Source organism: Salvelinus namaycush, chromosome 1 (assembly GCF_016432855.1).
Source record: "Salvelinus namaycush isolate Seneca chromosome 1, SaNama_1.0, whole genome shotgun sequence".
In the NCBI taxonomy this organism is placed as follows: Eukaryota; Metazoa; Chordata; class Actinopteri; order Salmoniformes; family Salmonidae; genus Salvelinus; species Salvelinus namaycush.
Genome location: NC_052307.1, coordinates 47,261,131 through 47,315,213, shown reverse-complemented (window position 1 = coordinate 47,315,213; position 54,083 = coordinate 47,261,131). Strand labels below are relative to the sequence as shown.

Here is a 54,083-nt window from a genome sequence, read left to right as displayed (position 1 = left end):
TGGGGCCTTATATAGGTAGGTGTGTGCCTTTACAAATCATGTCCAATCAATTTAATTTACAACAGGTGGACTCCATTCAAGTTGTAGAAACATCTTGCTGAGGAAATGTTTTTATTTAATACATTTTAGAATAAGGCTGTCACGTATCAAAATATGTGAAAGGTCAAGGGGTCGGAATACTTTCCGAAGGCAGTGTACTTTACTTTTAGTCTCAGCAAATGTACTCTCTCTCAAAGTAGTAGTAACAGTACTAATAAATGTACTACTTCTAGTAAAAGTACTAGTTGAGTAATAGTAAAAAACAATCTGATATCAAGAAGGTGAAAGCGTCAACTTCCTACCATGAGACACATGAGATCTGGGGACACAGTCACTATCGTCAGTGACGCATACGCGGTTATCGTTGTCACATCGCTTCAGGTCTGTCCTCTTTACAGTTAACTCTGGACATATAGAATTGGAACATTTGGTTGAGTTGAGTTGTTGAGTTGTCAACTAGTGTGAATTCAATGTAAAATCAACAAAAATGTTACCATGGTAGTGGATTTAGGTTAAAAGTTGGGTGAAATAAATATGAAATTCCCTTATGTTGATTACTTTTTGAAATCCAAACAGTTTTCCGTGTTGATTCAATGTCATCATATAGATTTTGTTGTTGTTGAAATGACATGGAAACAACATTGATTCAACCAGTTTTACCCAGTGGGGAGTGCCATATAGGACCCTATTTCGTACATAGCATACTACTAGCTCTGTGGGCCCTAGTCAAATGTAATGTACTAAGAGTGGTAAGAGTTCCCTGGATGTCATGCAAACCCTATCACACATATGTATGTTTCCGTATTCATCTTTATTTACAGATGAATAAGTTAAGTACACTGAACTAAAATATCAACGCAACATGCAACAATGTCAACGATTTTACTGAGATACAGTTCATATAATGAAATCAGTGAATTCAATTAATGAATTCAGCCCTAACCTATAGATTTCACATGACTGGGAATACAGATATGCATCTTTTGGTCAGAGATACCTTAAAAATGTAGGGGCTTGTGACCACAATTTGGCTCATGGAGCATGATCTCCTTCAATCAGGCTGTTGATTGTGGCCTGTGGATTGTTGAACCACTCCTCTTCAATAGCTGTGCGAAGTTGCTGGATATCGGCGGGAACTGGAACACGTTGTCGTACACGTCGATCCAGACCATCCCAAACATGCTCAATGGGTGACATGTCTGGTGAGTATGCAGGCCATGGAAGAAATTAGACATTTTCAGCTACCAGGAATTGTGCACAGATCCTTGAGACATGGGGCCATGCATTATCATGCTGAAACATGAGGTGATGGCGGAGGATGAATGGCACGGCAATGGGCATCAGGATCTTGTCACCATCTCTCTGTGCATTCAAATTGCCTCGTTGTCTATAGCTTATGCCTGCCCATACCATAACACCATCGCCACCATGGGTCGCACGTTGACATCAGCAAACCGCTCACCCACACAATGTCATATACGCTGTCTGACATCTGCCCGGTACAGTTGAAACCGGGATTCATCCGTGAAGAGCACAGTGTGTCAGTGGCCATCGAGGTGAGCATTTTCCCACTGAAGTCGGTTACGACACCGAACTGCAGTCAGGTCAAGACCCTGGTGAGGACGACAAGCATGCAGATGAGTGTCCCTGAGATGGTTTCTGACAGTTTGTGCAGAAATTCTTCGGTTGTGCAAATCCACAGTTTTATCAACAGTCAAGGTAAACTGGTCTCAGATGACCTCGCAGGTGAAGAAGCCGGATGTGAAGATCCTGGAATGGCATGATTTCACATGGTTTGCAGTTGTGAGGCCGGTTGGACGTATTGCCAAACTCTCTAAAACGATATTGGAGGTGGCTTATGGCAGAGCTCTGGTGGACATTATTGCAGTCAGCATGCCAATTGCACGCTCCCTCAAAACTTGTGCCAATGTGCAAAAAACTGCACATTTTAGACTGGCCTTTTACTGTCCACACGTTTTAAGACGACTATCATCATTACTGTTCCCAAGAACTCTAAGGCTTCATGGCACAATGACTACTGCCCTGTAGCACTGACATCTGTATTCATGAAGTTCTTTGAAAGGCTGGTTAAGGCACACATTAACTCCATCATCCCAGACACCCTAGACCCACTCCAATGTTCATACCGCCCCAACAGATCCATAGACGACGCAATCTCAATTGCACTCCACACTGATGAAAATAATACCTATGTGAGAATGCTGTTCATTGACTACAGCTCAGTGTTCAAAACCATTGTCCCCTCCAAGCTCATCACCAAGCTTAGAACCCTGGGACTGAACACCTCCCTCTGCAACTGGATCCTGGACTTCCTGAGGGTAGGCAACATCACCTCTGCCACGTTAACCCGCAACACGGGGTGGTTGTGCTTAGTCCCTTCCTGTACTCCCTGTTCACTCAACACCATCATCAAGTTTGCTAACGACACAACGGTGGTAGGCCTGATCAATGGCTACGATGAGACTTGGCAGTGTGGTCAGTGGCGGAACTAGAGTTTTATACATGGGGTGGCAAAAGCTAATTCAGGGGGTCCATAGACCATGACAGAAAATGTGTGTGCAACCCTAACCTGGCATCTAAGGAGCATGAATGAATCCTATGATTGCTGATTAGAGGTAGAAGTGATAATTCACTTAACCCGGAGTTCTTCAATGTGGCAGATAGTGTGGTCCAAAAGGATTACTTCACGATAATTCTTTAACATACTATGAATAGTCAGCGTCTCTACCTCAGAACTGCGGCAAAATTTCTTTCTCTCTCTCTCTCACACACACATATACACACACACTGTGTACTGTACTCACATACTGGAGAGACTTGGGTCACTCTGTTTTCATGAATATATAATCTGGGTCTATAAGTGTTGAACATCCAAAATATTTTAGGAAAATAAAGCTCAAGCACCAAGGAGATAAGATAGCATTTGTGTGTTACATAAATTGCATAGTTTATTTTCAAAAAAGTAAATTTACAAAAAAAAAACACTGCAATTTTACATACCAGGTATCAAGCAGAAACTAGAAGAAAAATATAGAATTTTGGTGCCCATCAATATTACAAATGTACAGTATCATAATTATGCTCAATTATATTATGTTAACTAATAGCAGAGAAAATATTTCGAATTGGCCTAATCAAGATCAAATTAAATCTGTGTGACATGATACCCTTTATATTTATCATTTTAGAATGTAAGTGTGCTAGCTAGTACACAGTGCAGGTTTTAATCATGACCAGAGGGACCGCCTAAGTGCCAAATGATCCTAGGTAGATTTAAAACAGCATAATTCTGTGGTTCTGGTGAGAACTGGCAAAATGTTTCACAAACTCATCCATGTTGAGGGAGCGTGCCCTCCTTGATTCAACACTGAGAATTCCGAGGTGATTTAACCTGTCATCAACCATTGTTGTTCTAAGGTAGGTTGAAATCAGTTTTAAAGCTGAGAAGCTTCTCTCGCAAGAAGCACTGCAGACTGGTGTAACAACAGAAATCTTACTAAGTCGAAATACACTGCTCAAAAAAAATAAAGGGAACACTAAAATAACACATCCTAGATCTGAATGAATTAACTATTCTTATTAAATACTTTTTTCTTTACATAGTTGAATGTGCTGACAACAAAATCACACAAAAATGATCAATGGAAATCAAATTTATCAAATTTATCAACCCATTTTCAGTCACACTCAAAATTAAAGTGGAAAACCACACTACAGGCTGATCCAACTTTGATGTAATGTCCTTAAAACAAGTCAAAATGAGGCTCAGTAGTGTGTGTGGCCTCCACGTGCCTGTATGACCTCCCTACAACGCCTGGGCATGCTCCTGATGAGGTGGCGGATGGTCTCCTGAGGGATCTCCTCCCAGACCTGGACTAAAGCATCCGCCAACTCCTGGACAGTCTGTGGTGCAACGTGGCGTTGGTGGATGGAGCGAGACATGATGTCCCAGATGTGCTCAATTGGATTCAGGTCTGGGGAACGGGCGGGCCAGTCCATAGCATCAATGCCTTCCTCTTGCAGGAACTGCTGACACACTCCAGCCACATGAGGTCTAGCATTGTCTTGCATTAGGAGGAACCCAGGGCCAACCGCACCAGCATATGGTCTCACAAGGGGTCTGAGGATCTCATCTCGGTACCTAATGACAGTCAGGCTACCTCTGGCGAGCCCATGGAGGGCTGTGCGGCCCCCCAAAGAAATGCCACCCCACACCATGACTGACCCACCGCCAAACCGGTCATGCTGGAGGATGTTGCAGGCAGCAGAACGTTCTCCACGGCGTCTCCAGACTGTCACGTCTGTCACATGTGCTCAGTGTGAACCTGCTTTCATCTGTGAAGAGCACAAGGCGCCAGTGGCGAATTTGCCAATCTTGGTGTTCTCTGGCAAATGCCAAACGTCCTGCACGGTGTTGGGCTGTAAGCACAACCCCCACCTGTGGACGTCGGGCCCTCATACCACCCTCATGGAGTCTGTTTCTGACCGTTTGAGCAGACACATGCACATTTGTGGCCTGCTGGAGGTCATTTTGCAGGGCTCTGGCAGTGCTCCTCCTTGCAGAAAGGCGGAGGTAGCGGTCCTGCTGCTGGGTTGTTGCCCTCCTACGGCCTCCTCCACGTCTCCTGGTGTACTGGCCTGTCTCCTGGTAGCGCCTCCATGCTCTGGACACTACGCTGACAGACACAGCAAACCTTCTTGCCACAGCTCGCATTGATGTGCCATCCTGGATGAGCTGCACTACCTGAGCCACTTGTGTGGGTTGTAGACTCCGTCTCATGCTACCACTAGAGTGAAAGCACCGCCAGCATTCAAAAGTGACCAAAACATCAGCCAGGAAGCATAGGAACTGAGAAGTGGTCTGTGGTCACCACCTGCAGAACCACTCCTTTATTGGGGGTGTCTTGCTAATTGCCTATAATTTCCACCTGTTGTCTATTCCATTTGCACAACAGCATGTGAAATTTATTGTCAATCAGTGTTGCTTCCTAAGTGGACAGTTTGATTTCACAGAAGTGTGATTGACTTGGAGTTACATTGTGTTGTTTAAGTGTTCCCTTTATTTTTTGAGCAGTGTAGCTCATGGAAGATGTCTTTATAAGGTTCTAGAAACACAACAAAGTCAAGGAGAGTAGACGGTATGTCCCTTCCACTTTTCTCTCTCCTATCAAGTAGCCTCTTGGTTTGAGGAACCTCATGTTTGAGGTCCTCTAAATCTGACTCTTAGGTCTGAGCAAAGGCAAACAGAGGCTCCTCATTCAAGAATGTTGTACTCTTTGGGTTGAGAAACTGGACCCCTTGCAATATCTTGCAATTCTTCTTTGAGAAACGCCTCTGCAGCTCAGCTGTGAGACTGTCAAGCACCTGATAAAAGATAGCTCTTTGGAAGCTCTCACCGTCACTTCGGTCACTATTTTTCTGTCCTACAGCGCTCATCATCAATGAGTCGTGAAATCTTAAGCTTTCTTTAGGCTGTCTTTTACACACTGTTTGTACACTTATTTTGCAGTGCTCTGCCATCTCTTCAACCTCTTTCCAAAGTTCTCCAAAGTAACCCTCACTTCTGTAGTCCTGTAATGTGTCTGTAAGGGCATCTACTAGATCCACAGCCCTTGCTAGGTCAAGAGAGCTTGATTGGAGCATGTCAGAAAGACATTTTGGCATGTCAAGCATTTTATAAAAGGTAACCAAAAGCCCTATGAAATGTAAATCTATCTGAGAAAGAAGGCCCCTTGCCTCCACTGATCTATCACCACTATTTTCAAGTGTGACATCCTGTAGCACTCTCAGAACTCCTGGAAGCCTGTCCCTCAGATTACGGCATGCCATGTATCTGCATGCCCACGTTACATCCGTAAGTCTCTGTAGTTCCCTGGGCTGCTGCTGTGGATACAGCTCTTTCTGAACTGCAAGCCACTTGAGATGAACGTACAAGTGAGATACAAAGTTATAAAGCTTCTGCAGGAGAGCAAAAATGTGAACTGCCTCAGGCACTGATTTTACAGCACCGACAAGAACCAAATTCAAACAATGTGCATTACAGTGCACATGAAATGCAAATCTTGCACTCTTTTTAATCCGTGCAGACACACCAGAATGCTTTCCGCTCATGACGGATGCACCATCATAGCCTTGCCCCACAAGATTATTTCTGGAGTCCTGACCATGTTTTTCAAGGCGATCAATTATCATTTTTGTGAGACCTGCTGTATCTAAGCTTTCAGCTGACTGAAAGTGTAAAAAGCTTTCGTGGATGGCCCTTGTTGTAATAGTACCTCACAACTAAAGACATTTGTTTTTTTTCTTTAAATCTTTGGTTTCATCTGCAATTACACTAAAAACGTCACTTTCTTTTACTTCTCTTATTATTTCACTTTGTACCACCTCAGCTAAGCCCTCAATAACTTTGTTCTGGATTTGGTGGCTTGTGTACTTAGCATTGCCACATGCATTCATCCTTTTGTCTATGAGAGGATTGCTATTTCTTCTAAGATTGTCAAAAAATTACCCTTGTTGTGAGAGTCATCAGACTCTCAATGACCTCTCTGTGCTATATTTTGAGTGCCAGTTAATAGGAGCACATCTGCAATTGTTTTGATGTAAGTACAGTTTTCCTCCACTTTCTTCTTCCGGTCCTTATTTATGACATCTAACATTGATGAGTTGCTGTCAATAGCCATGTAACACACAAATGCTATCTTATCTCCTTGGTGCTTGAGCTTTATAGACCCAGATTATAAATTCATGAAAACAGAGTGAGAATTACCAGTCTTTTGAGGTTTTTGGATTGAAGTTTACACACCTTGAGTGATATGTAGGAATGTATCGAGTGATATATGAAGGAGTATATTGTTGCATTGTTTGTTTTGTTTGGTTTGATAAATCTCATCAGATTGGGTCTGCTGGATAATCAGGATAACTTCCTGACCCTGTGACTGATCCTATGACTCTGCGATGAGGTTGACAGTGTGATAAAGGGAGTATAAACCAATTTGGTTAAATTGTTTCAACAGAATGTGATGTTATTTTTTTTCTTTTACATGTGTTTTAGAGTTTGATTATAGAATATTGGTAGTAGTAATAATTTGACATACAGTAGTTTGGATTTCTTGAAATGCTTGTCAGGATTTCCTGAATCAGAGATGCACTGAACTGAATTGTTGTTCTGATCTGTCCTTTCTCGGGGTTATGGTGGAGATGGTATCTAGACACATGAAGGGATCATTTGACCAAAATCCACGTGGAGTGAGCATGGAGAGATATCCGTTCCAAAACTTCTCTCATATTGCTGGTATACTTGTTGGCAAATGGACAAGACATAATGAGTTGTGGTGAGGTTCAGGTGAAACATTGAAATTGGGACATTGTCATGGGCCATCCACTTTGAACTGTGAAGCTATCTGAAGAAGAAAAATTAAGAAATGCCTGAAGATTGAGTGCTGGGAAAGGGAGGGGTTGGTCAACTGTGCCCGTAATTGATTTAGACTTGTCTAAAGTTGTTGTTTTGGGGTATCAGGTTGATTGTGGAGGTATACACTGCTAAATGTATAGTAATTTAGGCTAAGAATGCATTGAGATACTGATCTGTAATTATAGTCGTGATGAGAAAGTTATAATACTAGAATTATAGGATAATTATATTGAATGTTAATATGAATGTACATTCTAGAGGTCGACCGATTAATCGGAATGGCCGATTAATCGGGGCCGATTTCAAGTTTTCATAACAATCGGAAATCGGTATTTTGACGGTTTTTTTTAGACCTTTATTTAATCTTTATTTAACTAGGCAAGTCAGTTAAGAACACATACTTATTTTCAATGACGGCCTAGGAACGTTCTGCCTCGACAGATTTTTAACCTTGTCAGCTCGGGGGATCCAATCTTGCAACCTTACAGTTAACTAGTCCAATGCTCTAACACCTGATTACATTGCACTCCACGAGGAGCCTGCCTGTTACGCGAATGCAGTAAGCTAAGGTAAATTGCTAGCTAGCATTAAACTTATCTTATAAAAAACAATCAATCAATGACTGTCATTGCTCCAATGTGTACTTAACCATAAACATCAATGCCTTTCTTAAAATCAATAAACAAGTATATATTTTTAAACCTGCATATTTAGCTAAAATAAATCCAGGTTAGCAGGCAATATTAACCAGGTGAAATTGTGTCATTTCTCTTGCGTTCATTGCACACAGAGTCAGGGTATATGCAACAGTTTGGGCCGCCTGGCTCTTTGCGAACTAATTTTCCAGAATATTTACTTAATTATGACATAACATTGAAGGTTGTGCAATGTAACAGGAATATTTAGACTCATGGATGCCACCCGTTAGATAAAATACGGAACGGAAAAATCGTTTTGTTTTCGAGGTGATAGTTTCCGGATTAGTCAAAGGTATATGGTTTAGAGAGAAATAGTCGACGCGTTATAATTCCTGTAATAACTTGCGGCTGAACTTGAAAGGGGTTCCTTCGTCTTCCATAGAGAATGTCTTGATCTACTTCAAATAAGGTCTGTGTTTCGTGCAGGCTTAAACCGCCTCGACGTTTTGATACCCGTGTAAATCTCACTAGGATAAGGTAAACCGCCTCGACGTTTTGATACCCGTGTAAATCTCACTAGGATAAGGTAACGTTTGTCAACATATTTTCATAAATCCACTCTACAAAAAAAATGATCTTGGCTTATATTTAGCCAATATTGATCAGAGTTACCTTGTCCTATGGATATCTACACAGTTATAAAATTGGCACGGTGGTGTAAGCCTACACGAAACACAGACCTTATTTTAAGTGAATCTAAAAATATCCTATGGAATAAATGAAGGAACCGCATTTCAGATTTTGCTAGAAGGTGTCATGGGAATTATGACTCGCACTTTGGTCGTCAATTCTTACCATGCCCATTATTAAAATAGGATTTCCTGCATATAGAAATTACAGTTTTTGTTTTCAACATTCATCACAGGTAACTTAAACTCTATTTTTATTCAAACAGTTGAGAGTATTTGTCTCCTAAGCAGACTCTTCAGTATCATTGTCACTTCAGAGCTGTGAGTGTGTGTGTGTATTTATGTATTATATTAAGTTAAAATAAAAGTGTTCATTGTTCATTCAGTATTGTTGCAATTGTCATTATTACAAAAATGTGTGTGTGTGTATGATATATATATATATAAAAAATAAAAAATAAATTAAAATAAATCGGACGATTAATCGGTATCGGCTTTTTTTGTCCTCCAATAATCGGTATCGGCGTTGAAAAATCATAATCGGTCGACCTCTAGTACATTCTGCCAGTGTTGATGTGTGTTAAGTTGAGGGTTTTCATTTTGAGTGATATAACCAATGGGAATCACTGAGCAATGTCATTCCGGATTTTGGTTGGATAATTAATTGGGTTTTAATTCTGATTTGGAAACTGAAGGATTTCCCTGACCTATTCCTGACTACATCTCTGATGAAGACCCCAATTCTGAGCATAAGGACCCAGATGTGGAGCTCATGTTCCTACTGAGTGTACAAAGTGCACAGAGAGATGTGTCTGTCACTGGTGTAGGAAGGGTTCGTTCTAAATGGGGTGGACATTTTCATCATGCTGACCCCTACCTTTGTGCGTGGTGCCAGCGTGATGACTGTCCTATCTGCTGAAATTAAGCTTGTGTGTGATGTTAATTTTATGGGTTTTATGTTCCAAATTGACTGTGTTTTGATAAAGAAGGTATTAAGCTCAGCAACCCAGAGGAAAGTTGTTTACCATGGATGAAATGTCAGGCACCAGAGGGATGTATTTTGTTAGTTTAAATGTATACTTAACAAACTTGAACTTTTCTAGAAGAAACTTGAGTTTCTTGAGAGGGGAATGTGAGGGAAAAAGCCTACCAGGGTAAACCACCATAGGGGGTGATGAACGGTGATCCCCAACCTAGACATCCGCTGCCCATTCTTGAGGTGGACTGCTCTGTTGTCAGAAAGCCTACCAGGGTAAACCACCATAGGGGGACCGCAATGGCGATCACCAACCAAGACATCCCCTGGCCATTCTTGTGGTGGTTTGCAGCTTTCAGAAAGCCTATCAGGGTAAACCACCAGAGGTGGACCGCAACAATGATCCACAACCAGGACATCCAGTGGTCATTTTTATGGTCAAAGATAGCCCCCCACAGGAGAAGAAGTGGGGAAGTAGGACAGAATTATTATATTTGGAAAAATAACGTTCATATTGTAAGCTGCCTATTTCTCAGGTCCAGATGCTAGAATATGCATATAATTGACAGAGTAGGATAGAAAACACTCTAAAGTTTCCAAAACTGTCAAAATATTGTCTGTGAGTATAACAGAACTGATTTTGCAGGCGATAACCTGAGGAAATCCAACCCGGAAGTGACTTCTATTTTGAAAAATCACTGTTCCATTGCCTGCCTTTCGTCCATTTAAAGGGATATCAACCAGATTCCTTTGAAAAAAGGAACAAGATTTATCAAAACGCGTCAGTGGATAGGCGGATGTCCCTCCATTAGTTGTTGCGCCAGACACTTGTTGCTCGACATTTTCTTTCTCTCCAGTATTGAATAGTTTACAGTCCGGTTGAAATATTATCGATTATTGATGTTAAAAACAACCTGAGGATTGATTATTAAAAACATTTGACATGTTTTTACGACCTTTACGGATACTATATGGAACTTTCGTCAAGCCTTGATGACTTGCCTAAGGCTGTGGAATACTGAACATAACGCGCCAAACAAATGGAGGTATTTTGATATAAAAAAAAATCTTTATCGAACAAATGGAACATTTATTGTGTAACTGGGAGTCTCGTGAGTGCAAACACTGGAAGATCATCAAAGGTAAGCGATTCATTTTATTAATTTTCTGGCTTTCGTGACCATTCTACATGGCTGCTAGGTGTTCTTACTGTTTTGTCTAGTGATCGATAAACTCACAAACGCTTGGATTGCTTTCGCTGTAAAGCATATTTTCCAAATCTGACACGATAGGTGGATTAACAACAAGCTACGCTGTTTTTTGGTATATTTCACTTGTGATTTCATGAAAATAAATATTTTTATTTTTTATTTGGCGCTCTGCAATTCAGCGGTTGTTTACGAAAATGATCCCGCTAAAGGGATCCGTGCGTCAAGAAGTTAACGCCGGTCGTAAACTTTCTCTCTCTCGCCCTGCAGTATTGAACAAAATAGTGTGCTGTGTGTGTGAAGAGAGACTCTTGCCAAAATTAGTTTTCAAATCCAAATGTTTGGAATGGTTGGTGGGGATCCAAACAATAAATCCTGTCAAAAGTGTATTGTTTTGTGATATCATTAAGGACGGTATAATTAAATAACTGTATCTCTGAAAGTGTACACATTCGAGGGGTCAGGTTTGCATCTAAATGTTGTAAAACTTATATGATTAAAAATTCAACTATTTGTGAAAAGATAGCAATGTGATTTTAGCCTTCTAAATGAGAATTGTTTTTCTTGCAAAACTTGTGCCAGTCAGTGCCCCAAATGAGGTCAGAGTTTGTGTCCACATGATGGAACTCCCCTTTTTCCAGAGTGCATAAAAGGACTGTTAATGAAATTTACATTAGACCAGCGTGACAGACAGCGTGAGCTGAACGTTATGAAATGGTGGGAACCTATGAAAAGGAGACCAAAACATGCCGTGTTGCTGCCGGTGTGTAAAGTGGTCCTAGCTGTACCCTGAATAAACAACCATTGAGACCAGTCTATGTGCAGAGCGAGCTGAAAACGTGACAAATGGTTTAAAACTACAACACCAGAAATGGTAAGACCCTCTGAAACTCTCGAGTGAAGAAGATAAAGACTATCCCGGAATATTCAGTCTGCAGCTGTTTAAGTACTGTTAGTCTAGTAAACTCGACCAAAGACCACCGCATGTGGAACACCTGAAGGATCCAGTCTAACGAACACTCAGAGACAAAGAAGCCTACTACAACTACAAAGGACATTGTGGCCTCTGGTGGATAAACCAGAGACTTCTGTCAAACTACTCCCAATAGACGGACCAGGTGATTCCAACAGAGAGACGACAAAGACATAGAAGCGTAAATAAGTGTTGCATTTCTAAATCCGAATGAGTGGTTGTTAGGGTGCTAAATATCCACATTTAGGATGAGCGTATTTTCCACATGTATGCCCACTCTCATGTATGCCCACTCTCTGCCCACTCTCTGTCTCTCCCGCTCTTTCTTTCCCCACCCATTTCATTGTGTAACAAGCCGTCATATCGGGTTAGTCCACTAGGGACTTTTCATTGCATTATGTTAGTAATCAATTCAACCTATACTGTGTGTGTTTCTGTATTTCTGTGTGATTATTTAGTTAGTTAGTAAATAAAAAATTAAGCCAAGTTGTGAATCGATGATTCATCATTTAGGTTAGGGTTCGGGCAGATTCACGAAGTCAACGACATCCAGCATGAGATTGATGAGGTAATCATTAATAATTTACGTTTGTTGATGTAAGAGAAATGTATATCTTTAGAGTTTAAGTCGGGAGATAACTTATTTAACAAGATTCTTTCCTGTGGTGCCCCAAGATTGCTAAGGAGTTAATTGTTACATGGTTAATGTAATCACATAATAATTAAACCTAGTTAATTGATTTAATAAAATAACAGTCATCACATTAATGGTAGTCACGTCACAACAGTATACATTATTCACACTCACAGGACTACAGACTCACTGACACTCCAACACACACACATAACATGCACACACATTTATACTGACTCTACACACAACCACACTCACATACGATCTTGATTTACGCTGCTTCTACTCTGTTTATCATACATCCTGATGCCTAGTTACCTTACCTCTATACATACTGTATCTACCTCTATCACTCCAGTGTCCCTGCACATTTTAAATATGGTACTGGAACTGACCCTGTATATATCTTGTTACTTTCTCCCGTTCTGTTATTTCTTGTTTTTATTTCTCATGTTTTTTTCTACCTTATATTTTTTGTACTACATTGATATTGATTACTGCATTGCTGGGTTTAGCGCTTGCAAGAAAGGCATTTCACTGTACTTTTCATGTGACTTTAAAACTTGACACTTGAGAAGCTTGACATCATGTGCCTAACTGAAACCTGAAAGCCTGGAGTCTTATCTTACTCGGCCCTAAATGAGGCCTGCCCACCTGGTTACAGAATCATGAGAATCAAAAGTATGTGGACACCCCTTCAAATTAGTGGATTTGTCTATTTTGGCCACACATGTTGCTGACAGGTGTATTAAATCGAGCACACAGCCATGCAATCTCCATAGACAAACATTGGCAGTAGAATGGCCGTACTGAAGAGCTCAGTGACTTTCAACGTGGCAGCATCATAGGATGCCACCTTTTCAACAAGTCAGTATGTCAAATTTCTACCCCGTCAACTGTAAGTGCTATTATTGTGAAATGGAAACGTCTAGGAACAACAATGGCTCAGCCGTGAAGTGGTAGGCCACACAAGCTCACAAAACGGGAACACCGAGTGCTGATGCCCGTAACATGTAAAAATCATCTGTTCTCGGTTGCAACACTCACTACCGAGTTCCTCTGGAACACAGCATGTGGGCTGAGTTGAGCGGTTGGAAATCCCCCTCATCACTCATGGAGCAGTGATTGCCCACCGCATCACAGAAAAAAAGAATATTGCTACAAATTCGCTCCATTCATTAAAATCACAATTTAACCAACACCCATCAATTTTTGTGACTACCTGGACCGACCATTTGGTTTTGAAGTATAAACATGAATAAACATGAAAAGGTGAATGTAAGAAGCGTACATAATTTCAAATCGTCTGCATGTCATATTAACAGCATATAAACACGCTCTGTCGCAGCCGGCCACGCCCGGGAGGTCCGTGGGGCAACGCACAATCGTCCGGGTTAGGGAGGGTTTGGCCGGTAGGGATATCCTTGTCTCATCGCACACCAGCGACTCCTGTGGCGGGCCGGGCGCAGTGCACGCTAACCAAGGTCGCTAACCAAGGTCGCCAGGTGCACGGTGTTTCCTCCGACACATTGGTGCGGCTGGCTTCGGGTTGGATGCGCGTAGGGTTGTGTTTCGGAGGACGCATGGCTTTCGACCTTCGTCTCTCCCGAGCCCGTATGGGAGTTGTAGCGATGAGACAAGATAGTAAAACTACTAACAATTGGGGAGAAAAAGGGGGTAAAAAAAAATATATATATATACTGTATATATATATATATAAAAAAAAAAAATCAACACATGATCCAACAATTCACTAAGCAACCGTTCTCTCTGCATGGTGTTTAGGGAAACGCATGTTACATCTTCGGCGATCGTTGGAAAGATACATCGTTAAAACACTCGTAAGCCTAAGTTCCATCGCTATCGGGAAAACCGGACCCAGAGCAATAAATATTTAGAATGTAGTATTTGAAAAGTATTTACCATGAAGTTGGCGCCTCTCAGAATGTTCTTCCGTATGACAAGACATCATAACTGCAATGTAAGTATTTCAGTAAAACAAATGCTATATTAAGTCTAAACACAGTACCACATCGGCCACTATGCTTGTTGTAAATGATATTGCAAATGCCTTAGACGATAGAAAGCACTGTGCTGCGTTGTTTGTAGATTTGTCAAAAGCTTTTGACACTGTAGACCATGCTATCCTTTTGAGTAAGCTGTCATCTATAGGACTGGGCACTGATGCCTGCCGATGGTTTTATGACTATCTTAAAGATAGAACTCAAGCCGTCATGGTCGATGGGGTCAAGTCTGACCCCTTACAGTTACTTAAAGGGGTCCCTCAGGGTTCAATAATTGGCCCACTATTGTTCTCACTTTATATAAACAACATTGGTGATGATGTCAGATATTGTAAATTCCATTTATATGCAGATGACACAGTTATGTACTCTATTGCTCCAACAGCGGACCAAGCTTTAATGCAGTTGGAGTCTGATTTTAGGATACTACAGGGGTCTCTTTTACAGCTTAAACTTGTTTTAAACGCTAAGAAAACAAATGTCATGTTTTTTTCTAGGTCTAAACTCCCAGTTAGAAACACGTTTGTAATCACTAGCTTGGATGGTACTCAAATCAATAAGGTCTCTGCATATAAATACTTAGGGGTATGGTTAGATGATAGGCTTTCTTGGGAAAAAAGCTCAAATTCAAGATAGGATTCCTTTACAGAAACAGGGCTTGTCTGTCCTCTGTAAATAGGAAAAAAATTGTGCAGGCTACTTTTATGTCCGTTTTAGATTATGGTGATATTATCTATATGCATGCATCGGCAAACACATTAAAACCACTGGATGCTATTTACCATTGTGCACTCAGGTTTATCACGGGTGATAGTTACAGAACTCATCACTGTATCCTATATCAACATGTGGGTTGGGTCTCTCTATCTGTGAGGCGAGAGCAACATGCTCTCTTGTTTATTTATAAAGCACTTCTTTTAAAACTACCTCCATATATATCATCATTAATTTCCACAAGATGTACTAATTTTAAAACCAGATCACAGATGTGGATTACATTAGAGACTCCTGCGGTCTCCACAGAGTTGGGTAGGACTGCCTTCAGTTCCTTTGCACCTTATTTATGGAACAAACTGCAGATCCAACTTAAGTTAGACACTCTGGTGTCCCTTGCCCATTTTAAAATGTTTATGGAGGATCAATATGATGTTGTCTGTGATTGTTTCTGTTGAATTGTGTATGTTTTGAAATGTTCTTGTCTGTATGTCTAAAACTGTACATGTCAACATGTTTACACAGGGCACAGCCGTAAAAGAGATCTAGGTCTCAGTCTGTTTTCCCTGTTAAAATAAAGATTAAAAAAAAAAAAAAAGTGCAAATGGAAATTAGACTAATTTTTATTCTCCTTACTTTGGAGAATAAAAAAAAAACTTTCCAACACCAAACACCACTGTTTTGTGTCAATATCTGTCAGGCTTAAATGCAATGCACAACATTACTCAGCATTATGATTACAGCTTCCAGATAAAACATCTACTGTAACAAGTAGCCTACTCTAACATGAAGGAAATATAACGGTGTAAATGCACTTACCATGGGAAAAGGTTAATAGGCAAGTAACTATCCAGGAATGGTTTACCCTGTACACTGTAAATGCAAAAAACATGCAAATATATATTTTTTTAAACATGCAAATAATTACATTCATGGGGCAATTCAAAGTTGCAAACATGCAAGCATCAATTATTTTTACTCACTGTCAGTATAAAAACTATACTTAGTGACTTACATAACAAAAAGTCCATTCTGAGTAATATTTTGTGACAAAGTTTAGCCAGTGAAGTAGGAAGGCGGTAGCTGAGGTTTTATAGAGGATATTACTCCATATCTGTGAGTCATAACATCCATACCATATCTACTAGAGCATCAAGCTCTTTCGTTACAACAGAAACATTAGAACGTTTCACAAGACTACAAAGAACATGCAGATTGGGCTTTATTGTTGTTGTGCATATATACCATTAACTTTTATTGACGTATAGTCAGTGGTGTAAAGTAAAAATACTTTAAAGTACTACTTAAGTAAGTTTTTTGGGGTATCTGTACTTTACTATTTATATTTTTGACTACCTTTACTACATACCTAAAGAAAATAATGTACTTTTTACTCCATACATTTTCCCTGACACCCAAAAGTACTTGTTACATTTTGAATGCTCCTTAGAGGACTGGAAAATAGTCCAATGCACGCACTTATCAAGAGAACATCCCTGGTCATCCCTACTGTGTCACACCCTGATCAGTTTCAACTGTCCTCGTTATTGTCTCCACCCCCTCCAGGTGTCGCTTGTTTTCCCCAGTGTATTTATCCCTGTGTTTCCTGCCTCTCTGTGCCAGTTTGTGTTGCATGTTTCCAAGTCAACCAGCAGTTTTTCTGTTCTCCTCCTTTTTCCTAGTCCTCCTGGTTTTGACCCTTGCCTGTTTCTGGACTTTGTACCCGCCTGCCTGACCATTCTGCCTGCCTTGACCACGAGCCTGTCTGCCACTCTGTACCTCTTGGACTCTGAACTGGTTTTTACCTTTTTTCCTGTCCATGACCATTCTCTTGCCTACCCCTTTGGATTAATAAACATTGTAAGACTCCAACCATCTGCCTCCTGCCTCTGCATTAGGTTCTCGCCTTGTGCCTTGATATACTGCCTCTGATCTGGCGGACTCAATAAGCACAAATGCTTCATTTTGTAAATTATGTTGGAGTGTTGGAGTGTGGCCGTACAGTTTTTTTTAAAAGGTTAATATAAGGGATTTTAAATTATTTATATTTCTACTGTTGATAAAGTATATTTTAGCAATTACATTTACTTTTGGTACTTAAGTATATTTAAAACCAAATACTTTGACTTTTACTCAAGTATTTTATTGGGTGACTCACTTTTACTTGAGTCATTTTATATTAAGGTATCTTTAATTTGACTCAAGTATGGCTATTGGGTACTTTGTGCACTACTGTGTATAGTACATGGAATGTCTTAGGTATACACAAAGTGTTTTAGTTGCAACTTTTCAACTTTTTTCCAGCTATTCAACTTGTTTTCAATATAAACTGAACAAAAAGATAAATGCAACAATTTCAAAGATTTTACTGAGTTACAGTTTATATAAGGAAATCAGCCAACTGAAATAAATGGGTTCTAATCTATGATTTCACATGACTGGGAATACAGATATGCATCAGTTGGTCACAGTTGAGTCACATTTGTTTTTCTGAGTGACTCGTTATTTTAGTAATTCGATTTATCTGCTGGCTTCAAATTCTCCAGCAGGATTTAAAGATTCTGTATTGTCAGTCCGTCAGCTGGTGGCCGCACAGCCTCCGCAGACGTCAGGGCTTTCATACTTCTTGACCTTAGCGGAGCAAAGCAGAGCTATTGTGAAGTTGTCAAGGAAGTGAGTTTGTGTTTATACAGGACGTACCGCCCCCTCCTACCGTCAACCAATCATGCCAATGTGGAGCTATATGGAGCCCTCTGCATTGTTACAATTTGAGAGGCACACGAGGTACGGAGCTTGATCACGTCATTTCCGGTCACAACTTGTAGACTTGTTTACGTGCTGCTGTGCGTTTTGCGTTTTGTTGCTAACCTTACTTTGCTACCTGACAACTTTACGGTTTTTACTTTTTAATTACCGTTTATATTTTTAGTTTTTTCCTCGCTCAACTTTTTTTTCATTCAACTTTTTCACTCCGGACGCTTTATCTGGACGTGGTTCGTCAGGATCTCCACCAGCCGAAGCTAAATAGTAATGATGCCTTCTAATTGCAGTCGCTGTACTCATAATATACAGGAGAACGATCGCCTTACGGCGAGGATAGCTGTGCTGCAAGCCCAGCTTCAGACGCAATCGTTAGGCAAGGGTAATTTCAGTGTAGGAAAGGATGAAACAGCGTCTGTGCCACCAGTAAGTACAGATAGTAGTATAAATCCCCTCGCACAGTCCCTTCACCCGGACAACTTTCTCATGGCTTCTGGAGGGAAATGCTGTAGGAATGCTCAACCGGTGTTGCTCATTCAGCTGACAGAAACTTTCAACCGGTTCTCCCCATTAAGCAGCGAGTCGGAGTCAGAGGCCGAGCCTTCTCTGGTCTCTACTCCTCCCATTACGGGGTCTGAGACGCCGAAGCCTCCCACCATTAGCTCTGACAAATTGAAAACCCTAGTCATTGTTATCCACGTCGGCACCAACGATGTTAGGATGAAACAGTCAGAGGTCACCAAGCGCAACATAGCTTCAGTGTGTAAATCAGCTAGAAAGATGTCGGCATCAAGTAATTGTCTCTGGACCCCTCCCAGTTAGGGGGAGTGATGAGCTCTACAGCAGAGTCTCACAACTTAATCGTTGGTTGAAAACTGTTTTCTGCCCCTCCCAAAAGATAGAATTTGTAGATAATTGGCCCTCTTTCTGGGACTCACCCACAAACAGGACCAAGCCTGGCCTGTTGAGGAGTGACGGACTCCATCCTAGCTGGAGGGGTGCTCTCATCTTATCTACGAACATAGACAGGGCTCTAACTCCCCTAGCTCCACAATGAGATAGGGTGCAGGCCAGGCAGCAGGCTGTTAGCCAGCCTGCCAGTTTAGTGGAGTCTGCCACTAGCACAGTCAGTGTAGTCAGCTCAGCTATCCCCATTGAGACCGTGTCTGTGCCTCCACCTAGGTTGGGCAAAACTAAACATGGCGGTGTTCGCCTTAGCAATCTCACTGGAATAAAGACCTCCTCCATTCCTGCCATTATTGAAAGAGATTGTGATACCTCACATCTCAAAATTGGGCTACTTAATGTTAGATCCCTCACTTCCAAGGCAGGTACAGTCAATGAACTAATCACTGATCATAATCTTGATGTGATTGGCCTGACTGAAACATGGCTTAAGCCTGATGAATTTACTGTGTTAAATGAGGCCTCACCTCCTGGTTACACTAGTGACCATATCCCCCGCGCATCCCGCAAAGGCGGAGGTGTTGCTAACATTTATGATAGCAAAATTCTATTTACAAAAACCCCCCGCTGTTTTCGTCTTTTGAGCTTCTGGTCATGAAATCTATACAGCCTACTCAATCACTTTTTATAGCTACTGTTTACAGGCCTCCTGGGCCATATACAGCGTTCCTCACTGAGTTCCCTGAATTCCTTTCGGACCTTGTAGTCATGGCAGATAATATTACAATTTTGGGTGACTTTAATATTCACATGGAAAAGTCAACAGACCCACTCCAAAAGGTTTTCGGAGCCATCATCGACTCCGAAAACATGTTTTATCCAACATGTCTCCGGACCTACTCACTGCCACAGTCATACTCTGGACCTAGTTTTGTCCCGTGGAATAAATGTTGTGGATCTTAATGTGTTTCCTCATAATCCTGGATTATCGGACCACCATTTTATTACGTTTGCAATCGCAACAAATAATCTGCTGAGACCTCAACCAAGGATCATCAAAAGTCGTGCTATAAATTCTCGGACAACCCAAAGATTCCTAGATGCCCTTCCAGACTCCCTCCGCCAACCCAAGGACGTCAGAGTACAAAAATCAGTTCACCACCTAACTGAGGAACTCAATTTAATCTTGCACAATACCCTAGATGCAGTCGCACCCCTAAAAACAAAAAACATTTGTCATAAGAAACTAGCTCCCTGGTATACAGAAAATACCCGAGCTCTGAAGCAAGCCTCCAGAAAATTGGAACGGAAATGGCACCACACCAAACTGGAAGTCTTCCAACTAGCTTGGAAAGCTAGTTGGAAGAGACAGTTGGAAAGACAGTACAGTGCAGTATCGAAGAGCCCTCACTGCTGCTCGATCATCCTATTTTTCCAACTTAATAGAGGAAAATTAGAACAATCCTAAATTTATTTTTGATAATGTCGCAAAGCTAACAAAAAAGCAGCATTCCCCAAGAGAGGATGGCTTTCACTTCAGCAGTGATAAATTCATGAACTTCTTTGAGGAAAAGATCATGATCATTAGAAGCAAATTATAGACTCCTCTTTAAATCTGCGTATTCCTCCAAAGCTCAGTTGTCCTGAGTCTGCACAACTCTGCCAGGACCTAGGATCAAGGGAGACACTCAAGTGTTTTAGTGCCATATCTCTTGACACAATGATGAAAATAATCATGGCCTCTAAACCTTCAAGCTGCATACTGGACCCTATTCCAACTAAACTACTGAAAGAGCTGCTTCCTGTGCTTGGCCATCCTATGTTGAACATAATAAACGGCTCTCTATCCACCGGATGTGTACCAAACTCACTAAAAGTGGCAGTAATAAAGCCTCTCTTGAAAAAGCCAAACCTTGACCCAGAAAATATAAAAAACTATCGGCCTATATCAAATCTCCCATTCTCCTCAAAAATTTTAGAAAAAGCTGTTGCGCAGCAACTCACTGCCTTCCTGAAGAATTTTTTTTTATACGAAACGCTTCAGTCTGGTTTTAGACCCCATCATAGCACTGAGACTGCACTTGTGAAGGTGGTAAATGACCTTTTAATGGCGTCAGACCGAGGCTCTGCATCTGTCCTCATGCTCCTAGACCTTGGTTCTGCTTTTGATACCGTCGATCACCACATTCTTTTGGAGAGATTGGAAACCCAAATTGGTCTACACAGACAAGTTCTGGCCTGGTTTAGATCTCATCTGTCGGAAAGATATCAGTTTATTTCTGTGGATGGTTTGTCCTCTGACAAATCAACTGTAAATTTCGGTGTTCCTCAAGGTTCTGTTTTAGGACCACTATTGTTTTCACTACATATTTTACCTCTTGGTGATGTCATTCGAAACATAATGTTAACTTTCACTGTTATGCGGATGACACACAGCTGTACATTTCGATGAAACATGGTGAAGCCCCAAAATTGCCCTTTCTGGAAGCCTGTGTTTCAGACATATGGAAGTGGATGGCTGCAAATGTTCTACTTTTAAACTCGGACAAAACAGAGATGCTTGTTCTAGGTCCCAAGAAACAAAGAAATCTTCTGTTGAATCTGACAATTAATCTTGATGGTTGTACAGTCGTCTCAAATATAACTGTGAAGGACCTCGGCGTTACTCTGGACCCTGATCTCTCTTTTGACGAACTGTTTCAAAGACAGCTTTTTTCCATCTATGTAACATTGCAAAAATCTGAAACTTTCTGTACAAAAATGATGCAGAAAAATGTATCCATGCTTTTGTCACTTCTAGGTTAGACTACTGCAATGCTCTACTTTCCGGCTACCCGGATAAAGCACTAAATAAACTTCAGTTAGTGCTAAACACGGCTGCTAGAATCTTGACTAGAACCAAAAAATGTGATCTTATTACTCCAGTGCTAGCCTCTCTACACTGGCTTCCTGTTAAGGCAAGGGCTGATTTCAAGGTTTTACTGCTAACCTACAAAGCATTACATGGGCTTGCTCCTACCTATCTTTACGATTTGGTCCTATCCATGTGAGAGACGCAGACTCGGTCTCGACCTTAAAGTCTTTATTGAAGACTCATCTCTTCAGTAGGTCCTATGATTGAGTGTAGTCTGGCCCAGGAGTGTGAAGGTGAACGGAAAGGCACTGGCGTAACGAACCGCCCTTGCTGTCTGTGCCTGGCCGGTTCCCCTCTCTCCACTGGGATTCTCTGCCTCAAACCCTATTACAGGGGCTGAGTCACTGGCTTACTGGTGCTCTTCCATGCCGTTCCTAGGAGGGGTGCGTCACTTGAGTGGGTTGAATCACTGACGGGATCATCCTGTCCGGGTTGGCGCCCCCCCTTGGGTTGTGCCATGGGGGAGATCTTCGTGGGCTATACTCAGCCTTGTCTCAGGATGGTAAATTGGTGGTTGAAGATATCCCTCTAGTGGTGTGGGGGCTGTTCTTTGGCAAAGTGGGTGAGGTTATAATATCCTGCCTGTTTGGCCCTGTCCGGGGGTATCGTCAGACAGGGCCACAGTGTCTCCCAACCCCTGCTGTCTCAGCCTCCAGTATTTATGCTGCAATAGTTTGTGTCGGGGGGCTGGCCTTCTAGGTAGAGGTCCTCTGTCCAGTGTCTGTGTTCTTTTGCCCATCTTAATCTTTTCTTTCTATTGTCCAGTCTGAGATATGGCTTTTCTTTGCATCTCTGCCTAGAAGGCCAGCCTCCCGGAGTTGCCTCTTCACTGTTGACGTTGAGACTGGTGTTTTGCAGGTACTATTTAATGAAGCTGCCAGTTGAGGACTTGTGAGGCGTCTGTTTCTCAAACTAGACACTAATGTACTTGTCCTCTTGCTCAGTTGTGCACCGGGGCCTCCCACTCCTCTTTCTATTCTGGTTAGAGACAGTTTGCGCTGTTCTGTGAAGGGAGTAGTACACTGCGTTGTACGAGATGTTCATGGAATAGCCTTCATTTCTCAGAACAAGAATAGACTGACGAGTTTCAGAAGAAAGTGCTTTGTTTCTGGCCATTTTGAGCCTGTAATCGAGCCCACAAATGCTGATGCTCCAGATACTCAACTAGTCTAAACAAGGCCAGTTTTATTGCTTCTTTAATCAGAACAACAGTTTTCAGCTGTACTAACAATTGCAAAAGGGTTTTCTAATGATCAATTAGCTAATCCAAGTTTATCATTTTAAAAGGCTAACACAACGTGCCATTGGATGGTTGCTGATAATGGGCCCCTGTACGCCTATGTAGATATTCCATTAAAAATCAACTGTTTCCAGCTACAATAGTCATTTACAACATTAACTATGTCTACACTGTATTTCTGATCAACTTGATGTTATTTTAATGGACAAAAAATGTGCTTTTCTTTCAAAAACAAGGACATTTCTAGGCCATAAACTTTTGAACGGTAGTGTAAATATCAAACCACTGTCAGAATACCTTAGTATTTCATAAGTTTAACTTGTAGCAAATATAGAATACATTCTGGAAAAAACGCTGATAACAGTGTACAAATTAATCTAATTAGCTACAGTTGAAACCGGTTGATAAATTATAGCGTACATCAGCTGACTAACTGGAGCTGGCTAGCAACTGCTACAGCATCAAATTGTATTTGACACATGCGCCGAACACAACAGGTGTAGGTAGCCTAGTGGTTAGAGCCAGTCAGGATGCTCTCGATGGTGCAGCTGTGGAACTTGTGGATCTGAGGACCCGAGGGGGAATAGGCTTTGTCGTGCCCTCTTTTTATTTTTATTGAACCTTTATTTAAGCAAGACAGTTAATCTACAGGATTGGTGGGTCCCCCTCGGGATGGTTGAGCTAACGTAGGCTAATGCGATTAGCATGAGGTTGTAAGTAATAAGAACATTTCCCAGGACATAGATATATCTGATATTGGCAGAAAGCTCAAATTATTGTTAATCTAACTGCACTGTCCAATTTACAGTAGCTATTACAGTGAAATAATACCATGTCATTGTTTGAGGAGAGTGTACAGTTATGAACTTGAAAAGTTATTAATAAACCAATTACACACATTTGGGCAGTCTTGATACAAAGTTTTGAACAGAAATGCAATGGTTTATTGGATCAGTCTAAAACTTTGCAAATACACTGCTGCCATCTAGTGGCCAAAATCTAAATTGTGCCTGTGCTCTTGCATTTCAAAGATGATGGTACAAAAAAAATGTTTTTTAAATGCATGTTTTTTTCTTTGTATTATCTTTTACCAGATCTAATGTGTTATATCACTCCTACATTTCCACAAACTTCAAAATGTTTCCTTTCAAATGGTATCAAGAATATGCATATCCTTGCTTCAGGTCCTGAGTTGCAGGCAATTAGATTTGGGTATGTCATTTTAGGCGAAATATGAAAAAAATGGTCCGATCCTTAAGAGGTTTTAGGAACAAATTCTTATTTACAATGACGGCCTACCCCGGCCAAACCTGGACGACACTGGGCCCATTGTGCGCTGCCCTATGGGACTCCCAATCCGGCTGAATGTGATACAGCCTGGATTTGAACCAGGGACTGTAGTGACGCCTCTCGCACAGATGCAGTGCCTTAGACCGGTGCGCCACTCGGGAGCCAGCTCTTCACAACTGGCTTGGTGTGTTTGGACCATAATAGTTCATTGGTGATGTGGACATCAATAAATTTGAAGCTCTCAACCTGCTCCACTACAGCCCCGTCGATGAGAATGGGTGCGTGTTCGGTCCTCCTTTTCCTGTAGTCCACAATCATCTCCTTTGGTCTTGGTCACGTTGAGGGAGAGGTTGTTGTTCTGGCACCACACGGCCAGGTCTCTGACCTCCTGCCTATATGCTGTCTCATCGTTGTCGGTGATCAGTCCAACCACTGTTGTGTCATCGGCAAACTTTGGCATTTGTTATGTTAGCTTGAAAGCTTGTGACTTGTACTCGTCGGGAATGTTCCATGTCAATTAGCTAGCTAGTTTCTAACATAACAGCTTCCTAGTTATCTGTAGCAATCCGATTATGTTGACAATTGTGTAGGTAGTGTCTTATTGACACGTTGAGAAGTAATTACCAACATTGTCAAAATCTATTTTGACTGCAGCTTTCTTTTTCGTTGGGACCAATGGCGAGCATCAATGGGTGTAACTTGACATCGAGAAAACGCCCCAAATTGCGTTCTGCAATTACACTCTTCTCGTTTAATGCCTTGTGCGTGTAATTCGTCTTCTTCGCCACAAGGTGGCTGGTGTGTAATAAATGGTGGCATTAGAACTCCCTTAAAACCCCGTATGTTATTGTTGTAGGCCAGCTAGCTACAGCGCTTCGTCGCCGGTAAAATTCTGCCGCACCGAGGGATTTTAATCCACTCTGATTCCCCTCAGTTAATACTCTGTTCGCTTGTTTACGAGACTTTGGTTTTATATATTTTACCATGATTAGAAAGTAGATAGTTAGGTCATTCGATCTGAATTTTAGAGTCATCACTTTGCCGGGACAGGAGCAGCTAACAAGTCAGCCAGCTAACTAGTTAGCTAGTCAATTTAGCTAATACATTTTTTTCCCATCAAGACGTCGATTGATACCACGGCTGTCATGGAAGACAAATCTTTTACGAAGGAATTAGATCAATGGATCGAACAACTAAACGAGTGTAAACAACTTACGGAGAATCAAGTCAGGAGTCTCTGTGAGAAGGTAACTTTAACTAAACCCAATTTGTTAGATTAGAGCTGAAATTATTGTTCGACGAGATTAGTTGGCTAGTTTGACGGTAGCTAACAATAGGTAGCTAACATAGCTAACTAACAGTAGCCAGATAGCTTCAAAGCATACTTGCTAACGGTTTAGCTAGCTAACTCTCGTTAGCATGAATTGGGCCTAACCATTCAGCTAGCCAAACTGAAGCCTACATGGAATGACTAAACTATCCAGATGATTAACACCAAGATGACTAACCACAGTTAACGTACTTATTCAGGACGCCCTTCAATCAATCTATTTATGGATGTGCAAGGCTAGCTATCTGTTAATGATCTAGCTAAATGTACATATTGTCGTTTTGTGTTTTCAGGCCAAGGAAATCCTTACCAAAGAATCAAATGTGCAGAAAGTGCGATGTCCGGTCACAGTTTGTGGGGATGTTCATGGGCAGTTCCATGACCTCATGGAACTCTTCAAGATTGGGGGGAAATCTCCTGACACGAACTACCTGTTCATGGGGGATTACGTGGATAGAGGCTACTACTCAGTGGAAACTGTCACTCTTCTCGTCACATTAAAGGTATGCTTTTCACAACTCACGTTACACAACTAGGTGCACCAGACACCTTTATGATGATAATTCACTGTTGCTCAAGTAGCTAAGACCTGTATATGATGACAGATTACTTTTGGTGAAATGTTACAGGTCCGGTACCAAGAACGAATCACAATTCTGCGAGGAAACCATGAAAGCAGGCAAATCACACAGGTGTATGGCTTCTATGACGAGTGCTTGAGGAAATATGGCAATGCCAACGTGTGGAAATCCTTCACAGACCTGTTTGACTATCTCCCACTAACTGCACTTGTAGATGAACAGGTATTTTTGGTTTGAGTTTCCCTATTAAATCTGTATTTGTACAGTTTCACCAACTCAATATTTGAATAGTCAATATTTAATAGATGTGAATATGTTCTATTTAAGTCCTCCACACTAATGGCTAATTTCTAATCCAAATGGTACTTTTATATTGCCAGATCTTCTGCCTACATGGAGGCCTCTCTCCTTCAATAGACACTCTTGATCACATACGGGCTCTGGACCGCTTGCAAGAGGTCCCACACGAGGTAGATATATTATGTTGCACAAAGGGCATAGGTGTCATTCTCAAAGTCTTTCATGGCGCGCCAACATTAACTGTGTTCCTTTTATTTCAGGGTCCAATGTGTGACCTTCTGTGGTCAGACCCAGATGACCGTGGTGGCTGGGGTATCTCCCCTAGAGGTGCTGGCTACACCTTTGGTCAAGACATCTCTGAAACCTTCAACCATGCCAACGGACTCACCCTTGTGTCCCGTGCCCACCAATTGGTTATGGAGGTACAATATATTTTGTTAATCTGCTTTTACATTTTCAATCAAAGTTGTGTAATAATCTGAGTAATTATTCACAATTTCCCCACCTTGGGAGAAAACACAGGAGTTCAGACTGCCAGCAAAAAAGCCCCATTTACATGTTGCTTATGAGTGCATTTCACACTACTTTGGGCTTATGATTGGTTTGTAAGGCTATGAATGTTTGTGAGCCTATGAATGTCCTGCTTAATGTTTGTGTCATCGCATATCAACTGCATTATACTTCAACCAGAAAGGTTATTTGGCTACTTTGCTAGCCTGTCAAGCTTTAGCATTCTAACTAACAGCGGCATTCAAAATAGGTATTTTGCAATGATCAACCAAATAATCTTAGCGACCATTCAATAAATAATCAAAGCTTTAAGCGTATGACAACCCAAAAAATTGTGTATATCTAGGCAAAATTGAATGTGCGCAGATGGCGAATGGCATTTGTGTTCCCACACCGTGGCCATTGTACTTGTTTATGACGTGAATAGCGACTTGAAGTATTTCTTTCTAATTGTTATTACCAGGGATGTTTGGAGACCTGCCACATCGTTAGGATTGTATATTATACAAGGGTGCAAACAATGCCTAACGACTGGTTCTTAATTGTTTTTCTTCAGGGATACAACTGGGGCCATGACAAAAATGTTGTCACCATTTTCAGTGCACCAAATTATTGCTATCGCTGTGGCAACCAGGCAGCCATCATGGAGCTGGATGATACACTCAAATATTCTTTGTAAGTATGAGGATTTCTAGTGACTTTCCTACTATTCAAATTGGGTAGATCAGACATCCAATGTTTGCACAGAAGTGTTGAGCAACAGAAAACAATCTGACCATATATTTATTTATTTTTTCTCAAACCCCTTCAGCCTACAGTTCGACCCGGCTCCTCGACGCGGAGAACCTCATGTGACTAGACGCACCCCTGACTACTTTCTGTAAATTTGAAGCCATCCTTGTTCAAGTACTGCACATCTAGATTTGAATATACTGTACAAGAGGGGTTTAATAAATGCATTCTACAGAAGATAATGGTATAGGAAACCTACAAAATAATAGCAAGAACCCCCTCTGCAGTTTAGAAAATGCTGTCATAATGCTGTGCTGATAAACATTTACAATACATGTTTAACATTAATTTTTTTTATACATGTTTTAAAGTGATTGAAATATGAAAGTACCAACATGGACCAAAATGTGCCATAAAATCTTAAGACATGTAAAACTTGCCTTTTTTTTCTTTCTTTTTTTACTTCAATATAATACTATTTGGCCAATGTTGCTACAGATTGTACGCAAGATGTGATAACCAAGTATTTTGTGGCCATTACAAGAAAGCCCCATACAAACCAGCCCATAGATATAACTAACGTGTTCTTGTTGACACTTTCTTCATTCATTTCAGGGTAAAAAAAAAAAAAGAACACTTAGTTTTGTTGGTTCTAAAAAATAAAAAGCCAACAAAGATTAAATCCATGTTTTGTACCACTCTGTGGTTTCTCACAATCTTAACTGCCGCATATCTAGCATTTCCAAGCACCTTTACAGGAACTAGTTGCTTCTAAAGTGTGACCAAAACAAAGCTCTACACACATGCAAGAGGCATCTCACTTGACACAACATGAATGTAAAATCTTTCTGAATTATCTAGTTTTTATAGAAGCAACTGGAAATTGACATTAAAGTCCTTTTTTTTTCACCTAATTGAGAACAAAGACAGTATCGCCAAGAACAGGTTAGTTAAAAATATGGGCTGGTTTGTGTGGGGCTTTCCTGTAATGGACACAATCTTTGGTTGTAGACCAGCTAATGTTATCTGTAGCTACTTAAACTGACTATGGTATGAAATGATTTTTTTGTTGCTAGATTGTAAATTTAGGTTCCTAAAAGTAATTTAGTCATTTAGCTTCTTAGGCCAAGTGGCATTCATAAAGATGACTTGCTCTGCTGAACATCTCAGCAACCTTATAATTTGAATAAAGATAATTAACATTTAACGGTCCTCTTATTGTCAGTTATCACTCGGGTCAGCTTTACAGTTTCAGTTAGTAATGAGGCTGGAATAAAGGTACTTGAGGGCTTTTTACATTAAGCCACACTGAGCTGGGGTAAGTTTTGCCAAATTATGAAAAGGACAATGAAATGAAAATATATCCTTTCACACTGAGGCTGAAACTTTGCTGACCTTATACTGTTTCCTGACTCAAGTTACCACACTGCTTTTTTGCTATACCCCTTTCTCCATTTATTGCAATCAAGGATTGTAGGAGTTGGCGTTGCTATATCCATGGTTATAAGTACCAATCAAGTGCCTCGCTGGCAAAAGTGGAAATAAAAAATCCACTAGCAGGAACTAGCAAGCCCTGAGCAAGGTTGTGGTAAAATGTCCTTTATCAAACTAGCCTTACGGCATTTTTCAAGGATGAGCATAAAAGCATTAAACGGGGAGGAGACCACTAAGACTGGCCATGTGAAGAAGTGCAGTTATAGTGGGGGGTTAACTGGTCAGGGCCACCCTAACTGGCACACCATGAATAGAGGGAAGTTGATGGCCAGCAATTTTGTAGCAGTGGTAATGGCCAAGCACGTTGCTCTGACGCTACTAAAAAAGTGGCCTCAGATCAGTCGTTGGATGGGGTGTTGTCCTCTTCGTTATGCCTCCCACTTTACAGACATCAAAATAGCTACAGGGATGGATGTGCAGGAGTCGGGGCTTTGGGTCATGGGGTCAGGAATCCTGGGTGCCTCACCGTATGGTCTGTTGGGCACCACAGCGGGGGTGGAGGTCAAGTATGGTGCAAGGGACCTTACCATTGAAGAGGCAGTGAAGTCGAAGGATTTTTATATCCAGGAGGAGGGAGGGTCTTATAGCCTCTGAAGACCATCCTTACTGGCACCAGGTCCAAGGGAAGATCCACATCACTGGAAGGCACACTTGCTTCTTCATTGTGTGGACCACCAAAGCCTCCATCCCCATCCAGCGTGACATCTGGCAGACTACAATAGTTTTCTAGGACCACATACTCCCAAAATTGGCACTGCAACAGTGAACATCTGTAAATATCTTGTGTTTTGGCACAATCCGTGTTTGTTCTTACCTTGATTTTATTCCAATCATTTTTTGTGTGGGGGGAGCACTGCATTAGCGTTCGTTGCGCCTCCTGTACCTGTTTTCAGGGAAGCCAGTGATCCAAAAATATTCCACAGTTCATACACACACACACTAGGCTCACAGAATAGGTTGTATTACATACAAGTTTTGCTCAAAGCAGCCAACTAATGTAATGTAGTTAACGTAAGTCCAATCACAAAGACTGGTCTGAGTGGTCTCAGTTTCATTCAGTAGTACAACACAATTCACATTGCATTTTATCATGGACACAGTGGGAATTTATATCCGTGATGTTTAAATTATTTCTTGTTCCCTTTGTTGTGTAGAGCTTCCTTTTCTGGTAAATGCAGGATGGGAGAGACATCACTTCCAGCAGATCTCCTTGCTGAGGGTGGCGTTCATCATGCACTGCTTCTCGTGGGGTGAGCCTAATGTTCTAAAATCAAATATTAGTCACATGCACCGAATACAACAGGTGAAATGCTTACTTACGAGCCCCTAACCAACAATGCAGTTTAAAAAAAATACGAATAAGAAATAACAGTAACAAGTAATTAAAGAGCAGCAGTAAAATAACAATAGCGAGACTATATACAGGGGGGTACCGGTACAGAGTGAATGTGCAGGGGCACCGGTTAGTCGAGGTAATATGTACATGTAAGTAGAGTTATTAAAGTGACTATGAATAGATAACAACAGAGCAACTGCAGATTAAAAGAGGGGGAGGTAATGCAAAGTCTGGGTAGCCATGTGATTAGATGTTCAGGAGTCTTATGGCCTGGGGGTAGAAGCTGTTTAGAAGCCTCTTGGACCTAGACTTGGCGCTCTGGTACCGCTTGCCGTGCGGTAGCAGAGAGAACAGTCTATGACTAGGGTGGCTGGAGTCAGACAATTTTTAGGTTCTTCCTCTGACACCGCCTGGTATAGAGGTCCTGGATGGCAGGAAGCTTGGCCCCAGTAATGTACTGGGCCGTACGCACTACCCTCTGTAGTGCCTTGCGGGCGGAGGCCGAGCAGTTGCCATACCAGGCAGTGATGCAAACAGTCAGGATGCTCTCGATGGTGTAGCTATAGAATCTTTTGAGGATCTGAGGACCCATGCCAAATCTTTTCAGTCTCCTGAGGGGGAATAGGTTTTGTCGTGCCCTCTTCACGACTGTCTTGGTGTGCTTGGACCATGTTAGTTTGTTGGTGATGTGGACAACAAGGAACTTGAAGCTCTCAACCTGCTCCACTACAGCCCCATCGATGAGAATGGGGGCGTGCTCGGTCCTCTTTTTCCTATAGTCCACCATCATCTCCTTTGGTCTTGGTCACGTTGAGGGAGAGGTTGTTGTCCTGGCACCACATGGCCAGGTCTCTGACCTCCTCCCTATAGGCTGTCTCATCGTTGTCGGTGATCAGGCCTACCACTGTTGTGTCATCGGCAAACTTAATGATGGTGTTGGAGTCGTGCCTGGCCGTGCAGTCATGAGTGAACAGGGAGTACAGGAGGGGACTGAGCACGCACCCCTGAGGGGCCCCTGTTTTAAGGATCAGCGTGGCGGATGTGTTGTTACCTACCCTTACCACCTGGGGGCGGCCCGTCAGGAAGTCCAGGATCCAGTTGCAGAGGGAGGTGTTTAGTCTCAGGGTCCTTAGCTTATTGATGAGCTTTGAGGGCACTATGGTGTTGAACTCTAAGCTGTAGTCAATGAATAGCATTCTCGCATAGGTGTTCCTTTTGTCCAGGTAGGAAAGGGCAGTGTGGAGTGCAATAGAGATTGCATCGTCTGTGGATCTGTTGGGGCGGTATGCAAATTGGAGTGGGTCTAGGGTTTCTGGGATAATGGTGTTGATGTGAGCCATGACCAGCCTTTCAAAGCACTTCATGGCTACAGATGTGAGTGCTACGGGTCGGTAGTAATTTAGGCAGGTTACCGTAGTGTTCTTGGGCACAGGGACTATGGTGGTCTGCTTAAAACATGTTGATATTACAGACTCGGACAGGGAGAGGTTGAAAATGTCAGTGAAGACACTTGCCAGTTTGTCAGCACATGCTCCCAGTACACGTCCTGGTAATCTGTCTGTGACTGTTGACCTGTTTAAAAGGTCTTACTCACAGCGGCTGCGGAGAACGTGATCACACAGTCTTCCGGAACAGCTGGTGCTCTCATGCATGTTTCAGTGTTATTTGCCTCGAAGCGAGCATAGCAGTAAGTTTATCTTGTCTGGTAGGCTTGTGTCACTGGGCAGCTCTCGGCTGTGCTTCCCTTTGTAGTCTGTAATGGTTTGAAAGCCCTGCCACATCCGACGAGCGTCAGAGCCGGTGTAGTACGATTCGATCTTAGTCCTGTATTGATGCTTTGCCTGTTTGATGGTTCATCGGAGGATATAGAGGGATATCTTATAAGCTTCCAGGCTAGAGTCCCGCTCCTTGAAGGCGACAGCTCTAGCCTTTAGCTCAGTGCGGATGTTGCCTGTAATCCATGGCTTCTGGTTGGGGTATGTACGTACGGTCACTGTGGGAACGATGTCGTCGATGCACTTATTGATGAAGCCAATGACTGGTGTACTCCTCAATGCCATCGGAGGAATCCCGGGAACATATTCCAGTCTGTGCTAGCAAAACAGTGCTGTAGCTTAGCATCTGCTTCATCTGACCACTTTTTTATTGATTGAGTCACTGGTGCTTCCTGCTTTAATTTTTGCTTGTAAGCAGGAAACAGGAGGATATAATTATGGTCAGATTTGCGAAATGGAGGGCGATGCAGAGCTTTGTACGCATCTCTGTGTGGAGTAAAGATGGTCCAGAGTTTTTCCTCTGGTTGCACATTTAACATGCTGATAGAAATTTGGTTAGACAGATTTAAGTTTCCCTGCATTAAAGTAAAATACAGATTAAAACTCTCTAGGTAGATAGTGTGGACTACAGCTTATCATGAGATACTCTACTTCAGGCGAGCAAAACCTTGAGACTTCCTTAGATATTGTGCACGAGCTGTTATTTATAAAAATACATAGTCTGCCGCCCCTTGTCTTACCAGACGCTGCTGTTCTATCCTGCTGATACAGCGTATAAACAGCCAGCTGTATGTTCATAATGTTGTCGTTCAGCCACGACTCTGTGAAGCATAAGATATTACAGTTTTGAATGTCCCGTTGGTAGTTTAGTCTTCCACGTAGGTCATCTATTTTATTTTCCAAAGATTGCCTTCCATTCTGCTAGCAAACGTGCAGTGGGGGTTTATTCGATCGCCTGCGAATTCTCAGAAGTCAGCCCGCGCTCCGGACCCTTTTTCTCCACCTTCTCTTCACGCAAATGACGGGGATCTGGGCCTGTTCCTGGGAAAGCAGCATGTCATTCACGTCGGACTCGTTAATGGAAAAAAAGGATTCTGACAGTTCGTGGTGAGTAATCGCAGTTCTGATGTCCAGAGGTTATTTCCGGTCATAAGACACGGTCTGCCATGTCTCCAGACCTGAAGATCTTAAACCTTGAATTGTGGTCAATGGCTTTGTCCGACACAGATTCTGGATACAGATCACTGCAGTATGTTATCACCACATTAGTTGCACAGTAGGTTTGCTTCTGCAGATCCATCGGACTTGGAGAAGCAACTTCTATGTCAGTACAGTCAATGACCATCCTGCAGTTTCTTCTGGACCCCTGAAAAGTCACAGGCAAGCACATTCTTCTCCCGACTTGGAGCAGTCTTTGTGATGTTAATGAAAGTGATGGTAACGTTGCTGACAGTGCTTGCACTACAATGGAATAGTTGAGCCAGATGCAAGTTGGTGTAGCTGTGACGCAACTTCATAAGCGCCATAAACACTTGATCCTCAAATGACAGCATCTCGACCCTCCACATGGCAAAGTAGACAACCCATTCCGTGTAACGTTCCAAGTATTCAACAACGATGTTGAACATGTCTTTGTCTGGAAGTCCTGTTTCCATCCTAAGTACTTTATCAGACAGCTGTGATGCTGAATACCTGTTGCAGGTATACAGCTGATTCTCCTGTGCTAATGTTTCCTCAAGATGCCTCAGTGAGAACATACTGCAACTGTGCAGACAGCAGCTTCCTACACTTCGTCTGCCATGGTGGATGAGTCTGGATCCTCCTCTTCCGCCGTGGTGGATGAGCTACCTTTTCTGGTAAATACAGGAACATTTGTCTTTCCCAACAGAAAATGGCAGCTGCAGACCCAAGTGTTTTCGGTTAGTGTCTAAAAGACACTTTTTTTAATTTTACTTTACTAGCTAGCTAGGTTGATTACTAAATGGTAACATATATTTAAATACCATAACCCACAGACTTGACTATAGTAACAGTAAAATAGACTGGGCTTTGGTCTATCTGCACATCTAAAATCCTACTATGTGGATGGGACATTTCTGCTGAGATGGAGTAATTATCTGGAATGCTCAACTAGATGATCAGGATAGTGTAGGTTGCTATTTGCTCGAAGAGGTGAAGAATTACGATGAGCTATACGACTGTACTTCGAATTCTCAAGAGGAAAGTTAAAACCCTCAGCCATGAGGCCACTGAGGAGAGCCAGCAGTGATAGGGGGATTGCCTGAAAGGGACTGATATGCAGGGATGTAACGTAAGGATTTTGGGCACTGGCCAACAGACCACGATTTCTACATTCTGGTCCCAAATCTGTGGCATGCAATGTTTATAAAGGCAAAAATTCACTGCTGTGTCAGGCTATTTTGGCACATTGTCTACTAGCCCAGTCTGAAAAGTACTTAGACTCGGGCTAACTTAATTTCCATCCCTGCTGACATGTATTACTGACTTCACAGGTCCTTTGATTAGTCATGTACAACAGATGAACTTGTGGTACAAACCATGTGTGTTTTGTATGGGAAGACATTGAGCCCACAAGTCATGTGTGAGAAAGCTAGCCAACCTGGAGATATGTTGCTAGTTAGTTAACATTACCTCACCGTTTGTGTAGTCAGACTTTTCTATGTGGTGACATGCTAGCTCAGGGTTTCCCAAACTCGGTCCAGGGGTACATTTTGGTTATTGCACCCAGGGGGTGCTCAGAAAATGGTGCCGGCCTAACGTTAGCTAGCAAGTCTGACTACACTAACTTTTGAGTTAACGTTAACTAGCTGGCTGTCTCACTAAAGACTTGTCAATTAAAAGGTCACAACAGACGCACTTGTGGAACAAAACCTGTTTCTGTGTTTTGTATGGGGAAACATTTAGATAATGTAGCTAACTAGACAACCAAGGTGCCTAACTAACTAGACCACCAGGCAATGTTTAGCTAGCTAGTTAACATTAGCTCACCATTCGTGTAGTCAGACATTTGTAAGTGGTGACATGCTAGCTAGCCAACTATCCTTGCCATGGTGCCGGCCTAACATTGGCTAGCAAGTCTGACTACACGAACGGTGAGTTAACGTTAACTAGCTAGCTAAATATCCCTTCCCTGGTGGGCTAACGTTAGCTATCATGTCACCACGTGAAAAGTAGCTGGCTAGCTCACTAAAGACTTGTCAATAAAAAGGTCAGTCATTATGTTAGCCTATGCTGTTTTTCTTTTTACTTTAAAAAAGGTAGGTAATGTGTGTTGTACACGTAACTACAGTCGGTGGGTATCTAGCTAATTTTCATAAACACCTAGCTAACCACAGGTCTTTGACCTAACCAAAATAGCAGCTAGCAAACAGGGCTTACCTTATCACACAGCTCCAGCGATGCCTCTCGAAAACAGAAAACAATAAAATGCAAGTGTGCTTATCGGAGTAGCGGTTACAATCCGGTACATAGCACAGAACCATCTTTGCTTCTGATTAGTGGAGAGACCTAACTCATGTTAGCTAGTTCGCTACAAACGGCCAGGCAGAGGGTAATTCAAAAAAGGTGAGTAATTAAAACATGCTAAAGTAGCTAGCTAGGTAATTTGAAAAAATGCTAAACAAGAATACACACGAGAAACACGATAACAATGATTTAACAGAGAAACTTAAAAGGCTATAATATCTACTTGCTAGGTTACATGCTACTAGTCAATGAGTTTGCGTTGAGAAATTTGCTTGAGGGATGACATCAAAGCTTGTGACAAGATGTGTAGTTCTGTATGATAACCACATTAGTGCCTAATTAGCATTTCGTTTTTGGGGGTGTAGTTATAGGCGAATATATTGCTAAAAGTTACCTTGTCCGAGAGAGATTTGCGCAGTCATCAAAACGTCACGCCAGGGTAAGCCTACACAAAACAGACCTTAATATGAAGTAGTTCTAAACATGGACAGATGTAGTGGTCTTCTCCCCTTTTAATGCTCTTATGCTCATCCTTGCAAAATGCCATAAGGTCAGAAATAGACACCTAAGTCGACATACTGTACAAACAATTATCTAGGCTAAGTAAAACAAATATTTTGATCTACTGCTCTGCTAACTATCTAGCTAAAGTGTAGTCAATGGCTAGCTAAAACAGAGGACGCAAATTCATGAATTGGGCACAGAAGGTCTCTGGGCATGCTGGTTGGGTTGGATTGTGAAAGGTAGCTGACAGTGTCAGCTAGAGATGATGTGCAGGAGATTCCTGCAGGAATTTGTAGTCTTGCTGAGGTCTTCTCTGTTGCTAATTAGCATTTTGAATTATTGAGAGTAAATTGAGGCGAATATATTGAGAAAACTCACCTTGTCCGAGAGAGAATTACATTGCTATCAAAACGTCACGCAAGGTGAAACCTAAATGAAACACAGTAGTTCTAAAACTCCAGATGCAAAAATGTATGTGGGAAAAAACGATTGGAACCATCTCCGGGTTTTACTGATGAGTTTTATGGGTATTAAGACTCATACTGTGGTACTCAATGACTGTACAGTGCATTTGAAAAATATTCAGACCCCTTGACTTTTTCCACATTTTGTTACGTTACAGCCTTATTCTAAAATGGATTAAAAGTATTATTGTTTTTTACGGAAAAATTACATTTACATAAGTATATCGACTCTTTACTCAGTATTTTGTTGAAGCACCTTTGGCAGCGATTCAAGCCTCAAGTTTTGCGTACGACGTTACAAGCTTGGCACACCTGTATTTGGGGAGTTTCTCCCATTTTTCTCTGCAGATCCTCTCAAGCTCTCTCAGGTTGGATGGGGAGCGTCGCTGCACAGATTTTTTCAGGTCTCTCCAGAGATGTTAGATCAGGTTTAAGTCTGGGGTCTGGCTGGGCCACTCAAGGACAGTCATTGTCCCAAAGCCACTCCTTTGTTGTCTTGGCTGTATGCTAAAGGTTGTTGTCCCGTTAGAAGGAGAACCGCCTTCCCAGTCTGAGGTCCTGAGCGCTCTGGAGCAGGTTATCATCAAGGATCTCTCTGTACTTTACTCGGTTCATCTTTCCCTCGAACCTGACTAGTCTCCCAGTCCCTGCTGCTAAAAAACATCCCCACAGCATGCTGCTGCCACGACCATGCTTCAACGTAGGGATGGTGCCAGGTTTCCTCCAGACGTGACGCTTGACATTCAGGCCAAGAGTTCAATCTTGGTTTCATCAGACCAGAGTCCTTTAGGTGCCTTTTGGTAAACTCCAAGTGGGCTGTCATGTGCCTTTTATTGAAGAGTGGCTTCTGTCTGGCCATTCTACCATAAAGGCCTGACTGGTGGAGTGCTGCAGAGATGGTTGTCCTTCCGGAAGGTGCTCCCATTTCCAAAGAAAATCTCTCTTAGTGACCATCGGGTTCGTGGTCACATCCCTGACCAAGGCCCTTTTACCCCCTATTGCTCAGTTTGGCCAGATGGCCAACTCTAGGAAGAGTCTTGGTGGTTCTGAACTTCTTCCATTTAAGAATGATGCAGGCCACAGTGTTCTTGGGGACCTTCAATGCTGTAGACATTTTTTGGTACCCTACCCCAGATCTGTTCCTCGGCACAATCCTGTCTCGGCGCTCAATGGACAATTCCTTCGACCTCATGGCTTGGTTTTTTCTCTGACATGCACTGTCAACTGTGGGACCTTATATAGACAGGTGTGTGCCTTTCCAAATCATGTCCAATCAATTCAATTTACCACAGATGGACTCCAATCAAGTTTTAGAAACATCTCAAGGATGATCAATGGAAACAGGATGCACCTGAGCTCAATTTCGAGTCTCATAGCAAAGGGTCTGAATACTAAATAAGGTATTTCTGTTTTGTTTTTTAATACATTTGCAAAAAATTCTAAAAACCTGTTTTCGCTTAGTCATTATGGGGTATTGCGTGTAGATTGATGAGGATTTAAAAATATATATATTTTAGAATAAGGCTGTAACGTAACAAAATGTGTAAAAAGTCAAGGGGTCTGAATACTTTCCGAATGCACTGTATACAGTTGAAGTCGGAAGTTTACATACACCTTAGCCAAATACATTTAAACTCCGTTTTTCACAATTTCTGACATTTAATCCTAGTAAAAATTCCCTGTCTTAGGTCAGTTAGGATCACCACTTTATTTTAAGAATGTGAAATGTCAGAATAATAGTAGAGAGAATGATTTATTTCAGCTTTTATTTCTTTCATCACATTCCCAGTGGGTCAGAAGTTTACATACACTCAATTAGTATTTGGTAGCATTGCCTTTAAATGGTTTAACTTGGGTCAAACGTTTTGGGTAGCCTTCCACAAGCTTCCCACAATAAGTTGGGTGAATTTTGGCCCATTCCTCCTGACAGAGCTGGAGTAACTGAGTCAGTTTTCTAGGCCTCCTTGCTCGCACACGCTTTTTCAGTTCTGCCCACAAATTTTATATGGGATTGAGGTCAGGGCTTTGTGATGGCCACTCCAATACCTTGACTTTGTTGTCCTTAAGCCATTTTGTCACAACTTTGGAAGTATGCTTGGGGTCATTGTCCATTTGGAAGACCCATTTGCGACCAAGGTTTAACATATACTGACTGATGTCTTGAGATGTTGCTTCAATATATCCACATAAATCTCCTGCCTCATGAGGCCATCTATTTCGTGAAGTGCACCAGTCCCTCCTGCAGCAAATCACCCCCACAACATAATGCTGCCGCCCCCGTGCTTCACGGTTGGGATGGTGTTCTTCGGCTTGCAAGCCTCCCCCTTTTTCCTCCAAACATAACGATGGTCATTATGGCCAAACAGTTCTATATTTGTTTCATCAGACCAGAGGACATTTCTCCAAAAAGTATGATCTTTGTCCCATGTGCAGTTGCAAACCGTAGTCTGGCTTTTTATGGTGGTTTTGGAGAAGTGGCTTCGTCCTTGCTGAGCGGCCTTTCAGGTTATGTCGATATAGGACTCGTGTTACTGTGGATATAGATACTTTTGTACCTGTTTCCTCCAGCATCTTCACAAGGTCCTTTGCTGTTGTTCTGAGATTGATTTGCACTTTTCGCAGCAAAGTACATTCATCTTTAGGAGACTGAGAGCGCTTCTCCTTCCTGAGCGGTGTGACAGATGCATGGTCCCATGGTGTTTATACTTGCGTACTATTGTTTGTACAGATAAACGTGGTACCTTCAGGCGTTTGGAAATTGCTCCCAAGGATGAACCAGACTTGTGGAGGTCTACAATTTTTTTTCTGAGGTCTTGGATGATTTCTTTAGATTTTCCCATGATGTCAAGCAAAGAGGCACTGAGTTTGAAGGTAGGCCTTGAAATACATCCAAAGGTACACCTCCAATTCACTCAAATGATGTCAATTAGCCTATCAGAAGCTTTTAAAGCAATGACATAATTTTCTGATATTTTCCAAGCTGTTTAGAGGCACAGTCAACTTAGTGTATGTAAACTTCTGACCCACTGGAATTATGATACAGTGAATTATAAGTGAAATAATCTGCCTGTAAACAATTGTTGGAAAAATTACTTGTGTCATGCACAAAGTAGATGTCCTAACCGACTTGCCAAAAGTATAGTTTGTTAACAAGAAATTTGTGGAGTGGTTGAAAAACTAGTTTTAATGACTCCAACCTAAGTGTATGTGAACTTCCGACTTCAACTGTATGTGAATGACAAAGTCATTGATCACGTGACACCATTCATTCCTATGTGAAGACTCCAGGTATAACATAAGCTGACTTTCCTGGTTCAACCAATATCCGGTAGTTTTTGTTAAATATCCAACAGGAGTTGCTAGATCAGTCGGTTTCCGGAGAGTTAAAGGCTGTAGACATGTGGATTGAGTTCACATCATGTTCTTGCAAGCCTTGTTGATACAAGCACAAGTCAATCAGATGGTCATGGGGTTAGCCCAGGGGAGAACAACTGCCCCTTCTTGTTGAAGCCACGTAAATTCAAGGGTGACTTCAGTACTGCAGGTCATAGTTGCAGGCATTGTTTACAGAAAAATGGATCCACCAATACAGTGAATGGAAAAATGTAAATCTTTGTGGTCAATTTTTGTGTAAATTCCCAAAAATATTTAGGCTATCATGGTACCAATAATTGTTTCTAATACACCAGATGTATGTCCTTGAACCGATTATTTTAAAATTGCACAAAGAAGTAGAGGATAATGTAGTTGCTACTGGCAGCATGCAGTACCCCGGCCAGCCTTCAACTGGAGCTGTTCAATGAGAGGTGGCAGCACTGAGCCCAAATTCAACATCTACTTCTTGGAGTAAGCTCAAACTGCGCAGTTTGAGCTTACTCCAAGAAGTAGATGTTGAATTTGGGCTCAGTGCTGCCACCTCTCATTGAACAGCTCCAGTTGAAGGCTGGCCGGGGTACTGCATGCTGCCAGTAGCAACTACATTATCCTCTACTTCTTTGTGCAATTTTAAAATGTCTCCATGAGACGCCATCATTTGAGATCAATGAGGTATTTTAAGAACGGTTTGTATAATGAAGTCAGTTTGTATAATGAAGTCAGTTAAAATGGCGTCTCATGGAAACATAACATGTGCAGTTTGAGCTACTCCAGTAAGTATATTTGAACCTAGGTTCAGTTTGTTTGTCTACATGCCATTTTAAAAACAATGCAGATATTGGCGTAAACCTATTTTGGCTTAAGACAAGTAAACTATGAATATGGGCAAATGTAATGATACGCTTGCAAGCTGAGTTTTAATAAGACATCCGATTACCACTTAATTTAGAAATATTATTTATTAGCTATAATAAAAACAATCAAATCATTGATGGATCACAAAATAAAATAAATGCATGTTTCTCATCTGCCCCGGCTAGCCAATCGGCATACGCGTCATCACACTCCCTCATCTAATTGGTCGAGTAGGTGGGTCTTCTGATTTTGTGGCTGTTGTAACTAGTGACGACCACCTGATTTTCTGTGCTTGTATAAACAAGGCTCGCGAGACGGTGGCGTGAACTGGATCTACACGCTTGCGGACTTCGTTTTTAAAAACTCTTTGGTTACTGACTCCTTTTGGATATTGAACCGAAACTACCGGTTAGTATCGAATATTGATAACCCGAATGTATGTACCACATAAAGTAGCGAAATGCATAGTAATCAAACATTTAAACTAACGTTGTTGCACTCAGTTTGGCTAGCTAGCTGGCTAGTTGTAGCTTTCTAACGTTAAATTGCTAACTTAGCTAGCTAACGTTAACGTTTGCTATTTAACCAAAACAAAGAGAGAAAAGAATGCTTGTTAGGTAACTTATTTTCTCAAATTATATTAAGTTAACTTGCAATTGAAGGCATTGCCCCGCGAGTGACAGTTAAATAACATGGGTTTCACTGCTAGATGGCTAACGTTAATAGTTTGCTTGCTTGCTTGCTAACAACAATGAGTACCGGTACATCGGTTTTTAACTATAAATTAAGGTTTGAGTAGTAGGGCTTGAACCTGCGACCCCTGATGTTATAGTGCAAGCGCACTTGTCTTGGTCCAGGGTCCGGTTCCCCAAAAGCATTAAGGCTACGTTCATCGTTAGACCCTTAGTAGGAGCATTGTTACATCTCCGAGCTGTTTCCCGAAACCATTGTACTGTTACTAAAGTTGCTCTTGAAAACGCTCGTTATTTAACGACTGCATGGTTGTTTGCCCTTTCGCGTCACTTTATACTAAGATTTCCCCTAAACACAAGATCAATGTTATGTCTTTGTGTGACCCACCCCACCATACATTCAGAACGAATGTGATATCATAGAGCTCTGACACGCCTGGTAGAGGTTCTGGATGGCAGGAAGCTTGGCCCCAGTGATGTACTGGGCTGTACACACTACCCTCTCTAGCGCCTTACGGTCAGATGCAGAGCAGTTGCTAAACCAGGCGGGGATGCAACCCGTCAGGATGCTCTCGCTGCTGCAGCTGTAGAACTTTTTGAGGATCTGGGGACCCCTGACAAATCTTTTCAGTCTCCTGGGGGGGGGGGAAAGGTGGTGTTGTGCCCTCTTCACGACTGTCTTGGTGTGTTTGGACTCTGATAGTTTGTTGATGTGGACACTATGGAACTTTAAACTTAGGACCCGCTCCATTACAGCACCGTCGATGTTAATGGGGGCCTGTTCGGCCCTCCTTTTCCTATAGTCCACGATCAGCTACTTTGTCTTGCTCACATTGAGTGATAGGTTGTTGCCAGGTCTCTGACCTTCTCCCTATAGGCTGTCTCATCGTTGTCCGTGCTCAGGCCTACCACTGTTGTGTCGTCAGCAAACTTAATGATGGTGTTGGAGTCATGTTTGGCCACTTAGTTGTGGGTGAACAAGGAGTACAGGAGGGGACTAAGCATGCAACCCTGAGGGGCCCCAATGTTGAGGATCAGCGTGGCAGATGTTGTTGCCCGACAGCAAGTCCAGGATCCAGTTGCAGAGGGAGGTGTTTAGTCCCAGGGTCCTTAGCTTAGTGATGGGATTTGTGGGCACTATGGTGTTGAAAGCTGAGCTGTAGTCAATGGACAGAATTCTTACATAGGTGTTCCTTTTGTCCAGGTGGGAAAGGGCAGTGTGGAGTGCGATTGAGATTGCGTCATCTGTGGGTCTAGGATTTCTGCCATGATGGTGTTGTGAGCCATGACCAGCCTTTCAAAGCACTTCATGGCTACCGACGTGAGTGCTACGAGGCGGTAATTGTTTAGGCAGGTTACCATCACTTTCTTGGGCAAAGGGACTATGGTGGTCTGTTTGAAACATGTAGGTATTACAGACTTGGTCAGGGAGAGGTTCAAAATGTCAGGGAAGACACTTGCCAGTTGGTCCGTGCATGCTTTGAGTACACGTCCTGGTAATCCGTCTGGCCCCGCAGCTTTGTGAATGTTGACCTGTTTAAAGGTCTTGCTCACATCGGCTACTGAGAGCGTGATCACACAGTTGTCCTAAACAGCTGGTGCTCTCATGCATGCTTCAGTGTTGCTTGCCTCAGTGCGAGTAACAAAGTAGCATAGTTGGGTAGTAGCCCATAAAACGGTGGCCATCCACTCCGGTGCCTGTGATGAAGATTTCTGGTATGAAAGTTCAGAGATCAAATAAAATTGTGCAGGTCACATGCGCCGAATACAACAGGTGTAGACTTAACTGTGAAATGCTTACTTACGAGCCGAGTTAGACGACTCTGGATTAAAAAAATAAAATAAAAACGTTTTAACATGAACATTGCAATTGAGGGCTTCAACAGAGAGGAAGAGGAGACGTGACAGTTTACTCCACCCAACATCTGTCCACGAAAATAAGACAATGAAATGAGGTAGTTAGAGACTGTAGAATTTTTTTATTTGCTATGTGAGGCTTATTTGAATAGAAGGGATATCTTCACGGATGAATCCCGGTTTCAAATCTACTGGGCAGATGGCAGACAATGTGTATGGTGTCCTTTGGGTGAGCAGTTTTCTGATGTCAAAGTTGTGAAAATAGTGCCCCATGGTGGCATTTGGGTTATAGTATGGGCAGGCATAAGCTACGGACAACGAACACAGTTACAATTTATAGATGGCAATTTGAATGCACAGAGATACTCTGACGAAATCCTGAGGCCCATTGTCGTGCAACTCATCCGTCGCCATCACCTCATATTTCAGCATGATAATGCTCGGCCCATGTCGCAAGGATCTGTACACAATTCCTGGTCGCTGAAAATGTCCCATTTCTTCCATGGCCTGCATACTCACCAGACATATCACCCGTTAAATATGTCGATCCAGAGCATCCCAAACGTGTGTGACACCGTGTTCCAGCTCCCTCCAATACCCAGCAACTTCACACAGCCAATTGAAGAGTGGGACAACATTCCACAGGCCACAATCAACAGCCTGATCGAAGGAAATCGTACTGCATGAAGCAAATGGTGGTCACACCAGATACTGTTTTCTGATCCAAACCCCTACATTTTTTATGTATCTGTGACCAACAGATGCATATCTGTATTCAGTCATGTGAAATCCATAGGTTAGGGCCTAATACATTTATTTAAATTGATTGATTTCCTTATATGAACTGTAACTCAGTAAGGTCTTTGAAGTTGTTGCATTTTATAATTTTGTCAAGTGTATCTTGGAAAGATAACTGCCCCGTGCTTCTCCGCCCATGCATAGGCTATAGCCTATTCTATTTGAGACCACACAGGTGCCTGATCTAACAGGTATGGCTACTGAACTAAAAGTAGCAAGAATAACAACGACACTTGGTAAGTTTTTACCTTTTTTAGGTGGACGATTTGCAGGCAGAGACAAATGGTTAATACTAGGGATGCACAATATATCGGTGAACATATCGGAATCAGACGATATTAGCTAAAAACGGCAACACCGGTATCGGCCAATGTCTAGTTTAACGCCGATGTGCAAAATCGATGTCAAAGCTGACGTGCATACCTATGGTGGCATTTGGATATCTGTGACCCATCTATGTGAAACTAGCCACAATAAGGATTAGCCACAATAGTGGAATTTGCGGTTTGCCTTCAAAATAAAAGTATGTCATTGACAGTGATGCAAATAGTATAATTATGCCATATTTTTTTTATCTTGAAGGCTAACCGCAAAGTCCACTGTTGTGGCTAATCCTTATTGTGGCTAGCTTCACATAGATGGGTCCGACCACCATTAATCAACTAAGAACTGTCTTATAAATTAGGGTTGTTTTAGATGACACCTAGCTATATAAACTCTGCAAAAAAAGAAACATCCTCTCACTGTCAACTGTGTTTATTTTCAGCAAATTTAACATGTAAATATTTGTATGAACATAACAAGATTCAACAACTGAGACATAAACTGAACAAGTTCCACAGACATGTGACTAACAGAAATGAAATAATGTGTCCCTGAACAAAGGGGGCGGGGGGGGTCAAAAGTAAGTCAGTATCTGGTGTGGCCACCAGCTGCATTAAGTACTGCAGTGCATCTCCTCATGGACTGCACCAGATTTGCCCGTTCTTGCTGTGAGAGGTTATCCCACTATTCCATCAAGGCACCTGCAAGTTCCCGGACACTTCTTGGGGGAATGGCTCTAGCCCTTACCCTCCGATCCAACAGGTCCCAGACGTGCTCAATGGGATTGAGATCGGGGCTCTTCCTGGCCATGGCAGAACACTAACATTCCTGTCTTGCAGGAAATCACGCACAGAATGAGCAGTATGGCTGGTGGCATTGTCATGTTGGCAGGTCATGTCAAGATGAGCCTGCAGGAAGGGTACCACATGAGGGAGGAGGGTGTCTTCCCTGTAACTTTAGCACAGCGTTGAGATTACCTGCAATGACAACAAGCTCAGTCCGATGATGCTGTGACACACCTCCCCAGACCATGACGGACTCTCCACCTACAAATCGATCCCGCTCTAGAGTACAGGCCTCGGTGTAACTCTTATTCCTTCGTCGTTACACGTGAATCCGACCATCACCCCCGGTGAGACAAAACCGTGACTCGTAAGTGAAGAGCACTTTTTGCCAGTCCTGTCTGGTCCAGCGACGGGGGGTTTGTGCCCATAGGCGACGTTGTTGACGGTGATGTCTGGTGAGGACCTGCTTTACAACAGGCCTACAAGCCCTCAGTCCAGCCTCTCTCAGCCTATTGCGGACAGTCTGAGCACTGATGGAGGGATTGTGCGTTCCTGGTGTAACTCGGGCAGTTGTTGTTGCCGCCATCCTGTACCTGTCCCGCAGGTGTGATGTTTGCATGTACCGATCCTGTGCAGGTGTTACACGTGGTCTGCCACTGCGAGGACGATCAGCTGTCCATCCTGTCTCCCTGTAGCTCTGTCTTAGGCGTCTCCCAGTACGGACATTGCAATTTATTGCAGTCCTCATTTATTGCACAACTGCAGTCCTCATGCCTCCTTGAGCATGCCTAAGGCACGTTCACGCAGATGAGCAGGGACCCTGGGCATCTTTCTTTTGGTGTTTTTCAAAGTCAGTAGAAAGGCCTCTTTAGTGTCCTTAGTTTTCATAACTGTGACCTTAATTGCCTACAGTCTGTAAGCTGTTAGTGTCTTAACGACTGTTCCACGGGTGCATGTTCCTTAATTGTTTATGGTACATTGAACAATCATTGGAAACAGTGTTTAAACCCTTTACAATGAAGATCTGTGTAGTTATTTGGCTTTTTACGAATATTCTTTGAAAGACAGGGTCCTGAAACAGATATGTTTCTTTTTTTGCTGAGTTAGCTAGCTAACTATAGCTACTGAAACAGATTGTCGTTTTGCTATTTTTTGGGGTAAGAACATTGTTTGCATCCATGAGCTAGCTAGCTTTTTTTTGTGACCAGCACTGTAGGTTCACGAGAACTTTACCAGCATCATAGCATACGTATCGATGAATCGTTCTGACATATGAAATACGAGTGATGGTGTAATCAATGTGTGATAACTACGTAAAAAAATGAATGAACGCGTTAAATTATGTGACGTGCAGTCATATTCATGTCCTGATTGGTCAAAAAGCTTATTTGACACAAAATAGTGTTAAATAGTATTTTTTTTGACACGTAAAGACCCAAACCGCGTTCCATAGAAATCCTGGTTGAGAATGAAACCACTGAACAAATGAACAACGAAACAGCACAGCAAGTAAGTGAAAGAAATAGTTTTTATGTTTTACTGGTAATGGGGACATACGTAAATGCCAACAAAATAACTTTTTTGTGTGTGTGTAACCTTAATTTAACTAAGCCAGTCAGTTAAGAACAAATTCTTATTTACAATGACGGACGACGCTGGGCCGATTATGGGACTCCCAATCACGACCGGATGTGATACAGCCTGGATTTGAACCAGGGACTGTAGTGATGCCTCTTGCACTGAGATGCAGTGCCTTAGACCGCTGTGTGTGTGTGTGTGTGTTAACTATTTAACTGTACTAGAATGCTTAAGGCCGCAAAAGCGATAACCAATGTTTAAAGTTATCGGGGGGGGTTTTTGCAAGGAAAATATGGTTGTTGGGCCAAAATTTCATATCGGTGCATTGCTAGTTAATACTTATTGAAAATGAAAAGTAGCATTGCGTTGTTCCTTTTCAATGATGATTATATGTTTGTTTTTTAATTAAGTAAAAAATTGCCACTTGCGCGGAATACAACAGGTGTAGTAGACCTTGTCATGAAATGCTTACTTACAAGCCCTAAACCAACAATGCCGTATTCTGAAAATATTTACTAAATAAGCTCAAGTAAAAAAAAAAAGTAGGTTGTCAAGGAGCTGTCAAGGAGACTTTTGGATCTACACTTGAACTTAGTCTCGTGTGAATCGATATCCCTGTGTTTTGAGAGAAATGTGAGTTTGAGTTTGACCGGTGTTGCTTTGCTGTTTGAGCAAGAAAACAACTGATTTGATAATGTGCTGCACATAGTCTACTGTATATATGATGGGCCTACATGTATCAACTTTCAAAGTTAATGCTTTTATGTTTTGTGCGGATAATTGAACATCGCCAAATGCATAATAAAATAATATTGTGACCAGTTTAATGCAACCCTTTTGTGTTAATAGATCACAAAGCAGCATGCAACTGAGCTAAAAGTTTGGAAATTATAAGTTCACTTTCTCACACATAGCCTAAAACGCATATCATCTGAAGGCTGGTGGGCATTTAGGGCGTATTCTACTGCAGATCACTAAAATATCCTAATGATTATGATCACACTTCCTCAATTCAAATATGGTGACACTATACCAAAGATGGTTTAGAAACTTGGGAGCCAAGCTCGATTTTATCAGTGTAGCCTGTTATCGCCTGGAGTTGTAATATCTTCACCCCTAGAAAAAAATCACAACTGTCAATTTATTTAAAAAAAATAACAATTACAATAGGGCAGTTTGTTAAAAAAATAAAAATAAATGATCCTGTCCAAATCATCCTCTGGAATAACATAACCAACATTCTCTAATACTATTCCCATGTGAATAGTTATTTAGGCTAATGAATAGAAAGCAGAAGGACGACAGTTTCCAAATCAACTGGGACAACAAAAATATACCAACCAATGACCTCTGTCGGGATCCGCAGGTCCCGCGGGAATGCAACCCTCTACAGGGAGACCACAATATTACTGCTCTCAAGATGCATCCAGCACAGATATTGCAAAGCAGTTGGGGGCAGCACTCTTCTAATAAAGTTTTGAAAGTTGGGTCAAAGTTAGAAACAAATCAAAAATACACACTTTGTGGGGAAGGGTAGAGCAGTAGGAATATAGAACTTCTGCCTCCAATTATGATATTGAGAATAAACAGCCATTGCAATGCTTTAAACCAGGTGTCAAACTCACTATACTTTAAAAATACTAAAACAAAATTGAAACCGTGTAGAAATAATTGACCTATGTTTCTTGACTGTGTCCAGCTCACTAATACGCACAGAAATTATAGCTAGATGGTCAGGGAGTATCTAAAATTCCCAAAATGATAAGAGTATATTGTGCACATTTTTACAGCGAGGAAATATAATAAATTGTCGGTATGGCCCTCCGGACGTCGTTGAAGACCAAATGCGTCCCCCGTGACAACGAGTTTGACACCCCAACTATAAACAATAGCCAAGCTGGCTCAACATCAAAAGCATAGCTACCTTAATTATCTTGTTTCTGTGGTTAACTGTTGTGCGCATACCCTAGTTAACAGCCAGGCGAAGTATGTCACCGCCATCTAGGGCTGGGCGGTGTACCGTATTTAAGCAATACGGCATGAGGGGGTGTGGTCACGGCCACGGGCTGTTCTTAGGCACGGTGTGGTATATTGGCCATATATCACAAACCCCCGAGGTGCCTTATTGCTATTATAAACTGGTTACCAACGTGATTGGAGCAGTAAAAATAAATGTTTAGTCATAGCCGTGGTTTACGCTCTGATATACCATGGCTGTCAGCCAATCGGCATTCAGGGCTCGAACCACCCAGTTCATACATGCAACTCCGGTGCATGTAATGTCCGTTTTTATAGTTTACTCTACTTGACTCATCTTTCTCCCTCTCCTGCTTGCTGCATGCAGCTTCCCAAGCCCTGCCCCCTATGACTCGAGAGAGTAATTGCTCAAGCACTGAGTCATGAGCACTTTCTTGCCATGCACTCTGCAGTCTGCATGGTCAGATGCAACAAGATGTTGGTGACAATGATGCTGCTTTCCACAAGCGATCTATAAATACACAAATAGTTTGTGTATCATACTCTCTGCAGTCTACTAGTTTATTTTCTTAGCAAGTTGTGACTAAAATAAATTGTATTAGATGCTAATCGCTAATTAGCTGGCTAGCTAGCTTTCTAAAAGTTGGAGCAAGCGTAGCTAACTAATACAGCCTAGTGCTGGTGTAGGCCTAGATAAGCATGTTGTTTGTGCAACCTTAGTTAGCTATATGAGGTAAGAAAACATGTTATGTAACATCTAATTAGGGTCCCCTGGAAACAGTGACCAACATTGTGGTTCCTACCCTGTAAATAATTCCTCCCTGGCTTATTCATTCGTTTGTGCCAAACATAAATGTATTAAAGATGCTACCCACTATATTCAAAGTGTATAATTATAATAATCATATTTCCATGCTTCCAACAGTTCACCTAGGCCTAGATTTTTGGCCCATATAATGTAGCACAGTGTGGCAATGATAACAATAGTGCAGTAATTGATAAAAATGCTGGAAATTATTTTAGTTTGAAGTTGGATTGTTTTATACTGTTCAATCAAAATGAATAAAGCCTATTGAAATCACTTATGTACAGTGCATTTGCAAAGTATTCAGACCTCTACCCTTTTTCCACATTTTGTTACGTTACAGCCTTATGCTAAAATGGATTCAATTATTTGTTTTCCTCGTCAATCTACACACAATACCCCATAATAACAGTGGGAAAAGGATTCTGAAATTTTTGCAAATAAAGATACCTTATTCACATATGTATTCAGACCCTTTGCTATGCGACTTGAAATTAAGCTCAGGTGCATCCTGTTTACATGGGTTATCTTTGATGTTTCTACAACTTGATTGTAATCCACCTTTGGTAAATTCAATTGATTGGTCATGATTTGGAAAGGCACATGAGTCCATATAAGGTCCCACAGTTGACAGTGCATGTCAGAGCAAAAACCAAGCCATGAGGTCCGTAGAGCTCCGAGACAGGATTGTGTTGAGGCACAGATCTGGGGAAGGGTACCAAAAACGTTCTGCAGTATTGAAGGTCCCCAAGAACAGTGGCCTCAATCCTTCTTTTAATGGAAGAAGTTCGGAACCACCAAGACTCTTCCTAGAGCTGGCCGCCCGGCCAAACTGAGCAATCGCAGGAGAAGGGCCTTGGTCAGGGAGGTGACCAAGAACCTGATGGTCACTCTGACAGAGCTCCGGAGTTCCTCTTTGGAAATGGAAGAACCTTCCAGAAGGACAACCATCTCTGCAGCACTCCACCAATAAGGCCTTAATGGTAGAGTGGCCAGACGGAAGCTACACTTCAGTAAAAGGCAAATGACAGCCCGCTTGGAGTTTGCCAAAGGCACCGAAAGGACCCTGACCATGAGAAACAAGATTCTCTGGTCTGAATAAACCAAGATTGACCTCTTTAGCCTGAATGCCAAGCGTCACGTCTGGAGGAAACGTGGTGGCGACATCATGCTATGGTTATGTTTTTCTGGGGCAGGACTGGGAGACTAGTCAGGGTTGAGGAAAAGATGAACCGAGCAAAGTACAGAGAGATCCTTGATGAAAACCTACTCCGGACCTCGGACTGGAGCGAAGGTTCACTTTCCAACAGGACAACAACCCTAAACACACAGCCGAGACAATGCAGGAGTGGCTTTGGGACAAGTCTCTGAATGTCCTTGAGTGGCCCAGCCAGAGCCTGGACTTGAACCCAATCTAACATCTTTTTTTAATTTTTTAATTTCACCTTTATTTAACCAGGTAAGCTAGTTGAGAACAAGTTCTCATTTACAACTGTGACCTGGCCAAGATAAAGCAAAGCAGTGCGACAGAAACAACAACACAGAGTTACACGCGGCATAAACAAGCATACAGTCAATAACACAATAGAAAGAAAAAAAATGAAAGTCTATATGCAGTGTGTGCAAATGGCATGTGGAGGTAAGGCAATAAATAGGCCATAGTAGCTAAGTAATTACAATTTAGCAGATTAACACTGGAGTGATAGATGAGCAGATGATGATGAGCAGATGATGGTGTGTAAGTAGTGATGCTGGTGTGCAAAAGAGCAGCAAAGTAAATAAAAACAATATGGGGATGAGGTAGGTAGATTGGGTGGGCTATTTACAGATGGACTGTACAGCTGCAGTGATCGGTTAGCTGCTCAGATAACTGATGTTTAAAGTTAGTGAGGGAACTGTAAGTCTCCAGCTTCAGCTATTTATTTTATTTAAAATTATTTACTTTTTTTTGCAATTTAAGGATACGGGGATAAGGATACGGTGACTGACAGAGTCGAAAGCCTTGGCCAGGTCGATGAAGACAGCTGCACAGTACTGTCTTTTATCGATGGCGGTTATGATATCTCTGGAGAGACCTGAAAATAGATGTACAGCGAAGCTCCCCATCCAACCTTAGAGCTTGAGAGGATCTGCAGAAAAGAATGGGAGAAACTCTCCAAATACAGGTGTGCCAAGCTTGTAGCAGCATACCCAAGAAGACTCGAGGCTGTAATCTCTGCCAAAGGTGCTTCAACAAAGTACTGAGTAAAGGGTATGAATACTTTTGTAAATGTGATATTTTAGTTTTGCATTCTTAATAATAAAAATTAAGTTTTTGTTTTGTCATTATGGGGTATTGTGTGTAGATTGAGGGGGGAAATGATTTCATCCATTGTAGAATAAGGCTGTAAAGTAAGAAAATGCGGAAAAAGTAATCTGGTATGAATACTTGCTGAATGCACTGTATGGTCCTGCCACCCTAGGGTCATTAAGTACTCAAAGCATATTTGGACCTTTTTCATTATGTAAAAACACTAAATATCATCATTCTGTGAAACCTTTGAAAAATAGGGTAAAATTATATTTTGGCTATATCGCCCAGCCCTATCAGCATATCTGTGTTACATTACAACAATGTAATAACAGATGCTGATGGCAGATCCCTATTTCAGGTTTTTCTAAACCAGTATTCTTCAAAAAACCAACAGATTGTTACACCCAATTTTTACAAAGAGCACTTTTGATGTACAGTCATTCAATACTGATTTTAACCACGTCTTCTCTTATCCTCTGTAGGACTGTGATATGGACTTGTGAGGAATGAGATGGCAAAACCTTATGGATGTCTTGTTGCATTACAAAAGCACCGATGGCGGCTTGAAAATCTTAGTGGACAAAACAGAAAAGGCCTTGGAGGACTTCCCCTGTCGTGTTTTGCCTATATTTACACCATGGTTCCCACCTGAAAGTGACAAATTGCTGCCAATTAGACCCTTAAAGTCACCGCCGGGAATTTCTCTGGAAGATTTGGAAAATATCCAAACACATCTGCAGTCTGCTGAGCCATTACTAACCTCCCATCCCTGTGCCGAAAGCATTCAGAACTTGGCTCTAACCAGTTTGGGGAGATCCACCTTGCATGTACAGGCATGCTCTGAGATTGGAACGTCAGCACAGCATAAAGATACTCTCCATAGTGAGAGGGAAGTGAAAAGAACATGGAGTGTTTTTTCACAGAGAGGTTTATACATTCACAACACTCAAACATTCTCCAAACAATTCCACAAGGTTGTTTGGAGGCACGGACTTCACATGCGCCAGAGAGCAAAATGGGTTATTGACAAACTGAACTTTGTCACTGGAGACATAGAACATACATGGAGAGGACTGAACCGGGCCATCAGGAACTCCATGCTTCCAACTTGCAATGCCAACATTCAGAGGGATCTGACACAAATCTGTGTGTTCTGCGATGTATTATACTGTGAATATGTTGGAAATTATTTAAAGGAAGAATTTCAAGTCACTGGACATATCACTTTATTTGTTCATAGACTTGGAGACATTTTCACTTTATAGAAATTAGTGATTGTCAGAATTTGATCCGTGTGTCACTGCCATCTATTTTGTTTACTGTAGTAGGCAGGTTTCCATTGACCCAGGTGTATTCGATTTTAAAGCAATGTCGCAAAAAAAATTCTGAGATGTGTAATGGAAACGGCAGATAGAGGAGACATTTTATAAAGATCTACAACATTTTTCTCCATTTGACAGGGGTGGATTATTCTTCTGTCGAACTTTTGTTATTGCGGCAAATGATGCTGGAAACTGTTTTTCGAATAAATGATGATTGCTAAATCATTTGGAAGGTATGCGAGGAACGTGATGTCACCACGTAACTATAAAGCTCCCGTCCTCAATTGAATTGCAAAATAAACATAATTCAATTATAAAAATGGGTTTTTGCAGGACACCGCTTGTCCTAACTTTCAAGAATGCCTGAATTGCTTCACTTTGATTTTCTGGTTGGCTGGTAAGTTTCACCAACCAATTATTTCAGTTCTATAGGAGTGCAAGTTTCCCTATGGCACAGACCGTGGCACATGATA

The 54,083-nt window shown here is 41.9% G+C and overlaps 2 protein-coding genes across 5 annotated transcripts; both read left to right on the top strand.

Annotated features, from left to right (window-relative positions):
• Window positions 1-25,158: 25,158 nt before the first annotated feature.
• LOC120045080 (serine/threonine-protein phosphatase 2A catalytic subunit beta isoform-like) lies at window positions 25,159-29,097 on the top strand. Its single transcript, XM_038989951.1, has 7 exons — window positions 25,159-25,684; window positions 26,061-26,270; window positions 26,397-26,570; window positions 26,729-26,818; window positions 26,909-27,070; window positions 27,715-27,833; window positions 27,970-29,097. The coding sequence occupies exons 1-7, from the start codon at window positions 25,583-25,585 to the stop codon at window positions 28,040-28,042; spliced, it is 930 nt and encodes a 309-aa protein (XP_038845879.1). The 5' UTR covers window positions 25,159-25,582; the 3' UTR covers window positions 28,043-29,097.
• Window positions 29,098-35,905: 6,808 nt separating this feature from the next.
• zgc:101664 (uncharacterized protein LOC450064 homolog) lies at window positions 35,906-53,736 on the top strand. 4 transcript variants are annotated; one of them, XM_038989936.1, is made up of 2 exons: window positions 35,906-36,080; window positions 52,771-53,736. In XM_038989936.1, exon 2 carries the CDS (start codon window positions 52,795-52,797, stop codon window positions 53,551-53,553), a length of 759 nt encoding a protein of 252 aa, XP_038845864.1. In that variant the 5' UTR covers window positions 35,906-36,080; window positions 52,771-52,794; the 3' UTR covers window positions 53,554-53,736. The 4 variants fall into 4 exon arrangements, 3 of the variants coding, with proteins under 3 accessions (XP_038845864.1, XP_038845845.1, XP_038845853.1); XR_005476618.1 differs by lacking the exons at window positions 35,906-36,080; window positions 52,771-53,736 and adding exons at window positions 41,479-41,587; window positions 51,956-52,079; XM_038989917.1 differs by lacking the exon at window positions 35,906-36,080 and adding an exon at window positions 41,487-41,587.
• The last annotated feature ends 347 nt before the right edge of the window (window positions 53,737-54,083 follow it).

What these genes read in the sequence shown, in the direction of transcription:
- LOC120045080 (XM_038989951.1), top strand. Translation starts at nt 25,583, where the DNA reads ATGGAAGACAAATCTTTTACGAAGGAATTAGATCAATGGATCGAACAA. An exon ending in TCAGGAGTCTCTGTGAGAAG is followed by an intron (nt 25,685 to 26,060) that starts GTAACTTTAACT and finishes TTGTGTTTTCAG; the next exon opens with GCCAAGGAAATCCTTACCAA. An exon ending in TGCAAGAGGTCCCACACGAG is followed by an intron (nt 26,819 to 26,908) that starts GTAGATATATTA and finishes CTTTTATTTCAG; the next exon opens with GGTCCAATGTGTGACCTTCT.
- zgc:101664 (XM_038989936.1), top strand. Translation starts at nt 52,795, where the DNA reads ATGAGATGGCAAAACCTTATGGATGTCTTGTTGCATTACAAAAGCACC.